The following is a 72,089-nucleotide window of genomic DNA, read 5'->3' on the forward strand; positions in this document are numbered from 1 at the left end:
CTTGGGTCCTTGTGCGGCACAGTCGTCACGGGGTCTCTCTGTCCCAATTATCTCTTCTGCGTTCATAAAAATTTTGTAGAGTGGACATCTATCGTTTGCATAATAAAGTAAGTGGTCTTATTTAATCTATCACTCGAAATCCTCAAATAGCACGACGGCTAACTTGGTTCTTGATAATCCTCCTTCAAAATTCATTATAATTAACTTTTAATCCTATTTGGGTCATTTACAAGTTGAAATCGCCAAAATTTTAACCCTCGCCTTTCCGTTTTCATTTTCCAACTATGTCGAATACTTACTTACCTACTCGATGACATCCCCTTTCATATTCTGTCACGACTAATATTCGTTTACGTTTTTAGGCATCTTTAAGTCTTTTTGTTAAGTAATAAAGCGTTCTTTTCATGCGATCCTTCTCATCAGTTATTCTGAGATTTGTCATCCTCAATATATCTTTTCCTACTTAAAGTGTCAGCCACCACATTGGCCTTTCCTTGATGATAATAGATTTCTCAATCATAGCCTTTGATCAATTTGACTATACCCTCTATCTCGTGTTCAGTGTAAAAAAAATCTAAATTTCCTCATAAGTAAACTCCTTGTCCCTTTCAGTCCGAACCTTATCGCAATTATTCTAGATTATTATTAGAAAGCCTTATGTCACGGTCCTTAAGTTGCGTAGACATATCATTAGACTTCACGCAACATCCTATTTTTATTAGTCGAGTATTTCTAGCACGGGATTGCTACTAACCTTACCTTTACCTTTTGAAAATCTTATTCCTCAAATTCTTACATGCTTGGTCTTTTCCGAATTTATTAGCGCCTATCCCAATAATGTTTCATAGAAGTGTACCTCACTAATCACGTTATATCCCTATTTTCATTCTTCTATAACCATATTAAAGATACTTATGATAATAAATAAACATGGTGTTCTTCTTTTTAAAACAACTTACTCATCACGATTCTCCGATTGCACCATCATAGCACTGAGCTTTCAGTCTCATATTACAACAATCGGTTCTCAACTATATCCCTCTTTGTTGGGAAGGCAATTAGCCTTGAAAAAATGATTTTCAGAATATCGATGAAATTTAAACAGTCTTATCAAGGTTTCAAAATCTAACATCTGAACAAATAATGAGCTCTTAATAAAAGAGTCGCAATACTCAGAAGATTTATAACTTGGAAGGAAAAATATAATAAAGATTATCCTTCCATGTCCTTAGAATTTTATATTATGATATTATGGAGAATATCCATTAAAAGCAATGATTGCCGAATAATAACATCATACGAATGATACTTGTAAGATTTTCCCATTGAAAGAATACTTTTCTTCTCGAATAATGAAAGAAATATCGAATAACATCCTCAACCAAAGGTTACCCATTGAGGTCTCAAAGAGGTGCTATTTTTAAAGAAAGAATTTTATCCGATGATTAATAAATAAGGAAGTATATTGTTCTTCAATCACTTTGTAATTTTAATTGGATATTCGTTATACAAAGAAAGAATAAAATATTTCATGAACAAAATATTTCATAAAACTGAATATGAATTCTCGTTTGAGTGGGCAACCTAGTTAGGTCTCAATTAAATCATTCTTTGAAAATTTCGTCAACAATTAAATCTGGCATATATAATGCACTATGGAATAATCAAAATTTTATTGGAAGTGGAACTAGCAAAATAATAACTAGTCCATATCAAGCAATATTATCAACCGGCTAAGAAAATGGCCAGCACAATTGGTTTGGCCTATAGCAACTAGCTAGGACGATTACCTAGGCTTTTGTCGTATTAATTAAAATTTTGACTAGTTAGGACAATTAACTAGTCATTCATGAGAACATATGCAACTAGGCATATTTCAGTTTGTTTGTAAAAATCTCAACATTGTAACCACTGAAGAAATTGTGGCTACCTGGATGACGATTTTGAAATAAAGAGTTTTTAAATTTGGGCTGAGAAAGACAATTATAACTCTGGATCGAGTGGTCTTGCTATCGGAACAATCGATAGCCTCTTATCAAATATTTCTTTTCAAATAAAGGGTACACTCATATGTGCCCTAGTCCACATACTTTATCAGATCTTTAAATAGAATTGAATTGGAATACCAATATCAAATTGATACCCTTACTATGATTTCAAAATTCAATATATAATTTCATCCCGATTAGAGGAAAAGGATTCCCGAGGAATATATGGATATTAGATCATCCACATTTTTAACAATTTGTTAGATATTTACAATCTCGACTGAGAAGAGTAAGTATGAAAGAAGAATCTAATGAAGATACTCATTATGAATATTCATCGATGAATTGAGGGAAAATTTATATATATATATATAAATCTATTGGATAATTGAAATGAGGTATAAATAATTCTGAGTTTAACAAGATCATAATGTATGAATGAAAGTTCATGGATTTAACTAAAAGAATTGAACAAGTCCTGATACGGAGAAAGACTATTCAATATGGTCACATCAGAAGTTCAAAGTAGGGAACAAAAAGGATTGCCTGATATGACTTATCAAGGCGATACGAATGATCAACAATTTGGAGGGAGTAACATGATAGTGAGTAGGTGCCAAAATATTTCACTGATTATCCTAACTCTTTTCATTATCCATCTGAGGATGATCCCACCTCTTCTTCTTTGTAATTCCATGTTTCAAATAGTTTCTCTTTTAACATCATTTTAAAATCGTTTACTAACTTGACTTTCACACGTATATCTGTCATTCGGGTGTTTTACCTCGAAGACCTTACTCAGAAATATTCCAAAACATCCGTTAAGCCGATAGTTGCCTGCTACACGCATCCGTTACTAACTATAAGTGGCCAGTTCTCCCTGGGAACAGATCAAAGAGATCTCTTAGGGATCTCAATGCAGTCCATAAGTTCAGTGGCATGTGTGTGTAATTGAACATACGTTACCGAATATATTATAGGTCTACGTGTATATAAGTTGCCTCTGACATCATTTCTACCAAAGAATTCCGCTCTAGACTCACTGGTCTATCCTTTTAAAAGGTTCTAAGATCAAACCATCGCTCGTTGTAATCTTATGCTATTTAATTATAAACATGCTATCAATTCTCAATGCTCTCAATTTCTGAGCTAAACCATCATAACCTTACATGTTAAGGGCACTAATAATATCACAGAGTGTACTCGTCCTATGATGACATTCTTATATTACATTTAAATATTCTGTAATAGAATTAGAATCTTCATTGGTATATTGGACACTATCTCTGGTGAGTTTGTGATTAATACGGCATTCCCATCCTCCTTGGTAAAATGACACTATCAACTAGTTTGGGCCAATAACCTCAACTGTATGCTAATAATTAGACTTCATGATCCTCGCATGTGATGCCCCCTTCACGGGCAACCTATAAAGAACTACGAGTATCAAGGCTCGTGTTATCAAAATTTACGTATGGTGTTGGTAATATCGTCTTTACCCCAAATACTCTGGAGACTCAGCTCCAAGTTCTACATCCATATCCTTGCCAAATCAAATATGATTGTAATTTTTCTCTTCATCGTTCTGATAATCTCCAATGGTCTTATTAGTCATACCTTAATTCCTCAAATATACATTAATCCTAACCTACACATTGAGGCTACATCCGGTAGTCCAATGATGAACTCTATATGAGCTCTTACAAAATCTCGCATCTAGACAGACTCCTAACACTCTCGTTTCTGAGTACTATAACTTAATGCTCTGATACCATTTCTGTAACGCCCCCAAATCCAGGGTCAGGAATCTGGGTCGTCACGCCATCCTTCACTCATGTGTAACCTGGTATTGATTCAATAATCCACAGACCCCAATCTCATACTCACACACACAAGTTATAGTCTTAGAAATGACGTACAAGATGTAATCTTCTTTTATTACACTCGAATGTACTATACAGGATCTCAAACAATTATTTATAACCTCTACATGAAGTTACAATAATTACGACTGATATCTTACATCTATCTGATACTCTAGCACACCTGAGACAAAGCTGTCAGGGATCCTCCCCATGACTGCAAGCGACTAGGTCCCACACCGGCATACTGGTTATTTGTTGTGTTGTGTCATTTTAAAAGAAAGCAAGAGTGAGTTATAATGCCCAGCATAATAATGTACAGTATGAAAATGACTGTATGATTAACTCACGTAAAACATCATATTTGATAAATACGTTTTCTTCAAAATAGTTTTCCTTGGTGATACACACCTTCTGAAAACAACCCTTTGGTGGATTTTATTAACCTGCGAAAACCTTATTAGTAAACCTAGCACCTAGGCTTGGGTTACGGTATTGCATCACAATTCCAATTGGAAGAATAGGACATTCGTTGGAGCCACCGCATACGATGATCAGTCGTACTACGATAAAATAACCTTTTCTACTAGTAGAAGGATGAAACCGTCATCCCTCGGGTATCACCCTTGCCGCATTCGGGCTACGTGTCCCATTTTCGGGTATACACATACTTCACAAGTTCCTGAGTACACTGAGTACCTTCGCCTGCGGTACCTTTGGTAGTCCATCTAGCACACATAGTACCAGACTCTACCCCTCCTTTGTCCTTCGCTTGTTGATGGAAATAGCTTATCTCTCTAAGATATAAGTGTATATAAATGTATATACGTACTTCCAAGAATTTCGGAGAAAGTACTAAGAATGTGAGTTGACCGTTGTCAACAGATAATTAATAAGGGGGAAAAGTTTCTTCTCGAAACTATATTCAACATATTAAATATGTCGGGATAATATTCACCGACGGTCTGAAATTATTCGAATGATATTCTGAAATCAGAAAGTATATTTTAAATCAGGATCTATGATTTTTAAATCAATAATTAAACCCTTTAACAAATAACTAAATGATAATCGATAATAATCAAACCTCGAATGAGTTTACTTTCTAAAAGAATATTTAAAAATAATATTCCTCAACTAGTTTGTGTCTATATAATTAATTAATCTATAATGATTAATCGGTTTTGAAATAATTAATCGTTGGAGTATACTACTCCCATAATAAGGAATAAGTATATAATATTGATTATCCGAACAATAAAATATAGTTGAGCGAATATGATCGTTGGGAAATCGTTTTAATAAAAGTTCGAGGTATTTTAATGTTTCGTAAGTGGACGATGGTCCCTTTAAAACGTACTACTATGGATTTATAACCGTCCTATAATATCTCCGGAATGATTCCCGGGTTTTATCTTTATAAAACAAAATTGGCCGACTCTCGGTCTTACAACTTATACATCACGCTCTACTATAGCGTTAATATTCTTAACTAAAACACCTCCGGAATACCTCCGGGTTTTCATCAATTTTCACTGACCGATCCTCGGTCTAAAATATATACACGCCACGCTACTCGCTAGCGTTAACGTTCTCAATTATAAACTCCTACGGAATACCTCCAGGTTTTTATAAGCTTACACCGACCGGCTCTCGGTCTAAATATAATATTTCGAACTCGGTATGAACATATACTAGAAATTATCAACAATTGAGTAATGTAATACATCTCAAACTTCGTAAAATAGTTTAAAGCAATCTCATGCATATATCACTGTTTTGTAAAATATTCACAACACAACAGTTCTTAAAAGGTAGGGTTTGAAAACTTTCCTGGGTATCTCGAGGTGGAGGATGCTCTAGGTTTCGCTCGGAAATCTATGACCATAAACACAATTCATCTTGTTAGGTCCCGTTCTAATTTACGGTGACTCGCACTCATGCGCTATTTATTGTGCACCCTCTCAACTTATACTACCCTTATTATTCCTTTAAGTCCTTATTCACATCATGGTCTCTTCATTTTTCTAAGTATCTTAGGTTCATTCTCTTTATCGCCGTCGGCTCCGCTTATGGATTCTTACGGTTTCTAATCGCGCGGTCTCGGCTCCGATATTTCTATAAAACTGAAAAATTATTGTTTTCATTTGAAATATTTATGACAGTTAGTAAACTCAATATTTTACTCTCTATAAAAATTTCATGGTTTATGAACACTTTTAAGTCGATCCTTTATATTTTCAAAGTTCGTGATTCGTAGCAGTTTTTGTCACGTAAATCACTTTTAGTAAAACGGCCATAACTTTTGATCCGTAAATAGGAATCAAGCGATTCAAGCGCCTAAACGATCCTTATAACATTTTTTATCCTAAAAAAGGGTTATGATTCAAGAAACTACAGTTTACAACTCCGGGACTTTCTGCAGAAACTTAAAGTTACGATTCGTTGGTTTTAACGGAGTTACGTTTACGATCGGGGTTTCGTTTACGCCCTAACTCTTAACACAACCACCAACAATAATTATTACATCATCAACATACAAACTCCTCTCAAGAACATCATGTTCTTGAGGCAACAATAATCAACCTTAAATCTACTCAACTTAAACTTCAAGATCTCAACAATACCACTTCTTAAACTAAGTTTTCTACCACATACTAAATGGATCTTAAAAATGAATCTTAAATAAAGTTGGGTCAAAGATTTTTACCTTTCTTGAAAGCTTGAGATGTGTTCTTGAGGATGGTGGAGGCTTGGAAGTGCTTCGTATGATTTTTGGAGCCTAGAACCACCATTGATAAACCAAGGAGAGGTTACTATTCATACTATTCACTATATTATTCACTAGTGAGTTTCTTGAATTTATTTCACCCATCAAACCTTGATAAAAAGAGATGAAAGAATTTTCTTACCTTAGTTTAATTGCTAGGAGGCTTGAGAATTAATGGGATGATTTTACCATGGCTAGAACTTGAGATTTTGAATTGGATTTCCCCTTCTTTTACAATAGGGCTGAATGGAAGCATCAAGGGGGGTATTTATACTCCTCTTGGTTGCTTAGCTTGGTTGATTTGCTAGGTAACTTCTAGGAAATGGGGTGAAATATCTTGCACTTGATTTTTATTCTCCTAGGTTTAATCCTAGGTTTATTCTTGTTGCAAATCTTAGGGACAAATCTTTGGTAGCTTTCTAGAAACTACTTATGTTAGCTTCCTTAGCACATTATTTGGATAGCTTGCTTGATAATCCTATGGTTAGCTTACTATTTGATAAAGTAACCATGGTTACTCTCTTACCATGGTTTAGTTAGTGTGTTACATTTATTTAATCGTTTACGCGTTCGCTCGGTCGCTTAAATATTTTCGTAATACTTATTCATAAATGGTTCGCGACGTAATTCCTTTCGTATTTATTCCTTATATTTTTAATTATCATACTTGAATTTAAATCCGTAGGGTTTTAATCTTGTAATTATATTGTGATTTCCATAATCCTCGATGAGTCGTAAATACGTTCATTTTTCAAAGTTCATTTTTTTCGAAAACTAATAGCGTTTACATACACTCATTGGGTACGCATAATCGTAATATCAACTCCGAAACTTATTTTCTCATGCACTACATAGTATGGGCTCAAAAGTTTTTCCCGTTCGTCAGGGTTACTATTCATTGAACGTTTTACAAGGTCTCAAAAATTCAAGTTATTATATTACCATTCATAAAGGTCTTTTACTGATGTCAAAAATTTGGGCTCTTACAGGAAAGCTATATATAGATACTTAGTAATTTAAAACCCTTAATCAGACAGCAGTTTTACATCTTGTCTTGGATAAATTCAAGCACCTCCAACCGCACCTCATCCAACTCCTGCCTTGTGTAGGACTTTCGAGTTTTGGCTGCCCACTAAATAATACAAGTAAAAATTAGCATCGCAGATTTATTTCTTATACTAACAGGCATTAATTTTATTTCTACTTCCCATATATTGGAAATGATTTACATATATACCTTGGTAGTAAAAGATAGTTCCTTATCAGCAATGATATCTTTCATGTATCGCATTATAACATAACCACATTCAACCCCTCCTGGTTGTTTGGGAGATCCCTGTTATAATATAAATATAAGTTAGCTCCAGAAATTAATTAAAATTACAAACTAATAAAAAAATTAAAATAAAAAAAACTTACAAGAAGATTCTTTATCTGAGGAGCTTTATTTCCCCTTCCAGTTTGAGCATTGTAAGATTTCATCGCTCTACATTACAGAACAACAATAATATACATGATTATTTTTCGAAAGGGAGAATATTTACTATATATATATATATATATTAAATAGAAATATATTACTCTGTTAATGATTTTTCCAACTCGTCAAAATGTATTGGATGTGGTAGAGGGTTCAGAATATAAATGTCGCCATCCCAAATTACAACCAAAATCCAGTGGCAACTATGTTTATAAAAAAGAAAAAAGAAAAACACAAGTCAGAAATTTTAAAAAAAAACTATCTAAATATATTAATTTGTAAAAGCATGTCTAAATTAAAAATACTTACTTATGATTATGTGGCATGAAGTACATGCGATAAGGACTACTCTCTTTCAACCGATTAACAAAATAAGAATGAAAAAAATTGTTCAACAAAAATGTAGCTCCTGGATCGAAAAATCCATATAAGACCACATCATCATTTTTCCTCTCAATCTTAATCAGTCTTTGCAAGAGCCTACCAGGGAGTGAATCACATTACTTATAATATCCGTATAAAACATGAATATTGTATATATAACGATAAGAAAAGTAACTTACGCCATATAAGTAGATATTGCAGCTTGGCTAATCATATCAAACTCCAACAATGCTTTCAAATTTTCATGCAAGATATAAATTGTTTTCTCAGTTCCAAACACGTCAGAATCGCACGGAATCGGTATTAATTACCCAGTGGCTTTCATGAAGACTGCCGCATGTTTGTATAATACCTTGTACTTCTTTGGCACATTATTGTTTAGCTTCATTTTGCTAAAATCATCTTGAAGTTTCTGTAACTCATCTTTCTGCTTAGACTACCCATGCAACACTTTCTTTTTCTTTTTCTACACATAATTAAATAAAACAAGAATAAACAGTTATTATTGACATAATTACTATTGAATGCAATAATGAATTAAGAGTATATTAACATAATTTTTATATAAGTAACATACCTCCACAGTTGGGTAGATGATCAATTCACGAGGCCATGCTACGTGAGAGCCAACTGCTTGGAGGACAACCTCAATTTCACCAGGTATCGGCACTGGAACTGACGTCTCTGGCTAGATGTGTCCGTCAACCGACACATGAACATGTTCGGGATTTAGAGGCACTCCGTGTACTGAAACATTCATCTCTTCGTGATCATCAAAAACTGTTCCAAAAGCAACCTTGTTCTCTATGCAATCCAGTACAAGCTCACATGACTGTGGACCCTATATTATAATGGGGGATCAATTTAATTTTATTGCATAAATCTTAAGTCTGTAGGCATATATCTATTAGATCTTAATAATATTTTACCTTCTTTCCGCTTGGAGGAGAGGGGTCAAAAGCAATAAAGTCTTCATCATTTACTCACAATTGTTTGGCACTGAGCGATTTAACAGCATCTCCAACATTCCGCTTATCAGCAGCTCCTTCTTTATTAACAGGTACTTGACAACTTGATTTGTCAGAGAACATAGGAGAGTGACCATTCAAAGCATTAACCAAGGCCTTAAGTTTAGCCATCTCTCGCTGATTCCTTTCAAACTGATCCAACAACTCTGCCTTAGTAATTTTAGTCTTTTTCGCTTTCGGAAAATTAATGAATATTGTTGGAGTGACAAAGACGCCTACCCCTCAAATCCTTCCTGAGTGCTCAGGAGTCTAAAGTGTCGTAGTCAACACATCTTCTGTTCCATGTGGAACAAATTCACCCTTCTCCTTCATTTCAAGTACCTCAGCCTGTCAAATTAATGCATTATTTGTGATGCAATTATCTTTGAAGGGAAAGCAGTATTAAAAATATCTAGATTCATGTAATCCTTGACTTACAATTCTAGCATTTATTTCCACTTGCTCTTCAATAAGCTCATCAGGATTCTTTGGCATCCTAGCCTTCCACCAAAAAATTACACGATCAGGTTTCTCTTTTCGTTTTAAGTTCCCTTTCTTTATCTGTTAAAAAGGAGAAAATGTTTAAACTCCCTTAAAATTTATAGTGTAAAGCCACATAGATATAGATTTTACTTCTTCTTCTCGTAAACCAATATACCCTTCCTTGACAAGCGGTGATGATATTTCCGTTTACCCACTCTATTGATCTGTAACTTATGTTGTACCTGCACCAAAAAAAATTAAGTAAAATTAATAAATTTTATTTAATCATTTAGCAAGTAAAATGGCAATCCTGTATATTTTATTAGTAGAATATATTCATACCGGCCATTTGGGGCTCGTCCTCTCCGCAATAAATTTCTTACAAGGTTCTTTACCAACAAACGCATACTTCTTCGGAGGCTTCATCAATTTCTTCTTTTATCCAATAAATGACATCACATATTTAGCAGTTAAATCAGCTTTAAACTGCCTCCATTTTTCACCTTTCGATTGTAGTACAAGCTTCTCACTTTCTGGGGCAATTTTGAATGTGTCCTAAAGAGCAACATATTAAAGCACACAATATAAATAAGCCACATAATTTACAGTCACAATTTAAATAAAATGAAGAAGTCAACAAGGGATATAATTTACCTGGACATCATCCCATAGTTTTGCTTTAAATCCTGATCCACTTTTAGCTAGTTGTCAGTATCGATTAGAATCATTGTCCTTGTTAGCATTCATATATAAGACTATAAAGTAGGCCTAGTATTTCCGATGGGAACTCCAAATTCATTGTATCTAACTTTAAATTTCTTTCCCCGAGCTTTCTTCACCACTACTTTGTGAAGAGCTGAAACACCACGCGCAGCTCCTAGCCTCTTTTTTGGAGATTCAGAAGTGGTCATCGTTTCTTCGCCACTACTTTTTGTTTGATGTTGTGGAGGGACTTGAACCAACTTATCATTACAAGTCTCTGAAGTTTTGACATCAGGAACCATCTCATCCTCAACCTTTTCAGAGTTATTCTTCCCGTCACTTTCTTGGAAAATTACTTTCTGGCTTTTTGCTTCTTTACCATTTTACTCCCTTAGTCTGAATAAAATTGAACATAAAGCCATTAATGCAAGCATAATTATAATTAAAGAAAAAACAACACCATCAGTCATTACAATTAAACAAAACAATTACAATAAAATTGAACATAAAGCCATCAATGCAAGTATAATTATAATTAAAGAAAAAAATAATGCCATCGGTCATTACAATTAAAGAAAAATATTACAAGAAAATTGAACATAAAGCCATTTTTCTCCACTTATATTTACTGAATGAAGCATTTTATACGAGTATAATAAAACAATGCAAAACAATTAAAGAAAAAAATAATATCATCAATCAGTAATTATGGATGAATTATTTATATGATTATAACAATGCAAAACAAAAGAAAAAAAGAACAATTAAACAATATTTTACACATTATAACATAATTAAAGGCAAATATATATGGTTCATTCAGTTATCCAAAATCCCATTAAGATGTATATTTTAAACATAATAACAAAATTATTTGACAATTAATAAAAGACTACATAATACACAAAGCTACATCATCAGTCAGTACCGACATTAGATGCAGGGGTTTTTGTAGTAGCATTTTTAATCCAAATTCCCTCAACATTAGGTCTAGCAGTATGAACGACATCATCAATAGTGACATCAGTTACGGGGATTTTAGTACAGAATGGGGGATGTTCCATGGTCGTGTCTCCTAAGTCATCTTCATTATACAATTCATGGTAGTCTCGAGTTGTGGAGGATAGTACAATGGACCCGGTAGCATCAACGGGATCTTCAAGGTAAAACACTTGTTTGACTTGGTCAACAGAAACATATTTATCTTTTTTGTGACCTTGTAGACTAAAATCCACTAGTGTGAACCCAAGATCATCAACCCTTATACCTTAGCATCACTTGCCCATTTACACAGGAACAAGGGAGCTTTGAATGCATGGTGGTCTAATTCCCATATCTTTAGTAAGATACCGTAAAATGTCAAATTACTTTCTACAGGGTTCAAGTCCTTGGCATTAGAGACCTGGACCGCTTTAGCAATGACAAACACCCCGTTATTTTGAACAACGCGTATGTCATCTCGTTCCTTTATAATATCGCACTCCGTTCACTAGATAACCTTGATAAGTTATTACTGAAAATGATGGCTTGGCAGTGAGCCATCTTATCATTTCTGAAACACCTTTGTTGTTCTCCCTTAGTTCATCATTCACCTACAAATATGATAAGATATTTTAAATCCTAAATAGCTAATAGTTGTCATTACACACAGATCGAAGAACCTAATACAACACTGACTTTATTTTGAAACCAATCAGCAAAGAGCCGGTTGTGCTCTCTCATGAGCCAATATAAGTTTTTCCTTTTCCCTCAATGAATTTCTTCAAGATATTCCTTATGCATTCTGAAAAATGCATATGGAATGATATATTAAAGACACTTTATAAGACTAATTACTGGACAATAAGGAATTGACAACAACAAAGTGAATAAACTCATAGAATGTATGGAAACACTTCAGCATTGTTTAGAAGGACATGTAGATGTGCTTCATCTCGCTCCTTCTCTTCCACTAATTTTATTATCACAACGGATAATGGACCAGATATCTTATTATCTTGGTTCTTTGGAAGATCGGCAGTGGAGTAATTCTGACTAAGAAACTCGGTGCAGAATTCTACGGACTCTTCTCCAAGGTAACTCTCTGCCATACAACCTTCGAGATAATAACAGTTTCGAACATAACTCTTTAGTACTTTATTAAACCGTTCAAACGCATACATCCACCTATAAAATATTGGTCCATATAAGCGTAGTTCCTAAACCAAGTGGACTACTATATGTACCATTACATCAAGAAATGATGCATGGAAAACCTTTTCTAGATCGCACAAGGTCAATATGACATCTGACTACAGCTTATTCAGTTTTGACACATCTACTACTTTGTTGCACAAAAAATTAAAAAAGAAACACAATCTAATAATTGTGACCCTAACCTGCTTCGGAAGAACGGAGCGTATTGCAATCGGGAGTAATTGTTGGAGAAAAATATGGAAATCATGTGACTTCAGCCCCTAAATATTCAATCATATGGAAACATAATTTTTGATGTTCGATGCATGTTCGTATGGAAGTTTCATCGACATTAATGATGACAAGAAATCTTTTTTTATGCCTTTGACAAAGTAAAGGGAGAAGGAGGCAAATAGGTTTTCTTTACTCCTACTTGGGGAGCCAAATCAGATCTAACGCCCATTTCCATCATATCATGATAGGCTGCCGCACTATCTTTTGTCTTATGGCGCATATTTAGTAATGTTCCAATCATACTATCACATAAATTTTTCTAAACATGCATGATATCAATATAGTGACTAACATGGTGAAATTTCCAGTATTATAACTCAAAAAATACTGAATTTTTCTTCCATGGACAACCTTCTTTGCCTTCTTCATTTTCTTCCCAAATTCAAATTTGATTTGTTCTTGCTCTGCTAACACTTCTTCTCCGGATAGGGTTCGACGCGGCTGCCCAAACTCTTGTTCTCCATTAAAAGCGGCTTTTTGCCTTCTATAAGGATGATGTAGAGGCAAATATCGGCGATGACCTTGGTAGCACATTTTCATACTATGAGTCAAATATTTAGCTACGGTGTCATCTCCACAAACTGGACAGCACTTATAACCCTTATTGACGCAGCCGGATAAATTTCCGTAAGCAGGGAAGTTATTGATCGTCCACATTAAAACTGCTTTAAAGGTGAAAAATGATTTATTATACGCGTCATACACATTTGGTTCACCTTCCTCCAAAAGCTTTTTCAAACCATCAATCATCGGTTATTAGTAGATGTCGATATTATTACCAGGCTCATGCGGGCCAGGGACCAATATCGATAACATCATAAATTTTCTTTTCATACATAGCCAGGGAGGAAGATTGTAAGTCACCAATATGACTGGCCAGCAACTATATCGATTAGATAGGCCATTATTGTACGGATTTACACCATCCTCTAACAAAGCCAAGCGAAGGTTTCTCGGTTCACTACCAAAGGAGGGCCACCTATAATCTATATTTATCCAAGATGGAGAGTCGGCTGGATGTCGCATTTTACCATCTTGTGTCCGCTGTTGCGCATGCAAACACATTAGTTCAGCGGTGGAAGGAGATTTAAACATACGTTTAAATCGAGGAATTATTGGGAAATACCAAATGACTTTGGCTGGAAGATTAACCCTCTCTTCACCTTTCTTTGTCAACTTCCACCGAGAAAGTCGACACTTGGGATACTTGGTTGCATCAGCATGTACACCCCTGTACAGTACACAATAATTCGCACATGAATGGAACTTTATGTACTCAAGACCTAAACTGGAGAGGATTTTTTTTGCCTCATATGCATTACTAGGTAACACATTATTTTTGGGAAGCAGAGACTCAACAGAAGAAAGGAGGTCAATGAAGGCATTATCGGTAATACCAAACCTAGGTTTCCAATTATGCAACTTCAACATCAACTCTAACTTAGTATAGTAACTAACCTCATATAGAGGTTGCTCCATATCGGATACGAACCTCCTAAACTGATACAAATCATTATCATATTGACCCGAGTTATATGCCCCTTCACAAACATCAACAGTTTTCGAAGCAGCGTCATGCTCCTGATCTTGCTCTAACGCTTCATCAGAAGCTTGCTCAGGAGCTGGGTCTGGAGCTTCCTCTTCAGGTGGACAACTAACACTTGAAGATTTAGGACCCGTAGAAGCAGTCTCCCCGTGCCAGACCCAATGCACATTACCTAGACAAAAGCCATTATCATAGATATAGCCCCTGATAGTTTTTACATAGAATTTTTAAAAATTGGCGGATCGTCCACAAGGGCAAGGAATTTTGTTATGATCTTCACAATTTTCTTCCACATATATCAAGAAGTTTTCCATACCCATTTAAAATGCTAAAGAATCCCTATCTTGCAAAATCCATGTCTTATCCATCAAATTTCCCTACCTGATTGCCACTATAAACACTAGACATCTAACATGTACCTATTCATAATTTTAGTTATTGAATAAAAGGTATATCAAATTTGCGTTGGTTACTGTAGGGATTAATTATATACACTTAGAAAGGTAATAAATACCTTGATATCCTAATAATTTATAGTACTAATTTATAACTCTAAGATCCTACGCATATACCCAATTAATTACAAAACTAGACTAAATTTATAAACTAGACTAAATTAAACCAAGATATTTAAGCCGTGATATAACAAACACAAACAATGTGAGCATATATCACCAAACTAACACCAAACAAAGCGAGATATTCATTACTAATCAAACAGTGCTCCGAAACTATCAAATAGATTTACATATCTTAGATCATACAATAATTTGAGAATATCACATAATTAAAAATACATAATTCCAAAATGTGCTCTATAACTCAAGTTCAAAATTCCAGATTTGAGAATACTAGTGGCACATCAGAACAAGCATTTGCTGAGCTCTAAATCCAAATTCTTACGTCTGAACTCTACGTATCTATCCCGTTCTATTTTTATACGAATACGATATTAAGATATTCGTAAAAGGATGTCAAGCAATCGTCATGACAATGTCATTGGTGTTACAAATCTACAGTGTGTATCGTATCCAAGTGAGGCAACTATCTGAACTTAGACGCACTTATTTTAGGTTCAAATGCACTTACTTTGTTCTAAGTTTTTTCAAAGGCAGCAGAAGCAAAAGAAACCCCCAAACACACCAGTATGTATGAACAACCCACTACTTATTGCAAACCCATACTTGTATGTCCATAATTAAAAACACATTATGCTAAAAACATAGAAAAAGGTAAAAAGAAACCCCCAAAAAGAATCCCATAAAAAGAAACAAACAAGAACAAAATAAACACCCAAAACACAAAACATAAAACCCCTAAAAAAAGTTTCTTATATACATGGTCAAAGATTATAAATAGGATAAACCGGAAAAAAGAGGGAGATAAACCGTAAGAAGAATATACCTCCAGATGCTCCAAAGCTCAATGTTCCAAAACTCGAGATGCTCCAAAACCTCAATGTTCCAAACCTCAATGTTCCAAAGCGTTCGATCCTCCAGATGCTCCAAAGCGTCTACTAAAGTATATCTTACTTAGTTCAAAGATTAATTTGAAGCTCTAAAGCTAGAATTTAAATTGGGGCTGAAATCAGGGTTTAGGAGAAAAGAGAAAAAAAGAAGGTGAGAAGATGAGAGATTAGTGGGAGTTTCAAGGTAAGAGAGAAAGAGGGGAGAGATGATAGAGAGAGAGATGAGAGGTGAGAGAGACGAGAGAGATGAGGGTCATGGGAGAGATGAGGGTCGCGGGAGAGATGAGGGTCGCGGGAGATATGAGGGTCGATGAGAGATATTTTGGAAAAGGGGGGGAATAAGGATAAAGTTAATAATTTTTTAAAATTATTGGGGGAAAAGTGTATTGAAACTGGGGGGAAAAAGACAAGTAAGTTTTATTTTTTTAAAAATGGCCATAGACAACGGTTAACAAAATCAGCCGATGTCAAAGTTAAAAGCATATATTTGGCCTTTTTAAATTCTGAACATAGACAACGGCTACTATGTGAAACCGATGTCAGCATTCATATTCAACATCGCTTATTTCTAAACCGATGTTAAACAGACTTTTAACATCGGGTGCATTGCATGCCGATGTCTAAGCACCGATGTCGTATCTATTATTTCTAGTAGTGACTTGGTGAATATATATAAACCAAGTATAGCAAGTATTTAAAAAAACCTAGAACAAAAAGTAGAGCAAGCAAGTTGTATCTTTAGAAAATACTTTAAAGTTCTAAGTTATAGAAAAGTACTTGTAAGCAACTGTGTGCATTTTGCATCACATAGATTTCTTCAAATATACATATTTGGTGGAAAGACAAATCCTCCATAAAGTTTTTAAACTTGTGTTTATTTACTTTGTGTTAGTAGAATACTTTAAAAGCTTTATCTGCATTCTTGCATATTCACAAACAAAGTTATATATTTCAGAAATAGTTTTTTAGAAAATAAAAAAGAAACCAGAATTCCATTCAACCCCCCTTCTGTAATTCTATTATTGTATTTTTAGGGAATAAGAAGACTCTTTACAAGGTGCATTGGGAAGAATGCTTGTTTCAATAGTGATACCTTGTTGAGAAGGTGCCAATAGAGTCTGTTTAAGCCCCTGTGTTATAACTGCATCTTTTTGAGAAGATGCGGAGGTGGCCATTTGAGTGGTCAACTCAACGTTCCTTTACTTCTTTGGCTTTTTGATCAAGGGAGACTCAGTTTATGTTTGGTCCTCGCCACTCTCATAAACAACTACTAAAGGTGTTTGATTTCTCTTCTTTTGACTAACTTCATCCTTTTGAAAGGATGAAACATTTGGTTTCCTAGCATCTAATGGTTTTGAAGAAAAGGTCTCAGCTGTGGAAGGCCCCTGTATGCTTTCCTGTTTGGGTTCTTCTACAGGTGCAGAGGTCATAGCTGAAATTGATATTGCACGTGTTCTCATATCAGGCATTGGGTAAGTTTTAAATTTCTTTAACATAAAGTCAATGACATTTAGTATTACCTTTACCTGATTCTTTGTAATTAGTGAACTAAATAGGATTTTGGACACCTATTTACAAATGCCTATTAGAATTCTATCTATACCATCTAACATATGAATGTCAGCTACTTTATGATTTAAAGTGGACATTATGAATCTTGGAAAGAAAATTTATTTACCTCTACTTACCAAAGGCATTGTTAGCCTTGTGCTCAATTCTTCCAGGATCAAGCTTCCAACATTAAGGTGTCTATTGTAGGCCATGGAATACACAAGCTTCTGCACCACACTAGAGATGGTGTCAAGGCCATTTTTCTGCATGTGAATGCCCTTGGGTATTCATGCAACGAAAGTTGGCATTTACTAGTTTCGTGTTATCTGATTAGTTGTCATCACCATTGCATGATAAGGTTAAGAACAATGACTTTGAATAACGTAATTAATGAAGTTAGAATCCCATGTTTGTCTCATATAGTTAATTCAATCATTTTTATTCTTAGTTAATTGCATGTTAGTTTAATCTTAGTTATAAACATCTCAACTTGTTATTTTCTTAGCATTGAGCGATAGCCATACCATTGTTGCATAGGTGCATAATCTTAAGTTGACTAAAAAGAGTCTCTGTGGGTACGAATCTGATTTATATCTTATACTACTTGCAAACGCGTATACTTGCGTGTAATTTTAGCGCGTGTTTTCGCCCTAACATACATATATGCTTGTAATCGTACCATCAACTATTTGGAATCAGTTTATTGGGCTTATAAATCCAGGTACCTTATAATATATCAGAAACATCGGTATCATGCCACCAGATGGACTTTACAGTCCTGTAAGGTCCGCAAAGTGCATATGGTTTCTTCCCATCACCATTGTCAATGTGGAGCCTATAGACACTCTCATAATAGCAGGCCACAAGTTTGATTTAATCTCTCATTCTAATATATCCAAGTCAAATAATACTAAGTTTGCCAATTTATCAATGTTTTAGTTGATATATAATGGATTCTAAATAATTCTTTCTTTAAAAAACATTTCTAACTCGATATCCTTACTAAAAAAGGCAGATTTTAAATCAGTAATCTGCCACATAAAAGAATTTTTGTGGATTATCTATTATTGTCAGTTCTATTATGTTTTGGAATTTGGATTTAAGTAATATCCGCTTAAACCTTTAGTAACACGACATTAAGAATGGAAGTGGATCTTTTTACATTTTTCACATTATCGTAGTTCTTGCATCTGCTTATATCTACATAATTAAAGTTAGATAGAAAATGAAGAGCATTGATATTTCACTTCACTCTGTCAGTTTCTTCAATTTCTTATGTAGTAATCATCTATTCTCACCTACGAATATATTGAATTTTTTAAAAAATATCCATATATTGTAGTTTAACAATGTTCGTGATGTAGTTAACTTTAAAATATATTTCTTCACATTGTAGGTACTGTAATTTACATGCCAAAGATATGTGCCAATTAAAGAAAATAAAAATAAAAGTGTAACAAATTCTTGAAATCGAATATTAACCTTAAGTGATTTTCAAAAATAATGTTTCTACATTACAATATCCAAATCATTTCAATTATGGAGAGGATTAAGAGAATAAAACGTAATATATTATTAAACATAACAAAACGAAAAAGGTTCAGTTGACACTATGCTTATGCGTCATCCACTTGAGAATATATCTAAAATATATAGCAGCATATCTACTACTGATAATAAAATGGCACTCCAGTACTAATTTGAAGGATTCATTTCAATGTCTCAGGACCACCTTCAAAACCTAAGTCGCATATGCAAACAGGAAATTACAATAATCATTGAAAGTAATTTAAAGCATAACCACATGGAACACGTTCAAATTGATACACAATTCTGACAACATCAGGATATCATGTCTCAGTCTCCAAAATATCTTGATACTATTAAGTAGCAGAATTAGGTACTATCAACTATATGGAATTCCATTACTAATTGGGAGGATTGACTTCAATGTTAAAAATTGGAATATCACTGTCCTGCTGCAATGTGAAGCGCAGATTTTCATCTTTCTTTAACTCAAGTTTTTTGACAAACTTGCTCCAACCACGCGAAATCTGGCAGTTGTACCGTTTAGAACTATTTTTATATCCCAAACTCTTTGGACCATTCTGAACTTTACCATGTCTCCGTTTTTCCACATTTGATCTCGAAATCTTATATTTCTTGGAATATGCTGCACAAACAGTTAAAATGTTAGCAGAGTTTGTTCCTGAATAAAATACAACAACGTAATTGGAATAGTTATATTACAGTCTTATAGATTGAAATTTACCGCTCCATGACATCTAGAGTTCAAGAGACTTCCAGCCAATATTTTAGAAAACTAAAGAATCATTCCATTTTGCGCATCATATGGATTGTGGTTTTCAATCAACTCCATATCTGGTATTCCAACATTGGCCTCTGCAGAATTATCATTTCCTTCGACCTCCATATCACTTGCCACATCCACAATTTCCACATTTTGTTCTAAGCACAAATATAAGACAATGTTAGAAATATGACTCATGTGTATTTAAAAGGAGCCTGCAAACTAATAAAGGAAACATAACATATTTCATACCCATCTTAGCAACTGGATTTGGACCAGTATCCTCAAAAAGAAAAAATTTGCCACTCGGCAGACTCCTCTCGCTACTTTCTTCTGTGGAACGTGTAATTTCAATTCCTTCACACATAAAAATCCTTCCATACAAGCCACCATTCACATCAAAACTAAACAATATCATATCATTTTCCACCATACCAAAAAAATTTAATCAATTCTTTAAACCCATAAATGATTCTTAATTTAGCATTGTATCTCACTTCCCACTGAATCCCGTTGATTAAAATATGTTCAACACCAAGGAGTTGCTTTTCAGTCTCATGGCCTACAAACCTCGGGATTGTCTGTTACAATGTTGAAACATAAAAGAATTATTGATGATTTATTAAAAATGCTACAAGAATATTATATAAAACAATAATTTACTCACAAAATATACATGCTTTAAATAGGCCCTCGAAAAAAATCTTATAAAACGATCTTCTTCCATTCTTATCCCTTGTTTGTTAATTATCAAATTTGGATTTATTAGTTAATATATTTTTATCTTCTAGGCAATAACAACCTGATGTTTCACATAAAATGATGCACCTTCATAAAAATAATAAAAATTTTATGAGATACCTTCTTTTTTTCTCAGATTCCGCATCTTTTTTTAAAAAAATAAAAAGTAGAACAATCTCTGGTAGCTGTTCAGACACATTCATAGCAACAACATCACCTACGAGAATATCCAACTCCTTCATAACTCCATAACATCCCTTCCCAAACAAATAATTATCTTCAACCCAATGGATGAGTACATCCCATTATCTGCATCCATGCTTTAAACAAATCTTGGACAATATTTTCCATCGCTTATACACATTTTCCAAATGAGTAGGCAATTCATATTCAATTGAACACATTGAATATTACATTTAAGGATATAAAATCAATGTTTATACATATGAGGTTAATAATTAACGTATAGATTGTTTGAGTGGTCACCATATTCTCCAAGTTCTTCATACTTGAATATTGTCCGATCACCATCAAGGATTGTTCAAGATCAAGTCTTATAGAATTATAGTGAATATAAGCGAGGTACCTTTCAGTGACATCATGATTACGACAATATATAAACTCATCCATCATCCAATTGTTATAGTTCTCTTTGTTGAAAAAAACAAGTGGCTCAACTGATGGATGCATAATTGAAACCGCCATATATTTGAAATAGTGGACAGTAAAGTTCTCATACCCATAATACTCAAAAACAACAACATAATACATTTTCAAATCATAAAATCTCATAAATTCTTGAAGTCCACAAAATTTCTTTCTATACTTATCATAATTCGTGTTCCAAATAATTGTCTTGCACTTTATGTGTAATTGGGAGTGAAGTTTACTCCGAAATCTATCAATAAAACTAGATGGAACCCTCTTCAATTTTAGATAGATGACGCAGTCAGGTACAATAAAACTTCATCTTCTTAATAACGTTTAAATACAAGTATTCAGTCACTTACAAATGCTCCATCCTCATCTCTCTCGACATTTACAGAAACAAAGTTGGCTAACAGTTTTCGTCCTCTACCTACATGTAACATTGATTAATCATGTATACCTAAACTTTACATTCAGTTTTTCAGAAGTAATGAAAAATTTGTTTGACATATTACCCATATCCCGGTCAACATTCCATGAGTCGTGCTTTCTCTTAACTTCCGGAACATTCAAATTTAAAACTTAATCCAAAATAGGATATACAGAAATCCGGTTCAATTGTGATCAATCTACTAACTCTAACAACTACTATAGTAAATCATGAAATCAAATCATTATCTATATGAATCGCAACTTACACATGCAATCAATATCAATACATGGAATACTTTTATGCATACAAAATTTTCATTATATACACGGAAATATTAGATTTGGATCATAATTAAAGTCTTAATCAAACTATTCAACATAAATCTTTAAAAACAAGTGATGACAAGTACATACATAGAAGAATCGGGTTACTAACCTCCATAAAATTTCGTAATCTTCTGATTTCGATAGTTGCTCTGCATGAGTTGCCGTAGTCGTCATCGATCCTCCTAAATTGTCGAGTTGTGTTCTCCGTGTTCTGTTGGTCATTATCACTATGTTTATGAGGTCCAAACCGATAAAGATATGTTGGGTATGAATTATCTACTCTTAAAATATAAATCTAAATTATTTTAAAAAAAATACAATAGTAAAATTCTACATGCTATTGAAATTTGATAAAGACTATTAAAATAAATTTTACAATATATCATCAAAATAATAACAAAATTAAATTAATTTACATTTAAATTCTTATATAGTTATAAATAAATAATTATCACATTTTATAAAAAACCAAAAAATAACCAACAAATATCGAAGAAACACATAGTGAGGTTATTTAAATTTTTCATTAATTAAATAATTTATTCATTTGATAATTACCTTCATAAAACTGTAGACATTGCAAAAGCAATGTATGTCATATAAAAAAATGTGAAACGTGCGCTGCTTTTATTATGAACAAAATATAAAATTAGTTAATTATATTTCATATCACCGCATTACATTAAATTTAAACTTATTTTTTCAAAAAATAAAAATTAGTGAGCGCGTGTAGCGCGGGCAAAAATCCTCAGTATTAGGCGGTAGACAAAGTTTATAGGTATATGTTGGATTGTATACTTATATTGTTGGTCAACAAAAAGGTTGGACATTCATGCTCATAAACTAATTATGTCTTTACATTTACTTGATAATTAGACACACTTACACACACGTTAGGAAGTCGTTGTGCGTTGATTTCTTAGTTATATCTGATGGGCTTGGTTGGTGGGGTTAGGGCTGTCAATGGATCGGAAATTCGGTCTGATCCGATCCGAAACCTAATGGAGCAGATATGGATCATTAAAAAAATAATCTGATCCGAAAAAAATTTGATCAATTAACGATCTGATCCGGAAAGTAACGGATAATTTAGGCCGATCTGATCCGTTAACAATCCGATAATTTATTATATGTATAATTATATTTAAATATATAACAAATTATATATAAATTATATGGTGCCTATATTATATTTTTTACGTCAACAATTTAAAACATATTCATCTGTGTAGGTGCAATCTGATCAATTTTCTGTAAATGTATTATTTCTTCTGTCCCCGTTGTCACTGTTCATTTATAGTGCCTTAACCCGGAATTGCCTACTCACACATTTTTTTGCAATCTGATGTATATAGTGCTTACTGCTGATTATAGAGGATTCTTGTGCTCTCATCTGTATGTTCCAAAGTAAAGAACATTCCAGAGCTTTTATATTTGCACTTCTTTTTTCAAAAAATTATATTGGACATATAGTGGGTAATTCGGTTTCAATTTTTTTTTAAAAATAAAAAATAAATGGATCGGAGCTCCGGTATCACGGATCTGGATATGGATTGAGATATAAAAAATTTGATTAAAATCCGATCCGAATCTGAATCAGAATTCGGTAAAATTTAATGGATAGGGTATAGATCGAAGCCGATACGATTCAGAACCTTGACATCCCTAATTAGTATTGCGGGGGTTTGATGGGGGTGACAACCTCTCGAAAAGACACTGCTTGGGCACTTCGAGCGACTGGGCAGGCCGCGCAAGTTCAGAAAATTAGGGTTGGAAACCTCTCCCCGGAGCAACCAACCTTCAGCGATAGTGCTTATGATGATGATGAATTAGACTCTCGTTTGGTTCAGAAACTTGTATGAGTTTAGAATTAGGAATCGGGTTAGTTTGGAATGAGGATAAGGAAATATTCCTGATATTATGTATTTGGTTCAGTGATCTGATTTATTTCAAATGTAATTGATATTTCAATTTTGATTATAATATTATGTGCAAGTATACATTTTACATTGAAACTAAATTCTTACATAATTTACAAATAAAAATTTACTAAAAAATTATATGATTAGTGTAATATAATTTAACCAATTAAATAATAATTTGATATTTTTTAATAAATTAAATCTTACAAATTGGCATTAGATAAATATTATTATAATTTTATTTAAAATTAAAAAATATATCAAATTTAAAATATGTGTACATAAATTGTATTTAATCGTAAAATAAAGATGAATAATAATAGTAAATCTGATACCTCATACCCCTTCTCCATACCCACCTCTCCCCCGAGATATCAAATCTAATTCCACCACCACTGCCAAATAGGGGTTTGAACCGAATAAAACCCGTACTTGATACCCAAATTTTCTGAACCAAACGACCAGTAATTCTTATCTAATTTGATTTATACGTATATCAATTTTTTTCACTTTGATAAATACGGAATTACAACATGTGAGTCTGACGAGATTTTCATCAACACTTCCCAGCTGTGAATTTATACAATATCTTAAAAATTAGGTATTAAAAAAAGGCCAACACCCAACATGTTGCTGAGTTTCCTACTTTAAGTTAAGTTTTAGTGTGACCATTCTACTGATTACTATATAGAACTAATTTCTAGTTCCGTCAAAAAAAAACTAATTTCTAGGGGAAAAACATTGAGATTAAATTACACAGTTCGTTGTGCCTGAACTTCGAATCTTTCTACCACCTGAAAGCTATGAAACTTGTGGACTCTATCTATATATAGAAACTTAGGAACAGTTTTTAAATTACAAAGGACCGAATAATATAGTATATAAGAGTTTACATTAAAAGCACTATGAAAACTACAAGGGTAATTGTCTGAATGCCGCAGTGATAGAACTGGTGCCCTTGTTATGATACAAAAAGTTCATGTCAACAAATTGTTCCTTGTATCAACCTTAACTTCTACCGGTGAATTCACCTCCTTGACAATCCTTGGTTAGTTCAGAAGTAGTCCTGCATATATGGAAGAAGGCGAGTATTATGTTTAACAGTACAAATCATGATGATGTGGCCAGACGCTGTTGAATGACAATAGATTTGTGCTAAAACTCTGTACTGCAGAATTTGAAATGGCACCCTCAATAGCGGGGGAGAGAAAAAATCAGTGCCTCTTCTACTTTAATTACTTAAGCATGTCATAAGAATCAGTTTTACAAGTACATACAAATGTACAAACTAGAGAACAAACATACTAAACAGATTATATGATTCCCCCCCCCCAAAAAAAACACACACACACACAAGACAGAATGTAGAAATCCTAGGCGGCATCTTCTCCGGGTTAATAAAACATAGTCAAAATCAATATAAATTTAGGGTACTGTGATCATCAATGATCCTAAAATAGCAATAGGCATTTCATATAGCAACATAATATATAAAAGAACATCAGGACAAATCCTACACACCTCATGTAATATGTTAAATAAGGGCTCCAAAAACTGAACAGCAACATTTTGAGGACAATAACTAAAGTTTTCATACAACTTCTCAGCTTGGAACCCTTACTGCACCCATCTCATCAATCTTTGAGCTCTTATGCTGCAACATGTCACAAAACGTTACAAAACTATATAGTAGATCACTTGAAATAGAAATAAGACATACAGTAACAGTTTGATATTTTTTCATGACACTGATACAAGCAGCTATTGAAGCTAAGTAGTCTGGTTTTAAACATCACTTTACAATAGGCAACAAAGTAAAACAATCGGTAAGCAAATTCAATTTTACCTTGTTTTTCTTGTGCTTTTGTACATCATTAATATCTTCATCCCCGTCATGCTTCCTTTTCTGTGATAGAAGTATTAGCTTGAGTCATTTTTTAAAGCAATAGGATGAAAAGCTGGCGTGAGACTATTTTACGACCCAGGTATTACAACAAAGAGTAAATCTTCTATTGAAGCTCAATGGAATATAATAATAATTAATAGCTAAGACTCTTATCAAAACTATTTCTATAAACATCCAGAGTAGTTTCTCCACATTGAGCCAATTATTCGAACTCATCCAATTTGAGCAGCCAGAGAATTGCTTATGTTTATTTTGGTAGTAGGTCATTAATAGTTTTATCACAGTAACATATAATTTACAAGCTAAATGCACCATAACGAATTTTACATGTAATTTATCAATCAAAACAGCTGCAGTAAAAAGTTTATTATAACCTTCTCATGACGGTGACTGCTTTTATCCTTTTTCTTCTCCTTGTCCTTGTCTTTACTTCGATCTTTATGGCGATGTTTGTGCTTCTTATGCTCTTTATCCTTCTCCCGATCCTTATCCTTGTGCTTTTTATGTTTTTTCTCTTTCTCTTTGGACTCACTTCTGGATTTTCCCGCTATGGTAAGAGTTCCCTTTTCAGACTGTCAAATCATAATATACAAATGATTGAGTACCTCAAGAAGAAGGGGAGCCAGCCCTTTTTAGCAAAATTTGAAGCTACAATGCCTAAATGAGTTGGTCCATTTTGGCACCCACATATACATTTATTTAACTGATAAAAATTTATATGCATTTTTCTTATGTTTGGATGTGTGACACATGAAATGCATTAACATGTTTTACATGTTAAAACGCATTTCAAAATGTGTTTTTAGTCGTACAAATATATACATACACACACGCATATGCACTATGCAGGTGCTATTAAAAGACCAACTTTTCTGGATGTAGCATTTTGGGAACTTCCCCTATTTTTGTGCTATTTTGGTCATTTTCCCACACAATGGGCATTTACAATCAACTCATAATGATTTAAAAGGCAAGTCAATAGCGGTAACATGATACGGAAATAACTAAAAAGATTAAATAATTTTAAAAAACCCTGGAAGTAGATTTCTTACAGCAGGCAGATCAACTGAACCAGTTTCCCTTAATTCAAAGGATTCTCTAAGGACGTCTATGTCAAAAGTCTGGATGCGTACATTTGACTCGCTTGGGTAGGATGTAGTTTGAATAAGTTGATCCAATTGCATTCCCTCTCCTTTTCTGATTTCTGTGTCGCCCATCACATTGTGAAGATAGTGTGTGTCTGAAACTGACAAAGGAAGAGACCTCTTGCAGAAGAACTCATGATGAGGCAGTAATTTGTATTGATTTATAAGATCCACAGCCCCTGTACGTTCTCTTAGCCCTGGATCCCGTAAAGGTAAGTTGACCACCATTAAAAATTGAGATAAAAAGTTGCCAACTTACATCAGAGAAAGTGGCCTTTACATTCTTAAAATATGCTTTATGCTTTCACAATCATATTACTTTGTAATGCTTGAGTTTAATAATACTAATAATTCGGGCTTGCACGTGGGACAGCCGAGAAAATTAGAAAAGACATAACAAGAAATTTTTTTTGCAAGCAGTTGATCTTAAAGATTGACTGTAATCTGTCGAGGCTCTAAAATCCAAGTTTCAACTTTCAACACACCAAACTATTTCTTTTACTAATTTCTCTGTCCATGAGTTACTTACAATTAGCCTCGCATAGCATTGCTTGATGTTTAGATTCTCTCTACACACCTTGTTCTTTTGTCAAATTTACTTGTAGGCAAGTAGCTCTCCTAATTAACACATGTTTCTCTTTCATTGTACTCCGAATTATCATTTACTGGTGATAAATCCTAGCAAATTCAAAATTTTGGAAGCTCATATCAACAATCTCCCATCAGCTTTGTAATGTCCCTTCACACTTATCACAAGGTCAATTATTTGTCTTTGCAGCAATTTTTATAGAATGGGACACCTTATTTTATTAGAGCTAATTTATTTATCTTTATTTTCGTGTTACAAACTATGGAAAAAAAGGGTTCTCATCACAAAAAGAAATTTTATAGATTTATTGTGGCTCACGGAAACTGGAACATATTTATAGATCCATATAAAAGTCATGCATAATAAATCATGTTAAGGAAATTTATAGGTCCACATAAGAGTCAAGCACTAAGTAATATAAAACTTAATCAGCTTGAGTAAACAAAAATACTCCCAGATGAGTGTACTTGCTTCATTACACCCTAAATATCTAGACAAACATAAGTATAGTAAAAATTCTAGATTTTTTACCATCATAACTTGAGGAAAAGCATCGAACAATTATATGCAGAAACTGTTAGAAAGTTAGCTGCACACCCATATGTCTGTAATACACAAACAGTAACAGAGTACTTCCAACTGCTAATTAAAAAGCCTTACCTCTTCCAAAGTTCTTCCTCTCGTGATCCATCAGTCAGTGAATCATACAAGGATAGACCATTATCGTCTGATTATGATCATTGAGAACACCAGAAAATTTAATACCCGTCTACCAAAATGCACCAATAATACTTCCAAAGTTGCACAAGACAGCATTTGTTAAACATAAATACTAGAAAATCTCTGCTTTGTATCTTTTCACAGATTTAATTTATAAAATGCAACTCCAAGGACATGCTTGCACGATTACAAGAAAACACATTATATGATACATTTATTAATCCATCTGCAACGTAATTTTATATTTTTGGATAAGAAGATACAAATGAAATGATGGATAAATACATTAATAAATTTCAAATTTGGAGATGAGTGAGTAATAGATTCAACTTGAGAAATTGGTTTTAATATTGATATTTATTACTTTACTTACTTTTTACATATGCATGTCAAAACGTGCCTGTTAGATTTGAGTGATATACAAGATCACCTGATCCTCGCATATTCTGTACTGCATAGGCACTTGGGGGTGTTAATTCTTACGGACCTCTGGAATTTTAAATTATTTTCTCTAGTATTGGTTGCAATATGTTTTATTTTCCCTGGCTGATAACTCATTGAGACAGCAATTGTTCTACGTTAGTTTACACCAGTCTAATTAATTATTTGTTCTCGTCCCTCTTTTTTCTTGTTTTTTATCCTTTTATAGTAAAAAAACAGAAAAACATATTAAACTGAGCCCATGTAAGTGTATGTAAAGGGTTCAGTTCATTCAGTTGAGTGTATGAGCAAAATGTGAATATTAGATCACTCATTAATAGAAATCTCAAATTTATTTGAAACAGGGCTTTGATACAAAAGTGTGACAGCTTAGTTGTTTCTGACATAATAATCAATAGATAGGAACAGAATACAATAAAATTTTAGGCAGTGGGGGATAGACTTAAAAATTTAGACTAGACAAAAGCAGCATTCAATATTGGACTTGCGGTAAGGATAATATACCATAATCCACGTCATTTTATAACCTTAATGAAAAAGCCGCTGTATTAAGCATATGTCAATATCTACAAGACTACAACTTTTGACAAAGTAACTAATCTAGAAACTCCACTTACTACAATCAGTAACTACACAAAAATCTCCTACAAATGATCAAGGAAAAAACTTGAAAGTCATAACACCGAGAAAATTTGAACTTGCTGTTCCGAGAGAACTTGTGCAACCAAACACCAACAATTATAATGTTAACTGCAATCTCTCTGTACCAAAAAATTCTCCTTTTTATTTTCAAAATACACAATGTTCATCTTCTTTGTGTCCCCTTACTTTCCGAGTTTAAAAAAATCTTAAATAGTTTCAGATACCAGCCATCCTAAATCTACCATCTCAAATTGCCTTGTCAATAAAACTATAAACCAATTCACATTACGAATCGTTTAATTACATCATAAATCATATTTCTGTAGTTAAATTTAGCAAATAATCTATAAATTTAAAAAAAACTATAATCTTGCTAACACACACACAACACTTATAACTTGAGAATATAACAATGAACATATATATATAACGGATATGCAAGTATGGTTAGATAGAAATTGAAGTGATTAGAACACGAATGACTTACCAGATCGGAGAGAATTTGATTTAATTGTGGTCGAATTTAATGAATTTGAATGAGAATTAGCGATTAGAGTGAAAATTAGGGTTTAGAAAATAGCAGGACGATACGTTGTCGTTTTTTGGTTTTGTGTATGAAATAAACCCTAATATTGGTCGGAGCCTCGGAGGGAGGGTCGAAGGTTTCAAAGTGAACACTCGCAAGAGAAACTGGCTTCGCTCTCTTATTATGTTTCACTTGTATACATACACAAGATGACAAGACAGATGAAAGAATTTCTGTGTCAAGCTCGGTAAACAAATTTTGATTGTCCTCGACTAATATTACTTTTAAGTAGCTTCAATCCCAGCACCAATTCTGCTAATATTTAAATAATTTTAGACTTTTGTTTATATAATTATATAATAATTTTAATATATTTATATAAAATTATAAACATATAATATATTTAAACTATTTTTCAAACTTTTTAATTCATTATATTTATTTATTATTCATAGTTCCCAAATGATCAAGAATAGATAAGAAATATAAAAAAGAAAAAAGAAAGACGGAAAATTATTTTACAATGCTGCGAAGCGTGTCTCAGTAAATTAGTTTATAATAAAAATAAAAAAAATTAGGAAAAAACTGGGTTCGTGGTTTAGTATTACTAGCTTAGAGTCCGTACGGATCACACAGAATTTTTTTAATATTATATAGTTTTTTTAAATTTATTTTGAATTCAAAATTTTAAATTATTCATTTAAAATTTAAAATGATATGATTTCATCATAATTATATTAATGCACATATATGCTAATTATTTTTAGAATATTACAATGAGTTTATTATTTTATTGAGAGTTAAAATATAATGTTTCGGCTTAGCAATAAAAACTACAATGTTTCCATTCTATTGGCACCTTAAAAAGATATTTATTTTAGAAGGGTTATTATTTAATAAATTAAATATAAGAGCTTTTGAGAAATATAATATTATTGATCGAACGATATAGTTTTATTAATAATTTTATGTGTGTTTTAAAATAATAATAATTATGTTTTAATATTAAATTTATATCTATAAGTTACAAATTATGGTAAGTCATTAATTTGATTTATCCGGATCAGTGTTTTATATTTTATTATTTTAGCCCGAGACCAATTACACCGACCAAATTCAAATAATTTTGTTAGTCTCATTTCAATGTGTTTAAGCTTGGATCAAAAATATAATTTTTTTTTAGTTCGAATAATTAGTATATATGATTTTCTTTATTTAGTTGAATTACATTTTGATTTTAATTTTGTATTAGTTTGGATCAATTGTATAAGATATTTTTTTCCAAGATAAATAATTTATATTATTTTATTTATGATAGTTTAATAAAAAAAAATATCCTGACGAGTACTATTTATTTTTTTATATATCAAAAAAATTCAATTAATTATATTTAGTCTGCTTAAATTTATTTTAGTTATAAATATCAACCAAATTATCACTACACCATAGAATGGCTATGGCAACTACATTTCTAAAAATTTGAGAAATGATGTTGCAATTGGTAGACCATTGTATATATACTTCAAGGACTTTTAAAATTATTGCAATTGAAGTGCAAAAAAAGAAAAAGGTTAACAATTAGCTATCTATTGTAACAAGAATTGTTAGGCGTTGCAGTACATTAAAAAATTAGCCAAATAAGTGGCGGGCTTCTGAAATATTGATGGGCGGGATTTCACTAAAAGAGTTGTCGGGCTTCCCAAAATAAAATAAAAAAAGAAAAACAAAAGAGGCTCAACCCGACATTATATTTTCAGACAAAGTAAACACAACTGAAAGAAGAACAAAGCTCATAAACACAGCTCGAAGAGAGGAGAATCTGAGGAGAAACACAGCTCGTAGAAGTTTGAAGCTCCAAAAAGGTAAAACACAGATCCTTGCTTCAAATCTTTTTCCCTAAATCGATTATAAGTTTGATTACAAAATATCATGTGATTGTTATTCTTTCAAATCTTAATCGATTATGTTTTCTATGTTCAATCTTGTTTCTTATCCTCAAAATACATTTTAATCGATTGTGCATGTTCTGTTTTTTTGTTTTAGTTATTTTGTTTAATCGATTGTGTATAATTTTAATTTGGGATTTTGTTTTGTGATTATTGTATGAGTACCGACTATGTTGTCATCGATTATAACTTTGTTTGTTTATTTTTTGATTTAGTTTATAACTATGAGATCTTTCAATATGAATTTTGATTAGGAATGTTTAGGCTTGTATTGATAAAATCTCATTTTATAAATGAGATTTTATAATTATGATTATATAATTTATGATGTATGTCATTTGTTTCTTTCTTTGTGTAGAAAATAGGTTTGTGAACAATCAATATGACTTGGGTTTCACTTCCAAAGTACAGTGAGGCCTATAGTAATGGGGTGACAGATTTTGTACAAAATGCTTTTGATAATTTTGCCACAGGATCTGAACTAAGATGCCATTGCAAAGATTGTAATAATCGTTTCTGGTTTTCTGAAGAAGACGTGTATGACCATCTCGTTAGTAACGGTCTGTGTCTATCGTTTGTTAATTGGGTATACAAAGTGTCAACCCCTAAGTTTAAAAAAGTTGATCAGGAGATGGATTGTGATAGTGGTATGGGCCTAGTGAAGATTTTGATAAAATGATTTGTGATGAAAGTAGAGTTAGGAATGGAATGAATGACACAGCAAAAAGGTTTTATAAGCTTGTTGAGGAAGGGAAACAACCTTTGTATCCGGGGTGTGAACAATTTACTTTTTTAGGATTTGTAGTGAAACTTTACTTATTAAAGTGCACTCATGGTTTTACCGAGGGTGCCTTTAGCGGTATTCTAAAGTTGATAAATGAGGCATTTCCTGATGTAAATCTGCCTTCTTCTTTTAATGTGGCCAAAAATATGATTAGAGAATTAGGTCTTGATTATCAGAAAATACACGCTTGTCCCAATGATTGCATGTTGTATTGGGGGGAAAATATAAACTTAACAAAGTGCAAATTTTGTGGGGTTTCAAGATGGAAACTCCCAAAAAACAGGACTGATGCACCTATTTCTCCCGACTTAGAAGAAAAAAAGTCGAAAGTTCCTGCAAAAGTCTTACGATATTTTCCGTTGAAACCAAGGCTCCAACGCTTATTCATGTGTAAAGACTACTCTAAACTCATGACATGGCATGCACTAGAAAGAACAAAAGATGGAAATCTACGACATCCGGCCGATGCAGAGGGTTGGAAGTCGATGGATGCTAACCATCCAAATTTTGCAGCGGACCCTCGAAATATCAGGTTAGGTTTAACGGCAGATGGGATTAATCCTTATCAATCGATGAATATAAGTCACAGCACTTGGCCAATTATTCTAGTGAATTATAATCTTCCTCCTTGGTTGATTATGAAACCTGAAAACTTAATTCTTTCGACACTAGTCCCTGGACCCGTGTACCCTGGTAATGATATTGTTAGGTCACACACACTGTAGAAGGGGGTTGAATACAGTGTATAACACAATCAAATCGAATTCAAATAACACAAGTAACAGAAAATAGACTTTATTCAATGCAATAAACTCTGTTACAATATGGAACTCTCCTCTCTCAGTGATGAACAAATATCACGAGAGCTGCTAGGGTTACAATAAATAATATTCTCGATAATGATAACACTTATAGTGTAAACCCTATGTCTGTGTTTATATATTACACAGTTACAAGATAATCGCTAATTGATATGGAATATAATTCTGCTTCCTAAAATATATCAATCAGTTATCTTTTCTTCCAAGTATTCCATTCTTCATAGAATTCCTTCTTCATGCATATCTCTTCTTACGTTTGTCTTGATCTTCTTTCCTTTCAATCAGCTGTCTTCCTTATCTGAAAGTTTCCTTTAAGTCCTGATATTATCTCCTGATAAATATCTCCTGAATCTTAAGTACTGATAACTTAAGTTACGACTTCAGTATAAGTGCTGATTTCAGTTAAGTACTGATTTGTCCTGTTTAAGTAAGATCTGAAAACTAAACATAAATCATATTAGACATAACATTATCAAATATATCTAACAATCTCCTCCAACTTGTAAATTAGCATAATATACAAGTTTAACAGATATTTGATGCTGTCAAAAACATTAAGTACAAATGCATGAGAATTTGACTAGATAACTACAACTTACAGTCCTTAAAGCTTTACCAACTTTAACTTCTGATAACAACTTCAGTCTGTATACATATCAGAATTTGAGTTGTTGTAGATCTTGACTTGGCTTCACTTTCTGATCTCTTTGATGTCAAGAGTTGTTCTGAGATAGTTCTTTAACAAACATCTCTCAGCATATCTAAGTTCATCAATCATCCTCCTTTTAGCATCTTTGAGTTCTGTAGTATCTTCACCAGTTTGGAAGATAGCATATCTGAGATCATTAATTTTTGCTTTTCTCAACTCCTGATCTAGTCTTATGACATAGGCTTTGTCAGACTCTAGATTGAATTCAAGTCCCTTAATACCAAGATATGTTCTGATATGTGCAGTATTAGGCTTCATATCAATAATATCACCCTTGTGATCTCTGTACTTGGGACAGTATGTGCTGTCAGACTTTACAGAATAAAGCCTTTTATATCTCTGAATTTGAGTCTTCAAATAGTTTGCAGCACTTTCTGTTATTCTGTCATTCACTTGAAATAAGAATAAAACATGTTCTAGTTCTTCAAAATACTTCAGTGGTATAGCATTTTCCCTTATATGGTAAACCCTATCATCTGTCATGAAATATAACAATATGTGTTCTTTCAAGAAGGTATGATAGACCATCTGTACAGATTCTAGTTGATTCAATCTTTCAGGAGTTGCTCCAACACCTGGTTCACTTAAGGAAGTTGGATCATTGGTTGTGTTCTGCACTCTTCTTTCATCAGCACTACCCAATCCAGATTTATCTCTTGCTTCCTTTCCAGTAACCATTCTTGCTTCAAAACCACTTGCTGCAGTCTTCAAAGGTTGAGTCTGTTTGGCTTTAGTGAATCCTGGTAGGAGTAACCTTGAGGATTTAACATGAGCAATGTTGATAAGTGGCATTTTATACCACTTAGAACGTCTTAAAATAGCTTAAATTGGTGTCTTGAAGTCAAGTATTTTGTGTATTTGATGCGTTTTTCTAGTGTTTGTGCATTTCAGGGTATTAGTTGCATTTCGGAGGAGTAATCATCAAGAATAAGCCTTGGCATGTGTTAAGCATTGCGAGAGGAAAGAAAGGGGCAGATTGTAGCGAAGAAACGGAGCAAACTCATGAATTTTCCAGTAGGGTCCTGAGCGCCCGCTTAGCTATGCTGAGCGGCCGCGCAGAAGGCTGAGCGCCCGCTCAGCTATGCTGAGCGGCCGCGCAGGGTCGGAAAAAAAGATACATTATTTTAGGACTTCTACTTCTGTTTGGCTTCCAACTTCTATGTAATCTGAGTTTTATGGGACTATTATATAAGTAGATTTGGAGACGTTTTCACGGGGTTGGATCGTTGTATTAAGCAAGGAGAGAAGGAGATAAGGAAGAAGACCGTTTTAGCACACCGCAACGAAGAGGAAGCATATTTGCTTGTGATTCTTTATTTCGTTGTAACGTTGGATGCTAGTTTTCTTGCTTTTGAACCTAATTACTCTTGTGACGTACTCTGGTTTAATATAATTAGTTTAGTTATTATTTTTTTGTGTTTGCTTTTCATGTTTTCATATGAACCAATGATGACGATAAATGTTATCATGGGCTAATCGTGATCATGGGGTCGTAACGGATTTACTATAAAATTCTTTAGTTAATTGTTTAATACCTTAGTGTGTGATGATTGCATGATATCTAGTATTGGTTGTGCGTATTCGTCTTATGTGCGTCGCGAACATATAAGATAGGGTGTTAATCTCTTGTGAAGCGACGACGGATCTTGAGATTTAGAACTTGCCATGCTAGCATAGGTTCATGTATGATGTGCATGATTAGTGGGTAACTTTAACCGTTTTATTCGCCCTGTATAATCAAAAGGAATAACTTGCGCTTAAATCATTATGTTGTCAATTTCTGTAGACATATAGGGACTCAACATAGTTGATGCCTATTCAACTTCTATCTTAATTATGGATGTTTGGTAGAATGGTATTAGTACAATGAAAGTTGGCTTTTATCAGTTTCGTATTATTCGATTAATATCATCACTGTTGCATGCTAAGGGTAATAACAATAACTATTGAAGGAAGTAGTAATGAAGTTGTGATCTCATGAGTGTTTTAATATTGTTAATTTGAAGTGTTAGTTAAGTGATTAATTAAGTAGTTAATAGTAGTTAATATTTAGTCAACAATTCTAAGTGTTAGTGTATTAACATTGAGAAGTAATCATACATTGGTGAGTGAGTTTAATTGAACAATAATTAGTCTGAGTCTTTGTGGGAACGAACTAGAAAGTATTCTATATTATTTGTGAACGCGTATACTTGCGTGCATTATTAGCGCGTGTTTTCGCCCTAACAAGTTTTTGGCCCCACTGCCGGGGACTCGGCGTATTTGTTTAGTTTATGTACTTACCATCATTGGTTGTTAGGACTCAGTGATTAAGAGGTATTAGTTATTTATTGTTTCTGGTTGTGTTTCAGGTACTTTAGTGAGCGTTTATGCAAACTTGTTCTCGTACTCGCAAGAGGACTTTAGATACAGCTGAGGAGACAGGCGAAATTCTTGATATTCCGGAGAAGATAGATTTTGAAGATTCGGATTCGGGAAGTTAGCAGAAAGAACCAGTAATCATGGGTGATCGTATTGTTCAGGCCGATCCAGCTCTTATGGACTTTTCTTGGGCTAAAATTGATGACATTCAGTCAAGCATACTTCATCCGGCTATTCAAGCTAACACCTTTGAAATCAAACCGGGCACTATTCAGATGGTGCAGAATTCTGTTTCTTTTGGAGGTGCTGCGACTGAAGACCCCAACATGCATATAAGGAATTTTGTCGAGATCTGCAGTACTTTCAAGTATAATGGCGTGACTGATGAGGCTATCAAGCTGAGTCTTTTCCCATTCTCACTGAGGGACAAAGCTAAGGACTGGTTATATTCCGAACCAGCTGGGTCCATCACTACTTGGCAAGATCTTGCGTAAAAGTTTCTGGTGAAGTTTTATCTGATGGAAAAGACTGCTGCTATGAGGAGTGCTCTTACTCAGTTTACGCAGCAACCTACAGAATCTATGTGCGAAGCTTGGGAACGCTACAAGGAAATGTTGAGAAAGTGTCCACATCATGGAATGCCCGATTGGATGGTGATCACTGGTTTCTATAATGGTTTGGGGGCCCAATCTCGGCCCATGCTTGATGCAGCAGCTGGAGGCGCCTTATGGGCCAAAAGCTATACTGAGGCTTATAATCTTATCGAGACTATGGCTGCAAATGAGTATCAAAACCCAACTCAGAGGATGATGCTCGGGAAGGTAGTAGGTATTCTGGAAGTCGATACAGCCACTGCTATTGCAGCGCAGCTCCAAGCGCTGTCTATGAAGGTCGATTCTCTAGCTGCATATGGAGTTAATCAAATAGCTATGATCTGTGAGCTTTGTGCAGGTTCTCATGCTACGGATCAGTGTTCTCTCGTCAACGAATCTGTTCAGTATGTGAATAATTATCAGCGACAACAGCAGCCTGTACCAGCTATTTATCATCCTAACAACAGAAATCATCCAAATTTCAGCTGGGGTAATAATCAGAATGCTATTCAGCCACCATATCAGCAAGGTGTGAGTAAACAGTTCAATCCACCTGGATTCCAGCAACCGCAGCAATATGCTCAAAGGCAATCATATCCTCAACAGGGAAGTGCAGCTGCACCTACTAGTGCTGATTTTGAGGAACTTAAGCTGTTATGCAAGAGTCAGGCGGTTTCTATCAAGACCTTGAAAAATCAAATCGGTCAAATAGCCAATGCAGTGCTCAATCGTCAACCTGGAACACTTCCCAGTGACACGGAAGTGCCAGGTAGGAAGGAAGCTAAAGAGCAAGTCAAGGCTATTACCTTAAGGTCTGGGAAAGTTGCTGATGCTGAAAAGGCAAAAGAAGGAGAAGCTGAAGTTAGCGATGAAGAAGCTAAGCAAAAGGAGAAAGCGGCGGAACCAAGGAAGACTACTATTGAACACACTCTGCCTGAGGGTAATACAGGGGAGAAACAACTCTATCCTCCACCACCTTTCCCTAAGAGATTGCGACAACAAAAGCTGGATAAGCAGTTCAGTAAGTTTCTGGAGGTGTTCAAGAAACTTCACATCAATATACCTTTCGCTGAGGCTCTGGAGCAAATGCCTAGTTATGCGAAGTTTATGAAGAGTATTCTTTCAAGGAAGGTGAAACTGGATGACCTTGAGACCGTTGCTCTAACGGAAGAATGCAGCATTGTTTTGCAGCAAAAGTTACCTCCAAAGCTTAAAGATCCAGGTAGCTTCACCATTCCTTGCACCATTGGTAAGTTGTCTTTTGACAAGTGCCTTTGTGATTTGGGAGCAAGCATCAATCTAATGCCGTTGTCGATCTTTAAAAAGTTAGATTTTCCTGATCCAAAACCCACCTACATGTCTCTACAATTGGCTGATCATTCTATTACTTACCCAAGGGGCATAGTGGAGGATGTGCTAGTCAAGGTGGATAAGCTCTTCTTTCCTGCAGACTTTGTTATTCTGGATTTCGAGGAAGATAAGAAGATTTCCATAATCTTGGGAAGACCTTTCTTGGCTACTGACCGTACCTTGATAGATGTGCAGAAAGGTGAACTTACTATGCGGGTGCAGGATCAGGATGTGACCTTCAATGTATTCAAAGCAATGAAATTCCCTACAGAAGATGAGGAGTGCTTAAAAGTGGATGTGATTGATTCCGCGGTGACTTCAGAACTCAATCATATGCTAATGTCTGATGCATTAGAAAAGGCCTTAGTGGGGGATTTTGACAGTGATGATGAAGATGGCAACGAGCAATTACAATATCTGAATGCTTCTCCCTAGAGGCGAAAGTTGGACATGCCGTTTGAATCTCTTGGTACTTCTGACCTCAAGAATGCCGAAGGAAAGCTCAAACCATCAATTGAGGAAGCACCTATCTTGGAGCTCAAGCCATTACCTGAACACTTGAGGTATGCTTTTTTAGGTGATGCATCTACTTTACCTGTTATTATTGCATCTGACCTTTCAGGTAGTGAGGAAGACAAGCTCTTAAGGATTTTGAGAGAATTCAAATCAGCTATTGGATGGACCATAACAGACATCAAAGGGATCAGCCCTTCATATTGTATGCATAAAATTCTGCTAGAGGAGGGTAGTAAGCCAACTGTTGAGCAACAGCGCAGACTGAATCCTATCATGAAGGAGGTGGTGAAGAAAGAAATTCTGAAATGGCTGGATGCAGGCATCATTTATCCTATTTCGGACAGTTCTTGGGTGAGCCCCGTACAATGTGTGCCTAAGAAAGGAGGTATCACTGTGGTAGCAAATGAGAAGAATGAGTTCATCCCCACTCGAACAGTTACATGATGGAGAGTATGCATGGACTATCGAAAGTTGAACAAGGCCACGAGGAAGGATCACTTCCCTCTTCCATTTATTGATCAGATGTTTGACAGGTTGGCTGGTCATGAGTATTTTTGTCTTCTGGATGGCTACTCAGGGTATAATCAGATTTGTATTACACCGGAGGATCAGGAAAAGACTACCTTCACCTATCCATTTGGCACATTTGCTTTTCGCAGAGTTTCGTTTGGTTTAGGTGGCGCACCAGCCACTTTTCAGAGATGTATGATGGCTATATTCTCTAACATAATTGGAAATAATGTCGAGGTGTTCATGGACGACTTCTCCGTCTTTGGACATTCGTATGATGAATGTTTGAATAATCTTCGTGCCGTGCTCAAAAGGTATGTGGAAACTAATTTGGTGCTCAATTGGGAGAAATGTCATTTTATGGTACGTGAAGGCATTATTCTTGGGCATAAGGTCTCTAGCAAGGGTCTTGAGGTGGATAAAGCCAAGGTGGGAGTCATTGAAAATCTGCCACCACCTATTTCTGTGAAAGGAATCCGTAGTTTTCTTGGTCATACGGGTTTTTATCGGCGGTTCATCAAGGACTTTTCAAAGATATCTAAGCCGTTGTGTAACTTGCTTGAGAAAGATGTACCTTTCAAATTTGATGATGAATGTTTGACGGCATTCGAGACTCTCAAGAAGAGTTTAATCACTGCACCAGTTATTACAGCACCGGATTGGACAGAGCCGTTTGAGATTATGTGTGATGCGAGTGATTATGCGGTAGGTGCAGTTCTTGGGCAGCGCAAAAATAATCTCTTTCATGTGGTCTACTATGCTAGTAAGACCTTAAATGGGGCCCAAATGAACTACACCACTACCGAGAAGGAGCTCTTGGTTATAGTCTTTGGTTTCGAGAAATTTCGATCTTATCTGCTTGGGATAAAAGTGACAGTATTCACTGATCATGCGGCAATTCGCTATTTGGTTTCCAAGAAGGATTCGAAGCCGAGACTCATTCGTTGGGTGCTCTTACTTCAGGAATTTGAGTTAGAGATCAAGAATTGAAAAGGTACTGAGAATCAAGTAGCTGACCATCTCTCTAGATTGGAGAATCCCGAGTCTACTTCACAGGATAAGACATTGATCAACGAATCTTTTCCGGATGAGCAGTTGTTCGCAGTTCAGGAGGAAGAGCCATGGTTTGCAGATATTGTAAACTATCTTGTCAGCAATATAATGCCTCCTAATTTGACCCCAGCTCAAAAGAAGAAGTTTCTGCATGAGGTGAAGTGGTATATGTGGGATGAACCATATTTGTTTAGACAGGGAGCTGACCAGATCATCAGGAGATGTATCCCGTTCTGTGAGACGGAGGGGATATTACGAGACTGCCACTCCACAGTTTATGGTGGACAATATGGTGGTGAGAAGACGGTAGCTCGTATTCTGCAAGCAGGTTTTTTCTGGCCTACTTTGTTTAAGGACGCTCATCAGTTTGTTTTAAGGTGTGATCGTTGCCAAAGAGTGGGAAATTTGACGAGAAAGGATGAGATGCCGTTAAATGTGATGCTTGAAGTCGAGGTCTTTGATGTTTGGGGAATCGATTTCATGGGGCCTTTTGTCTTGTCCTGCAATAATCAGTACATCTTGCTGGCAGTCGATTATGTCTCAAAATGGGTAGAAGTCAAAGCTCTACCGATAAATGATGCAAAGGCAGTGTTGAATTTTCTTCATAAGCAGATTTTCACAAGGTTTGGAACGCCTCGGGTAATCATAAGTGATGAAGGGTCGCATTTCTGCAACCGTAAGTTCACTTCTATGATGCAGCATTATAATGTGAATCATCGAGTTGCTACTGCCTATCATCCGCAAATAAATGGTCAAGCGGAAGTGTCTAATAGAGAGATCAAGCGCATTCTATAGAAGGTTGTTTGTCCGTCAAGGAAGGATTGGTCTTTAAAGCTCGATGAAGCTGTTTGGGCTTACAGAACAGCATACAAAACTCCACTTGGTATGTCCCCATTTCAACTGGTGTATGGTAAGGGATGTCATTTACCTGCGGAGCTTGAGCATAAGGCTTATTGGGCGTTGAAAAAGTTGAACCTGGATTTAGATGCAGCTGGTAAGAAGAGAATGCTTTAGCTTAATGAACTTGATGAATTTCGACTTCAAGCGTACGAGAATAAAAAAATGTACTAGGAAAAGGTGAAGATGTGGCACGATAGGAAGCTACATCCTAAGTTATTCGTGCCTGGGCAACAAGTTCTCTTATTTAACTCTCGTCTCTGACTTTTTCCTAGGAAGTTGAAATCAAGGTGGTATGGACCTTCTATTGTCAAAACTGTGTTTCCACATGGAGCGGTGGAGATTTTTTAGAACGATCCGGACCAAGCATTCAAGGTTAATGGTCAGCATTTGAAGCACTACTATGGGGATACGGCAAACCGAGAAGTGGTTAGTGCCGTTTTATTGTCAACTTGAGGAAGGTACGCAACATCAAGCTAATGACGAAAAAGAAGCGCTGCGTGGGAGGCAACCCATGATTTGTTGTTACAGGAACCCTTAGAAGTTAATAACCTATCCAAAACCACAAAAAAAATTAGAAAAACCGGGCTCGAAAAAAAAATTTCCAGAGACCCCCTGAGCGCCCGCTCAGCTGTGCTGAGCGACCGCTCAGGGGTCGGCTGCCAGAAATTTTTTTAAGTTCATAAAAAAAAATCAAAAAATCAAAAATAAAATAAATTACAGCCCCATTACCCATGATTTCTTTTCCCCATTACCCCATGATTTTATCCCTCAAACCCACTCCTAATCTTATTTTAACCTAATCCATACCCTATATATACATACACCTATCCCATACATCTCCCACACACTTTCTACACTCAAACTCTCTCCCAAACACCAAAACACTATTCTCAAGCACTTGTATTCAGATTCAATGGCACCCAAGAGAGCAAGGACTATTGATAGCAGCAGCACAGTCCCTACTGCTGATTCGTCGAGGGGTACTGCTGCGAGGCCTCGATTGAATGACAGAGCTGCGAATGAGGAGGACACTAGGCTTTTGGGGAAGCCGATTCTGAAGGAGATGGGGTTTTTACCATCGGGGAGGGATGGTGAGTTGCTACCTATGATTGCAGAGAAGGGGTGGATAGCTTTCTGTGAGTCGCCTGAAGTAGTGCCGATGAGTGTGGTTCGCGAGTTCTATGCGAACGCGAAGGCCGAGAAGAATAAGTTTTCTGTGGTCCGAGGGCTGACGGTTGATTATCACCCAGCGGCGATTCGCCGTGTGATTGGGCAGCGAGAGAGGAAGCCCGAGGAGGAGAACTGGAATGAGAAGACTGCTGAGGATTTCGACTTGGATTTGATTTGTGCTACTCTCTGTAGGACGGGCACAGTTTGGACCTTCAGGACAGGAACTAATGAGTATCGTCACTTCCCGGCGATCGTTATGAACAGGTATGCCCGTGCATGGAATGCGTTTATTTGTGCTAATATTCTGCCTTCTTCGCATGCACATGAGGTCACAGTTGAGAGAGCACAGTTGTTGTGAGGAATTTTGAATGAGGAGTACTATGTGGACCTTGGTGAGTTCATCTACCAAGGGATTCTAAAGTTTTTGAGGGGAGCTAAGCACATGAACATCCCTTAAGCATCCACGGTCATGAAGCTTTGCCGAGCAGTGGGAGTGAACTGGCCGTCGCATGAGCAGTTGCAGTGGCTGACCGCTCCGATTGATTCTGGGACTCTGAATGGGATGCAGGAGTGGACCGGTGGTGAGTCCGAGGAGCATGGGCTGGGTTATCGTCTTCCAGGAGGGCGTCCAGCACGAGGTGCTACTATGGCTAGGCCTAGCCGTGATGAGGCTGGTTCTTCGAGAACTCAGGAGGGTGCTGGGATGGCAGATACCCAGTATAGGAGGCTGTCACGGCGGATGGATGCCATGTACGAGACGCAGAGCAGGTTTGCTCAGGAGCTCACCCTTGCGTTAGGGACTGCTTTTCGGGGCCTTGGAGCTGACATCCAGTGGCCAGTTTTTGGTGAGGACTCTGTATACCCGCCGCCTGATACTCCACCCACTGAGGGTGATGATGATGATGACTCCGAGTAGGTATACCCTGTGTTCCTTTCTACTACCTTCACTGGGAACAGTGAAGATTTTAAGTTTGGGGGTGGTAGTTAAGGAATATTTTGTGTGTGTGTCATATAGTTGCATATTCATGATAGTTTAGTTCATATAGTTGCATAATTTTTACCATATAATTTTTTTTATTTATTTAGCTGCATATTCATGATAGTTTAGTTCATATTGTTGCATAATTTTTGCCATATAGTTTTATTTATTTATTTATATCTTTATTTGTTTATCATATCGTATAGCTCATGCATATGCCATGATCCCTTTTGCGATGATTTATCGACTAATTTGTGATGTTGATACGAGTGTAGTGATGGCATTAAAGTGATGATTGAGTCGTGTAAGTTGATATGCATGCTAGAAGCACTTGTATTTTCACTAAGTCTTAGAGAATGCTTAAGGACTAGATTGTTGTTATGATCTGATTGTTTTCGAGGTTAATCTAGTTATTATGCTTAGAATTTGATAATAGGTTCTTAGTGATAAAGGCATGAAAAAGAAAAAAATGGAGTAAAAATGGAAATTGTTGCTAGTTGTGGCTAGCGTCAATTGGCTAGTAGCCGACTCGCATGTTATGCGAGTAGTCTAGGGTTGAGCAAGATGGAGCGAAACACACTTGCTCATATTTAAAAAAAAAGAGAAAAAAAAACAGAAAAAGAGAAAAAAAAGAAGTATGTGTTTATGCATAATTGATCACGAGTGGGCTCTTTGGTATTTGAGTTATTAAGTTCTTAGGGGACTTTGTGCCTAGTGAACTAAGGCTTTTAGAGTCTGGGATCCGCTAACCTAACGCTCGCTACATGGATACCATTGTATAAGTCTTTTGTGGACCTCACTCATTGCACGGTCAAATAAGCATTATTGTTGTGAATAAAAAGCATGATTCCGTAATAAGCTCCATGATTCTTGTAGTGTTATAAGTCACTTTGTGCCTAGAATTTTTATTCTTTGTATAATCATGTGATTGCCTTGATGATAGTTGAGTCATAATAATTGGTCTAGTTCCGAACCATATCTGTAAGCATCTGCACACACCACATTTCTGGCTGTATGTTAGTTTGCATGATTTGATTGATCTTTAGTCGCCTAATTGCATTTGTTGAGATGTTGTAAGTTGGTTGGATTGGTCGTAGTAAGGGGGATCGCTGCATTTCATATAGATTGCATTCATGCATGTTTTTATTTGTTTTTGAGTCTGTGACGCTTGATGACAAGCATCGATTTAAGTTTGGGGGTGTGATAAGTGGCATTTTATACCACTTAGAACGTCTTAAAATAACTTAAATTGGCGTCTTGAAGTCAAGTATTTTGTGTATTTGATGTGTTTTTCTGGTGTTTGTGCATTTCAGGGTATTAGTTGCATTTCGGAGGAGTAATCATCAAGAATAAGCCTTGGCATGTGTTAAGCATTACGAGAGGAAAGAAAGGGGCAGATTGCAGAGAAGAAACGGAGCAAACTCAGGAATTTTCCAGTAGGGTCCTGAGCGCCCGCTTAGCTATGCTGAGCGGCCGCGCAGAAGGCTGAGCGCCCGCTCAGCTATGCTGAGTGGCCGCGCAGGGTCGGAAAAAAAGATACATTATTTTAGGACTTCTACTTCTGTTTGGCTTCCAACTTCTATGTAATCTGAGTTTTATGGGACTATTATATAAGTAGATTTGGAGACGTTCTCACGGGGTTGGATCGTTGTATTAAGCAAGGAGAGAAGGAGATAAGGAAGAAGACCGTTTTAGCACACCGCAACGAAGAGGTGGCATATTTGCTTGTGATTCTTTATTTCGTTGTAACTTTGGATGCTAGTTTTCTTGCTTTTGAACCTAATTACTCTTGTGACGTACTCTGGTTTAATATAATTAGTTTAGCTATTATTTTCTTGTGTTTGTTTATCATGTTTTCATATGAACCCATGATGGCGATAAGTGCTATCATGGGCTAATCGTGATCATGGGGTCGTAACGGATTTACTATGGAATTCTTTAGTTAATTGTTTAATACCTTAGTGTGTGATGATTGTACGATATCTAGTATTGGTTATGCGTATTCGTCTTATGTGCATCGCGAACATATAAGATAGGGTGTTAATCTCTTGTGAAGCGACGGCGGATCTTGAGATTTAGAACTTGCCATGCTAGCATAGGTTCATATATGATGTGCATGATTAGTGGGTAACTCTAACCGTTTTATTCGCCCTGTGTCATCAAAAGGAATAACTTGCGCTTACATCATTATGTTGTCAATTTCTGTAGACATATAGGGACTCAACATAGTTGATGCCTATTCAACTTCTATCTTAATTGTGGATGTTTGGTAAAATGGTATTAGTACAATGAAAGTTGGCTTTTATCAGTTTCGTGTTATTCGATTAATATCATCAATGTTGCATGCTAAGGGTAATAACAATAACTATTGAAGGAAGTATTTTTGAAGTTGTGATCTCATGAGTGTTTTAATATTGTTAATTCGAAGTGTTAGTTAAGTGATTAATTAAGTAGTTAATAGTAGTTAATATTTAGTCAACAATTCTAAGTGTTAGTGTCTTAACATTGAGAAGTAATCATACATTGGTGAGTGAGTTTAATTGAACAATAATTAGTCTGAGTCTCTGTGGGAATGAACTAGAAAGTATTCTATATTACTTGCGAACGCGTATACTTGCGTGTATTATTAGCGCATGTTTTCGCCCTAACAAATGTCAGAGGTTTTCTTTGACTTATCTTCTGATATCAAGTCAACTTGAGCTATGTCGGAGGTTGCTTGCTTCATGGTTATATCAGAACTAACTATATCTTGACTCTGAACAACTTGAGCCATGTCAGAGGTTGTCTTAGAAATCTTCCTTGAAGTTAGAGTAAGATCAGCATCTTCAACAGAAATTTCTTCATCCATAGGAGGCACATAAACCTTTATAGGTTCACCAACTTTTTCTTTGCCCTTGGACCTTGGTTCTATCTGCAATTGTGATTTGGCCTTGGTTGCCACATGATTTGTCCTTTCTTTTATCACAATGCCTTTAGCCGTAGGAAGTTTCTTTTTAACAATAGAAGCTTCAGATTTGGAGTTAACTTTTTCTGACTTAAGTCTAGCTTCTTCTTCCATTACACTCTCAAAGTCCATTCCTGGATTTTCTTTCAGAAATAATTGTCTTGAAATTTCTTCATCAAGATCCAAAAGTTCATCAGAACTTATCCTTTTACCAGTATCAGAAGTTATTCTTCTCCCAGTATCAGAACTTGTTCTATGACTTGTAGTTCCAGCTCTTCTTGATGAGAGACCTCCACCTTGACCACGACCTCCACCCATTCCAGAGTTTCCCGGGTCATTACCATCATCCTTTTTCTTCAGTGTCTTATCAGGTTTGCATTTAGACTTAATTAATTTCTCCCCCTTTTTGGCATCAGCAGGTAAAAGAAGAGAGAGAAGCAATTCCACTGAGGATTGAATCTCATTGAGTTGAGATTGCTGAGAAGCTTGATTTTTCAAAATTTCATCAATCTGAGATTGTTGCTGCTCTTGGGTTTTCTCAATGTAGGCAACTCTGTCAAAGGTAGGTTTGAAAAAGTTTTTCTTTTCAAGTTTCATAGTTGTTTCTTGCTTGAGTAAAGCTTCTTGAATTTTATGCACCTCAGCATGAGTTGTTGAGTGTCGACCTTGAAGATGTCTAGTACTCAAAGCAGTAACTCTCAGCTGTGTTTTGTATCATCATTAACTAACATCTCATCAGCTTTTGCCAAGTGATCAGCAAGAATCTTTTCAGAAGGAATAAAACTGACTGAGTTCCATTCCTTAGTCCACTTCTGTCCTCTAGGAATTTCACTCCAAGGTACTGGTACATCTCCTCTAACAAACTTTTTAACTAATTCAGCTTTTGAAGGAGCTTGTAGAGGTGCATGTCCAGAAGGACCAGCTTCATCAGCATCTGCATTTGTAGCAGCATCACCAGTATCATCAGCATTTGCAGCATCAGAACTTATAGAGTCAACATCCTCTGATAAAAGAACAGTATGAGAGGATATGGAGGCTTCAATATCATCCTCTAAGTGCTGATCTGCTTCCAAGTTCTGATCAACAGCCATATTCTGATGCTCACCTATAGTCTGATCTTCAATGTCTAGATGCAGAGAAGGTGTTGTAGACAATTCTGGAGTTTCATTAGCATCAGGAATTGGTGTTGTTGATGGATTGATTTGGGCTGGTGGAGCTTTTAAATAGAGAACCTCAGGTACAATTAAGTTGTGAATATCAATCTCAGCACTTGTGCCTAGGTCTGCAGTAGATATTGGTTCATTTATAGGAGACACAGGTGGTGTAGATACTTTATCTTGAGCAGTTTCCTGAGTTGGTGACAATGGAGGTGTAGATGCAGCAGCTTCAGCAAATTCTGTCTCTTGTGAGATCAGAGATTCCTGATCTCCTTCCTTAGCTGCTGCTTCCTCATCCTCTGAAACTGACTCAGCCATGTACCTTTGTGCTCTATGTTTCTTGTTTCTCTTTGAAGGTGGAGATTCCTTGGGAGTTTCATCAGAATACATCCTTCTAAGCCTTTTGAGAAGCTTAGAACCCCCAATTCCAATATCCTTTTGAGAAGAGACCTTCTCAGCTTCTTTGACAACAGGTTCTGACACAGGAACCTGTTCCTCACTGTCTGACTCATCTCTCAGAACAATCCTCCTTTTCTTCTGTTGTGTCTGAGGTACAGTCTTTGTCCTCTTGGGCTTTGAAGATGAAGGCCTCACAGTATGTACTGATGATGAAGGTTGAGATATCTGTGAAGGTTTGAAATATGTTCTGATAGAGGGTTGAGTAGATTGAGGTGTATATGTGGTATGTTCTGATGGTTGTTGTGGTGTCTGGGTTGTGCTGGTGGGTTGAACATCAGGGTAAATAGATCTGTAGGTATGAGGATCAGCATTTACTAGGATCTGTTTTACAGACTGAGGTATCTGTAAGGGTCTAACCACCTTTTTCTTAAGGTCATCATTTACCAAGTCATTAAAAGCCCGTTTTGCAAGCTTAAAGGGTGGAATTAAGTCAATGGTAGGTTGGGGTTCATCAGCACAACAGAAGTTATATATAAGCTGACAGAATCTAGCAAAGTACACGACATTCCTATCTTCTGTCATCCTATCCCCTATAAAACCTAGCACAGCACTTGCAAAATCAAAATGAGTTTGGTGAATAATAGCATACCCGATGTGTTGACTCATAATTGGAATGGCATCAAAGTTGGAACACTTATTGGCGAATGCCTTAGTGATCCAGTCGAAGAAAAAGCTCTATTCCTTCCTAATATGTGCCCTTTTCAACTGTCCAAGCTTGGCCAAACTCTTCTCATACCCCAAATTGGCCATGAGCTGCTGTAGAACAGGTTCCTCCGCTGTTGAAAAAGTGCAGCACAAATAATGCTTGGAGTACCAGTAGCACCACCATTATCAAAATGCCCAGTCCGCCAGAACGTCAGAACTTGTTGGCTTGAAATGACTTGAGGTTGGGTTAACGCATACCCAATCTCACTATGTGCTAGAAGATCTTGCACAAAGTGCAAATCAGATGGAGCTTCAGCCTTGTTCAAGATTGCAGCATAGTTGTTGGGAACAAACTTGGCTCCATCTATAATCAAATCCTTAGGTGCCATGAGAAAAAATTGAGAAATTAGGTTGCCTGTAAGGTGTTTGATAAAATGTCTGTATGAAAAAGCGTCAGTAGATAAGGGAGAATGAAAGTAAAGAGAGAGAGAGAGAGAGAGAGATAAAATGTGAAAGTAAATAAAAGATTTTACAATCTTTTCTCTCTTTTACTTATACACGGTAGAAAAAGTAACCGTTGGTACACCTGTCAGACATGCAGCAGAAAAGGATAATTAATGGGCACGGGGATTCAGTAATCATTACTTATCACATGCAGTTTTTTAAGGAAAAACCGTTTCACTTACCAAGTAATCTCATTAATCAAGGTAGTTCAGTTTTATTTTAAAATTTAAAACTGTTCCCACTTAATAAATTATTTTCACCGCGAGACCAATATTCTGTAAAAATATGACCAATGAGAGAATGACCATAACGAAACCAAGTAAACAAATACTGCCACGTCAGAATCAGAACTTGATTTGTATCAGAGCTAAAAAGGTCATCAGAATATGGGTAAATCAGGATTTAAAAATGCATCAGAATATCAAACGACTCAGAGACAAAATCTTGCATAAATATAAAATTTCATTAATATATTGAGCAAATACATTTCATGAAATTTAAATTACATAACAAAATTACAAGATTGTCCTAAGCTATAAATCCTAACATCAACAGCTTGTGTCCTAAGCTAAGAAGCCAGACAAAGATGACGGTGAAGAGAAACAAGTAGGAGAAATTATTTCTTCTTCCTACTCTCAACAAAAAGAACAGCGAGTCGAATGATTCGCTCCTGCTGTCGGAGAGCTTCCATGCGTTCCTCTTCCAGTCGCTCAAGATGGCGATGGTAGTCCATGTAGAAGAACAAGAGGTCTGTGAGGACCTCTTGGGGAACCGAGTCCCAAATTTCATCAGGAATGACAGTGACATGCCATTCCTGCTGCCATTCTGTACACCTCATGGTGAGAGTGAAAGTATCATAGTTCAGATCTAAGTCGTAATGAACCATGGTTGTGATGAGTGAAAAAGAAATGAGTGTGAGGGTTTGAGAGAAAGTGAGAGATGTGATGGCTGGAAAGAGGTGTTGGTTTATATAGCCAATAGAATGCCAAGAGACGCAAGGAAAATTGAATAGTGATAGGTAAAATTAATTCTACCTCGTCTCCCTAGACTGATGAGAATAAAAACAGCCATTGGAAGTTTAAAAACAGGATTTAATGCGCACACGAAACAAGTAAAAATTATTGTGCACAGACATGTACCACTAACCCAAATTATATTGACTGTTAATATCTCACCCAAATATATTCTGATATTTAAATAAGACTGTTTCAGATTTTAACCACAAATAAGTCAAGTAAAGAATCAGAGTGTAATATCAGAACTTAGACTTATATCAGAACTTAACAGTCATCAGAACATGATTTCTTAACTCGAAAAATGAATGCCTATTTATGTAAATCTTCACACAAATTCTGATTTCATTTCTTCAGAACTTAATCATCAGAACTTCCATCATAACTTGTCCTCAGAATTTATGCAACTGACACTTAAACGTTCATCTAAAGCAACATTTATCACCACAGTAATTTTCATCATTCATATGGAGTGTATGTGTGTGAAGTAAGCTAAATATTAGATAAAGATTATAGTCTGATTCACTTCAGTTCATCTTAAAAATAAGGCATAACTAAGAACTTTGCTCAAAATCTGTCATGATTCTGAAGTCTACTTTAGAATGAGTTCATGCATGAGTCCACCTAAACTGTTTGTGCTCATTTTATGCATCTTTTGAAATTCCATTTTACAGTGGCTTCTCAGTGTAAGTGAGTCAGAATTTATGCTATTATCAGAGTATTTCTCCAGTAATCATAGAGTGAAAAGTCACCAAGAAAAATATTTATTTTTGCTTTTCTGATGCATATTACTTAATACCAACAATGCACTTGGGTCTTCCCTTCCACAGTTTTTACTCTAGATCTCAAAGGAGTACCTGATATTTATTCTTTTTCTTTTTCTTTTCTTTTGATAAGTGAGGCTTATTAGCACTTAGTACATTCACCAGATTTACTAACATCAGAACTTAATAGATGAGAAGCATTATTCTAGTTTTTGACTTAGTAATAAGATAGACAAAGTAAACTTAACTAAGCTCAATATCAGAATTTTCTTGTGTCAATAGATTTCCACATAAATAATTACTTCTAACATGGGATTTGTTAGTATATTAAAGACTACTAGGTCAGCATCTAGCATATTTATCCTCATTGGATTGAATAATCACAGAAACATTCATATCACTATCAGAGTTTAGAAATTCACATCAGACAACAATCAGTACTTAAGCAATTTTTAATTAGGCACATAATACACAAAGATAGTAATATTTGTAAATACTGATCATAAAGTCTGATGCATCAGAACAAAAGCTAAGCATATTTAGAGAAAGAACCTGAAACCATTCCAAGTTCATTTACCAATCTTGTAAAAGTAGCTTCACACAGTGGTTTTGTGAAGATATCTGCTAGTTGTTGATCTGTTGGAACAAAGTGCAATTCCACTGTACCTTCATCCACATGTTCCCTTATGAAGTGGTACCTTATGCTGATGTGCTTTGTCATTGAGTGTTGAACTGGATTACCTGTCATAGTAATAGCACTTTGATTATCACAGTAAATAGGGATTTTAAAATATGTTAACCCATAATCCAGTAACTGATTCTTCATCCAAAGAATCTGTGCACAACAGCTTCCTGCAGCAATGTACTCTGCTTCTGCAGTTGAAGTGGAAATTGACTTTTAGTTCTTGTTAAACCAAGAAACCAATCTGCCTCCAAGAAATTGGCAGCTTCCACTTGTGCTTTTCCTGTCAATTTTACAACCTGCAAAATCTGTATCTGATTAACCTATTACTTTAAAGTCTGATTCTCTAGGATACCATAATCCCAGATCAGCTGTTCCTTTAAGATACTTGAAAATTCTTTTCACAGCTGTTAAGTGAGGTTCTCTCGGATCTGCTTAAAATCTTGCACACAGACAGGTAGCATACATGATATCAGGTCTACTAGCAGTTATTAGAGTAGAGAGCCAATCATACCTCTGTAATCAGTAATATCTACTGATTTACCAGTATCCTTATCCAATTTTGTTGCAGTGGCCATGGGAGTGGATGCACTTGAACAATCTTGCATTCCAAATTTCTTTAGAAAATTTCTGGTGTACTTGGTTTGACAAATAAAAGTGCCTTCTTCATTCTGCTTGACTTGAAGGCCCAGAAAATAGCTAAGTTCCCTCATCATACTCATTTGATATCTTGACGGCATCAGTTTGGCAAATTTCTTGCAAAGTTTGTCATTTGTAGAACCAAAGATGATATCATCAACATATATCTGAACCAAAAGTAAGTCATTTCCATGGTTGAGGTAGAACAGTGTTTTGTCTATAGTTCCTCTGTTAAATCTACTTTCCAGAAGAAACTGAGCTAAAGTCTCATGCCATGCTCTTGGAGCTTGCTTAAGGCCATAAAGTGCTTTATCAAGCCTGTAGACATGATTTGGATATTTGGGATCCACAAAGCCTGGAGGTTGTTCAACATATACTTCCTCTTCCAATTCTCCATTGAGAAAAGCACTTTTTACATCCATTTGAAAGACAGTAAACTTTTTGTGAGCAGCATAAGCCAAAAATATCCTTATGGCTTCCAATCTAGCAACTGGTGCAAATGTTTCATCATAATCAATTCCCTCTTGTTGAGAATATCCTTTTGCAACCAACCTTGCTTTATTCCTTGTAATTATGCCATCACTATCAGCTTTGTTTCTGAACACCCACTTTGTACCAACAACAGATCTGTTCTTTGGTCTTGGCACTAGGGTCCAAACTTTGTTTCTTTCAAATTCATTTAACTCTTCCTGCTTTGCTTGCACCCAATCAATATCTTGAAGAGCTTATTCCACTTTCTTTAGTTCAGTCTGAGAAAGAAAAGAATTATAGAGACATTCACTTGAAGTAGCTGTTCTAGTTCTGACACCTGCATCGGGATTTCCAATAATTAAGTAAGGTGTATGTGATTTAGTCCACTTCCTTGCAGATGGAAGGTTTTCTCTATAACTGGATGCTCCCCCCATGATCCATGTTATCTTCATCAACATTTTCTGATGCTCCACCTGAAACTATGCTCTCTGAGTTGGATCCTTCAGAATTTAAGGTTTCAGAACTATCAGAACTTGGCTTATCAGAACTTGATGAATCAGAACTTGAAGAGCCAGTTGTATGTTCTGATGCTTCTTGAGATGTGGTTATATCTTCAGTATGCTCCCCCTGCACAGGTGCATCTTCCTTTGGCATAATCACCACAGTTTCAATAACATCAGAGTTTAATCCATCAGAGTTTGCAGTATCAGGATATAGACTGTCAGGATTTTCAGTATCAGAATTTAAGTCTTCATTTTCAAATCTCAGCTGATCATGATCAATGAAATCTTCAAGTCCAGTAATCTTCTTATCATCAAAGGAGACATTGATAGATTCCATGACAGCCCGTGTTCTTAAATTATAGACTCTGAAGGCTTTTGTGGAAAGTGGATATCCAATAAAAATTCCTTCATCAGCTTTTAAATCAAATTTGGATAACTGTTCAGGGTGAGTCTTAAGAACAAAACACTTGCATCCAAATATATGAAAATACTTCAGATTTGGCTTCTTTTTCTTCACCATCTCATATGGTGTATTTCCATGCTTGTTGATGAGTGTTGCATTCTGAGTAAAACAAGCAGTCTGCACAGCTTCAGCCCAAAAATAGGTTGGTAGCTTTGCTTCATCAAGCATTGTTCGTGCAGCTTCAATAAGAGTTCTATTCTTTCTTTCAACAACTCCATTTCGCTGTGGAGTTCCAGGAGCAGAGAATTCCTGCTTGATTCCATGGTCTTTGCAGAACTCTTCCATTGTCAAATTCTTGAACTCAGTGCCATTATCACTTCTTATGATCTTCACAGAATCTTTGACCAATTTATCCAGTTTCTTGACATGATCAATCAAGATAGATGAAGTTTCACTTTTTGTGTGCAAAAAATACACCCATGTGTATCAGGTAAACTCGTCCACTATGACCATAGCATATTTCTTCTTTGCAATAGAGATGACATTCACTGGACCAAATAGATCTACATGAAGTAGGTGATAAGGCTCAAGAATTGATGATTCAGTCTAGCTCTTGAATGAAGATTTTCTTTGTTTAGCCTTCTGACATGAATCACAAAGGCCATCAGGAGCTAATACTTATTTTGGCAGTCCTCTCACAATATCTTTCTTGACCAGTTCATTTATATTGTTGAAATTTAAATGAGAGAGTTTCTTGTGCCAATTCCAGCTCTCTTCAATTGATGCTCTACTCATCAGACAGATTGCAGAACCATCAGTACTTGTTGAAAGCTTGGCTTCATAAATGTTACCATGCCTGTATCCTTTCAGAACAACTTTGTCTGTAGATTTGCTTACAACTTCACAGTGTTCTTCAAAGAAATCCACATAATAACCTCTGTCACAGATTTGACTAACACTCAGCAGATTGTGTTTAAGTCCTGAGACCAGAGCTACTTCTCTAATGATGACATTCCCAAGATTGATATTGCCATATGCCAATGTTTTTCCAATGTTGCCATCTCCATAAGAAACACTTGGGCCAGCCTTCTCCACAAAGTCTGATAATAGGGCTTTATTTCCAGTCATATGTCTTGAGCATCCACTGTCCAGAACTAGGATGTTTTTCCTGTTGCCCTGCAATCATAAAAACCACTAATGATTAGTTTTAAGGACCCAGACTTGCTTGGATCCTGTGGCCTTATTAAGTTTGTTAACATTTGCAGCGGATTTAGCATCAGACTTTATGTTAACATTTTTCTTATCAGCATTTATACTATCAGACTTTGTATCAGAACTTACACTAGAAGGAACAGTGCTAACTTTGTTTAAAGAAGGTTTTATTTGATAATAATCATAGTACAAACTATGATATTCCTTTCAAGTATAAATGGAATGACATAAACTACCACAATGAAAACAAGGATTTTGTGGCCTATATCTAACAGACTGACTCTTAACTCCTGACTTTGAAGGTAAGGAGTTTATTTTCTTATTCTTCCTGCAAAAAGAAGCCAGATGGTTAGGACTTCCACAGTTATGACATATTTTTCTAGGAGCATTAAGAACAGGCTTATAATCATTGCTTTTATTCACACCTTCCTTTCTATTCCTATTTTTCCTAGGTGACTTTACCTTGTTTATATTCTTTACATCTTTCAGCTTATGCTTAAGCTGCTTCTTTATCATTAAGCCTACGTTTACTTCAGTTGTCTTTTCCTGTTTTAGTTTGTCAGAAGTTAATTCCTCTTTAACTTCTGATTTCTCAGTATTAGACTTTACAGCTACAAACTTAACAGGTTTTAACTTTGGCTTTTTTTAACAACTATAGACTTAATTTCTACAGTTCCTTTGTCATTCTTATCATCTCCATAACCTAAGCCCTCTTTCCAGTTTCCACTACTTAACAAATTCTGAGTTGTTCTGCCAGAGTTAGTCCAAGTCCTGATAATCTCTCTTTCCTTTTCTAACGCAGTTTTTAGAGATTCATTCATTTTAAGTACTTCATCCCTAACATAGAAAGCATCATCTCTATCTTTCTGAGTTTGATGGAACATGACTAACTCTTTTTCTAAATAATCATTCCTCTTTTTACAAGCAAAATTTTCAGAAGTTACTCTTTCACATGTTAAAGTTTGATCTCTATAACTAATGAACATGGTTTTAAGATATCTTCTCAACTCATTAATATCATCAGTATGAAAGGCATAAGTAGTTTGAGGTACCTTTAACTCAGCAGCTTCAGGACTGCTATCAGTATTTGCCATATCAGCATTTGCCATCAAGGCATAGTTCTTCTCACTTTCAGAATCTGAAGTGTCTGTCCAGCTTTTCTTCTTTGTGATAAGAGCATTGCCTTTGTCACTCTTCACTTTCTTGCAATCAGGAGATATATGGCCTTTCTCACCACATTTGTGTAATCTCCTCTGTCAGACTTCCCTCCTTTGCCTTCAGATTTTTTGAAATTCTTCTTATCAGAACTTGCACCTTTCCTGGAAAACTTCTTTCCCTTCCTGAACTTTCCGTATGCAATCCTTGTGATTCCTTTCACCATAAGAGCACACAGCTTCATCATCTCTTCATCAGCATCCATCCCAGGCAAGCTTTCAGTTTCTGAGTCATCATCACTATCAGAATTTGATGACTCAGTATCAGACTTTGTGATGAGCACTTTTCCTTTGCCTTTCCTTGAGGTAGCTGCCTTGGGGGATCCTTCTTCAGCCTTAAGAGCAACTGTCCTTGACTTTCCTCCTTTCCTCTTGCTTCTTTGTTCCATCTCAAGTTTATGAGTCTTGAGCATCCCTTAAATTTTATCAAGAGTTGTTTCTTCAAGATTATAGTTTTCTCTTATAATTGTTGCCTTCAAATCCCAACTTTCAGGAAGAGCTAACAGGAATTTAAGGTTTGAATCTTCAATATCATACTCCTTATCAACTAGTGACAAATCATTCAAGAGTTTGACAAATCTGTCATATAAATCAGTCAATGCTTTGAGTCAAAGTGTTTATACTCTTGAGTGAGTATTGTCTTCCTGTTCTTCTTAATCGAATCAGTTCCCTGGCACCTTGTCTCCAAGGCATCCCATATCTCATTTGCAGTCTTGCAGTTAATTACCATATTTGACATTACATTATCAATGGCACTATGCAGCAAGTGTCATACCTTAGCATCCTTAGCAAGTGATGCCATATCTTCAGCAGTGTAATCACTCTTCTCCTTTGGTATAGACTTTGCTGCTTCACCTGCAACTACAACAGCGAGTTTTGTTGGCTTGTGAGGTCCTTCATGGATTCCGTCAAGATATTCTGGATCAGTAGCTTCCAGAAACATAGTCATCCTTACCTTCCATATGGGATATTCAGATGGCTTCAGTATGGGAACTCTAATAGCCTCATATCGACTATGGATTTGAGTCTTTGGTGGTTCTTCAGTTTTGGTGGGCTTGGTTGGAGTTTCTGCTTCAGATATGATTGTTTTTGGATCTTAAACTGTTTGTGTGTTAACATATAGGCTCTGATACCACTTGTTAGGTCACACACACTGTAGAAGGGGATTGAATACAGTGTATAGCACAATCAAATCGAATTCAAATAACACAATTAACAGAAAATAGACTTTATTCAATGCAATAAACTCTGTTACAATATGGAACTGTCCTCTCACAGTGATGAACAAATATCATGAGAGCTGCTAGGGTTACAATAAATAATATTCTCGATAATTATAACACCTATAGTGTAAACCCTATGTCTGTGTTTATATATTACACAGTTACAAGATAATCGCTAATTGATATGGAATATAATTTTGCTTCCTAAAATATATCAATCAGTTATCTTTTCTTCCAAGTATTCCATTCTTCATAGAATTCCTTCTTCATGCATATCTCTTCTTATGTTTGTCTTGATCTTCTTTCCTTTCAATCAGCCGTCTTCCTTATCTGAAAGTTTCCTTTAAGTCCTGATATTATCTCCTGATAAATATCTCCTGAATCTTAAGTACTGATAACTTAAGTTCTGACTTCAGTATAAGTGTTGATTTCAGTTAAGTACTGATTTGTCATGTTTAAGTAAGATCTGAAAACTAAACATAAATCATATTAGACATGACATTATCAAATATATCTAACAGATATAGATGTATATATGCAGCCACGCATCGCTGAGTTGAAAGAATTATGGGAAGTAGGTTTAGAAACCTACGATGCCTATGCTGATGAAACATTCATGTTATGTTCGAGTCTCCTCTGGACCATTAGTGATTTTCCAGGGCATGCCATTTTATCGGGTTGGAGCACGAAGGGTAGGTTAGGTTGTCCGAATTGCCATTACTGTACTTCTTCATTATATTCGAAGCATAGCCGTAAAGTCTGCTATATGAACCACAGAAAATTTCTACCTCCTGACCACAAGCATAGTGATAGGGATAAATAAATTATGATAGTATAATTAAATACTGCATTAATTGTACAAGGTGTGGACTGCTAGGCCCAATAAGAAGATGTATGACATTCAGACCAGAAAGGTTAACATGCTGATCAGGCCTGATGGACCAGATCAGGCCTGATGGAACAAAGAAGGCCCAAAAACCCTGATTATTAATTAATTTCGTAATTAATTAATAAGGGAAAAATCAGCTATTGAGAAGAGTCCCGATAAGGATATAAATCCTTACAGATTACCCTCAAGGGGACCTAAAAGGATAAGGAATCAGTTTCCTACTATCTAGGACTCCAAAGTCCATTCTAATTATGAGACTTGCCCACCAAGTCTCTTATACCAAGTCCAATTCAAGGACTCCCAACATCTATATAAGGGGCCTCACCCCACAGATCAGAACTACATTTTTTTGACTTGATCCTTGGCAATCAGCAAGGTACGTAGGCATCTTGTTAAGGCAGATTGAGTCACGAAACACAAGAGCAGTCAAATCGAGCCTTGGAGCTCACGTTCCTCATTATTAAACACAGCAATTATATATATTAGTTTTAAATCCATAATATTTGGCGCCGTCTATGGGAAAGCACAACAACAACCATGGCGAGAACACGGAGAACAATTAGAGCTCTAGAGGAAGGAACACCATCAGAGACAACCCAGGTGATTTCGTCAATCGTGGAGGTTCCTCCCCATTCAACTTATGCATCTACTCAGGGGGAAGCCCAGATAGGGGCAACTCAACCTCAGCCACAAGGGACAACTCCCCCGACTATTCAAGGTACGAATCCTCAAGTTCAACAAGTACAGATACCTGTGAATTCTCGACCCGTCGGGTATGAATATTCAACTATTGTTACTACTAACCCCCCTTATGGGATACCCCTTCACCCTGAGGTTAGAGGAAGCGGATATGCTGGGCGAAGCGAAGCACGAGGGCAGTCGCCCCCTATATACGAGGTTTGGCTCCTATCCTTGAGGATCGGGAATTTTCTGGTCCTTACACTGAGAGAGACTCCGAATCTTCGGATGATGAAGTGGCCCCGAGAAGGAGGCATCCTGGAAAAGAGCCAATGGCCGATGGAAGGCAACGCCCCCAAAGCACCCCAGGGGCGAATCCCCAAGAAGTGCAGGAAAGGATCAGGGCTCATGAGGCTGAAATCCAAAGGCTGAGGCGTGATTTGGAGGCTCACCAGGCCACCAGACCCCAGATACCTCCTAGGGGGAGAAATCCTCCTCCTTTCATAGACCTGGATGGTCCGGTACGAAGAAGGGCTGTTGTCCCAAGAACTGATCCAAGCAATCTCCTTCCCCTTGGAGATCCTGATGATCCAACTCCACCCTTCACAGAAGAGATAATGAATGCCCATATCTCAATGAAATTCAAGATTCCCACTATCAAAGCCTATGATGGTACGGGAGACCCCGCTAATCATGTTAGGACATTCTCTAATGCACTGCTGCTGCAACCCGTGAATGATGCTATAAAGTGTCGGGCCTTCCCTCAAACCCTGTCGGGTATGGCTCAAAGATGGTACAGTCACCTGCCCCCAAACTCTATTGGATCGTTCAGAGAATTAAGTTAGGCTTTTATTAAGCAATTCATCAGTGGAAGAGTCCATGAGAAAAGTTCAGCATCTCTTATGAGTCTTGTACAGGGAGCTACAGAATCCTTGAGAGATTACTTGAATCGTTTCACAAAGGAGGCTTTAAAAGTCCCGGACCTTGATGATAAGGTAGCCATGATAGCACTGCAACAAGGAACTAGGGACGAGTTTTTTAAGATGTCCTTGGCCAAACGTCCCCCTGAAAGCATGTTGCAGCTCCAAGAGAGGGCAGGGAAGTATATCAAGGTTGAAGAAAGTATGAGGAAGACCGTAGTAAGTAATGAGCCCACTGGAGGCAAGAAGCGGAAAACTGATTTAGAATATATTGCAAAGGACAAATATCCTAGAACCGAACAAAACCCTGATTCAACCCCCAAGAAGGGAGGACCTGGGCAAAAGTTCACTGAATACGCTAAGCTGAATGCTCCTAGAAGTCAGATTTTGATGGAGATTGAGAAAGATAGAGATATTCGCTGGCCTAAGCCCTTGAAGGCTGATCCCGCCAAGCTAGATAAGAGCAAGTATTGCAGGTTTCACAAAGATGTTGGCCATGACACCGATGAGTGTAGGCAATTGAAAGATGAAATTGAGTTTTTGATTCGAAAAGGAAGATTGAACAAGTATACTGGAGATGGAGGGGACAGAAATAATAATGGAAGGAAGAACTTTGAAGATCGTAGGAGGGACCAAGACGATCAGGGGCGGAATCCCCAACCTAGAGGGCCGGTTATAAATGCAATTTTTGGAGGACCGCGACGCCCTCGAGGACCTGTGATAAACACGATCTTTGGAGGTCCAACTGCTGCTGGATTGTCCAAAAATTCCAGAAAGGCATATACTAGGGAGGTTATGCATATTGTTGGAGAAGCTCCGAAGAGGGCCAGGACAGAAGTAACATTGGCTTTTGATGATTCCGACCTAGAGGGTGTGAAGTTTCCCCATGACGACCCGCTGGTCATAACACCGATAATAGGAAATAGCCCGGTTAAGAGGGTCCTTGTGGATAATGGTGCTTTTGTGTATATTTTGATCCATGACACCTTTTTAAGGATGGGGTATAACGACTCCCAGTTGACACCAACCGACATGCCGATATATGGATTTGCTGGAGTAGAATGTTCTGTGGAAGGGATAATCAAATTGCCGACCACCATAGGTACGGAACCAAGGCAAGCAACGCAGATGCTGGATTTCGTGGTGGTAAAGGCTAGTTCAACTTATAATGCTATCATGGGGAGAACAGGGATACATGCCTTCAAGGCAGTCCCCTCTTTCTACCATTCAGTGATGAAGTTTCCCACCCGAAACGGGATTGGAGAAGAGAGAGGAGATCAAAAAATGGCTAGAAGCTGTTATGTGGCCTCTTTGAGGGCAGATGGAGTCGGGGGGCAGGTTCTTCCTATTGAAGATATGGATGTTCGAGAAAATGACAAGAATAGAGGAAGGCCAGCAGAAGAATTGGTTTCGGTTCCTTTAGACCCCGAGAATCCTGAGAGGATGACTTTCATTGGAGCCACATTAGAGGAACCTCTTAGAGGGAAGTTAGTGAAATTTTTGCAAGGAAATAGTGATGTGTTTACATGGTCAGCAGCTGATATGCCAGGCATAGACCCGGAGTTAATTACTCATAAGCTAAACGTAGATCCAAGCCGAAAGACAGTGAAATAAAAGAAAAGAAATTTTGCCCCAGAAAGACAAGAGGCTATAAAACAGGAAGTAGAAAAGCTCTTAGAGGCTGGTTTTATTGAGGAGATTCAATTTTCGGAGTGGGTAGCAAACCCTGTAATGGTGAAGAAGGCTAATGGAAAGTGGAGGATGTGTATAGACTTCACTGATCTGAATGATGCATGCCCCAAAGACTGTTTTCCGCTGCCTAGAATTGATACTTTGATTGATGCCACTGCTGGACATGAGATGCTGAGTTTCATGGATGGATTTAGCGGATATAACCAGATCAAAATGCATAAGGATGACATTCCAAAGGTATCATTTATCACTGACTTTGGTGTTTATTGTTATCTTGTTATGGCGTTTGGTCTCAAGAATGCAGGAGCCACCTATCAAAGGTTGGTGAATAAAATTTTTAAGGATCTTATTGGTAAGACTATGGAAGTCTATATTGATGACATGTTAGTCAAGAGTCTAGTAAAGACTGATCATATAGCCCATTTAAGGGAAGCTTTTGAGGTCCTGAGGTACCACAAGATGATGTTGAATCCTACGAAGTGTGCTTTCGGAGTAGGATCTGGAAAATTCTTGGGACTGATGGTCTTAAAGAGGGGAATTGAGGCTAACCCGGATAAAATAAAGGCGATCCTGGACATGGAACCACCAAAAACTGTTAAGGATGTTCAGAAGCTTACAGGAAGGGTTGCTGCGCTAGGACGATTCATCTCCAAGTCGGGGGACAAGTGTTTGTCATTCTTCAAGTCGCTAAAGAGCATCAAAGACTTTGTATGGAGTGAGGAAAACCAGAAGGCATTTGAAGAGTTAAAGAAGTATATGGCCCAGGCCCCGTTGTTGGCCAAGCCAGTTCTGAGTGAAGTTTTATTCTTGTACTTGGCTGTTTCAGAGAGCGCCTTGAGCGCGGTGTTGGTTAAGGAGGAGCTAAAAGTCCAGAAACCCGTGTATTATGTCAGCAAAATTCTGCATGGTGCTGAATTAAATTATTCAACTATTGAGAAATTTGCTCTAGCCTTGGTAATGGCTTCAAGAAAACTGCGTCCTTACTTTCAGGCTCATCAGATTGAGGTGCTAACGAATCAGCCACTGAGAAATATCATTCACAGTCCCAAGGCAAGTGGGAGATTGATTAAGTGGGTAATAGAGTTGGGAGAGTTCGATCTCAAGTATAAGCCACGTACGGCCATAAAAGCCCACGCACTAGCGGACTTCGTGGTGGAATGTACCATACCCAACCAAGGAGTCGGGGGGCAGGAAGATACCATACCTCAAGACAAGGGAGTCGATAATGGGGACAGAGAGAAGGATGATAAGGAGAAAGAATATTGGGTTCTCTATTTTGATGGAGCATCAAAAACAAATTCCAGTGGTGTAGGGTTGGTTTTGCAAAGTCCTGATGGGTTCTTAATTGAGTATGCTATGAAGCTAGACTTCCCAACCATAAACAATGAGGCAGAGTATGAAGCCCTGATAGCTGGCCTTGGTCTAGCTGGGACACTTAGAGTCAAAAACTTAAAGGTCCGTGGAGACTCGAAGCCGATCATATCCCAGGTAAAGGGAGAATTTGAGGCAAGGGATGATACGATGGCTAAGTATGTCCGCCTAGTAAGGGCTGTGATGACCCAATTTAATGAATGCCATGTTGAACACATTCCAAGGGAAGAAAATGCTAAAGCAGATGCGCTATCAAAGTTTGCTTCATCTGAGATAGAAGAAAGTTCAGGAAGTGTGTACTTCCATGTTTTGAAAACACGAAGCATAGATGTTAAGCTTGTGGCTCCTATAGGCCTGGGGACATCCTGGATTGATCCCATTAAGGCTCATATTCAAACCGGTTGGTTGCCAAGCGATGCAACTGAAGCACGGAAGTTAATTGTTCGGGCACTAAGGTACTCTTTGATAGATGGGATTCTTTACAAAAGATCTTTCGTGGTTCCCTACTTGAGGTGTCTCAGGCCCGATGAGGCACGCTTGGCTCTTGAAGAAGTGCATGAAGGTATTTGTGGACAACACTTGGGGGGCAGGGCCTTGGCTCATAAGATAACTCGTTTAGGCTTTTATTGGCCAGAAATGATGGCTGATGCCAAAGAATACGTGAAGAAATGTGACCGCTGTCAGAAGCATGCACCTGTTGTTAGACAACCCCCCGAGATGCTGACCTCTATCAACTCGCCCATTCCTTTTGCTATATGGAGAATGGATATTTTGGGGCCTTTTCCCATGGCCACAGCACAAAGGAAGTTTCTGATTGTAGCCATTGATTATTTCACCAAGTGGATCGAAGCCAAACCCTTGGCCAAGATCACAACTAAGCAGGTTGCACAATTCCTGTGGGAAAACATTATGTGCCGATATGGAATTCCTCGTATCCTCGTCACTGACAATGGAACACAATTCAACAATGAGGAATTCAAGAATTATTATGAAGAAAATGAAATTGAGTTACGGTTCACCTCTGTGGCTCACCCGCAAGCCAATGGGCAAGCGGAGGTAGCAAATCGGATAATCCTGGATGGACTAAAGAAGAGGATCGAGAAGTCAAGAAATAATTGGGTGGATGAGATACTTCCCATATTATGGGCCTATAGGACTACCTGTAGAGTCACGACAGGAGCGACGCCCTTCATGTTGGCATATGGGGCAGAAGCAGTAGTTCCGGTGGAGATATCACATTCCTCTCCAAGGATTCAGGCTTTCAATGCAGAAGAGAATGAAGAAGGGCAGAGGTTAGCCCTGGATTTAATCGATGAAGTGCGAGATAAGGCTCATGCAAAGATAGTAGAATATCAGAAAAGGCTTCATTCTACTACAACCTAAGGGTTAAAGAAAGGTTTTTCAAACAAGGTGACCTAGTCTTGAGAAAGATAGAAGCTTCTGGTGTCGGACAAAAAGAAAAGCTTGCCCCGAATTGGGAAGGGCCGTACAAAGTCAAGAGCGTTCAGGGTAGAGGAACCTACAAGCTGGAAACTATGGATGGTTCAGAAGTCCCAAGAACCTGGCATGCACAAAACCTGAAGGTTTACTATGTGTAAGATAGTCGAAGTACGATTCTCGCTTGTCATTATGACAAGCAGGTTTAAAAGCACCTTGAAGCTTTGCTTGCATAGGACTTTATATTCTATTAGAATTTACATTGTCAAGTTATTATTGATTAGGGTCGAACCCATGCTATGTAAGGTTTTGGAAAACCAGACTTCGTATTAAAGAGTTTGAAATTATTTCAATCTAAGGATGCTTAAAATTTAAGTACATATTAAGTATTGTAAAGAAGAAAGAGGCAAATAAGGAAAACAACATAGCTAATATAGCCCCGAAGGGTAACAACTTCTGACATAAACTAAATTCACATATTGTCTCAAAAAAGATATACAAAAAAAAACTTAGGCTTCGGAAGGCTGAGATTCTTCGGAACCACTATCCGAGGAACCACTATCCGAGGTCTCCTCGGACGTCTCAGTGGTCCCTTCAGAAGTCCCTGCAGAAATTCCGTCAGAACTGCCTTCAGATGCTTTGGAGGATGGGAGACACTGGATTCTGAGGTGCAACCCTTGGAGGCTCTTCCACCCTGATCTTCTTCGCAGCAGGCGCAGGGTCTTCTTCGGATGAAGCCTCCTCCTCCCCAGAGCTAGACTCCAGTTCTTTCCTCTTGTGGCTTGGGCTCCCTGAAGGGCCGTCTTTGATCATATCAGCAAGCTTATTAGTAACGCCCCCCAGCTCCGGAACTCGCACAGGGCAAGGAAAGGAGGACTGCTCGAGGACCTCTGGAAAATCATCCTGGATGGCTTCCACAGCAGCATCCCAGCCCTCTTTATAGCTAACTGGGTGAAGAGGGGCATCATGCTCCACCATCAAGTCTTTAAATTCCTGGGTGTCCATCCAGCCTTCAAAGGCTTTGTCCTTCTGCGCCTTCAAAATAACATTTTCGGCCCGGGCCGTTTCCAGGTCAGAGGTGGAAGAGGCCAGTTGAGATTCAAGGGCCTCTATTCTCTGGTTGGCCTCCTCCAACTTCTTGTTAGCATCTTCCAGGCCAACCTTCCAAGCCTTAGCTTGGTGAATTGCCCCTTGGAAGTGGGCGTTAGCCTGCAAGAGAAGCAGCAAAAGTATGAGAAAAGAAACATGAAGAGGCAAGTATGAAGGGCATAGGAAAAGGACATACCGTCGCCAAAGCCTGGGCTCCGAAAAGCTCATTCCCCTCTAAGTCCTGTTGAAGGACAAAGTCTTGATAATCCACCGGGGAGATGGAATGCTTGGACCATTCCTTGGACAGCGCCGTGCTGCCAACGATTGAATCCTTGCCCCGGATCCCCCAAGCAGGTTGAAAATAGGCCCCTGGCCTCTGCTTGGTGCGCAAAACTTGGCTGGGGCCTTCCTCGCTTGGCTCCGTTGCCTGGAGGAGGAACTCAGGGAAGCGGTCACCAAAGCGAGGGTCTTTAAAGACCTTCCCAGCCCTCTTCATCCTGGTTGTCTCCAGGTCCTTAGGCTTGGTAGCCTCCTCAATCTTCTCAGCCACTGCAACAAACAAAGTCAGTTGAAAAATCAATGGAATAGAAAATGAAGGAAATAAAAAGGAAGTAAGAAAGGGAACTTACTTTTCTTATGAACGGGCGAGAGGCCGCGTTCTACCAGGACGGTCTCCCGGATAAGGTCCCAAGAATGGGAAGTCCCATTGTCTTGCGTAAGGAGGTTGAAAGCTCTAGCCTCCTCCTCAGACAAAGTTATATCATTTAGGCTCCCATCCACGGCCAGCCCGAAGGACGATTGAAACAGGGAGCCCCAGTCTCCACCTTCCCAAATAATGAACAAAAAATCTTTCTTCCACCCCAAGTTATTGTCGGGGATGGACTTCCCATTCACGATATGGGGAATAGTGGGGCGCTGGTTTAGAGAAACCCAACCCGGACTTTTATCAGGGCTGTTCTTGAACTGAAAAATCTTTCTGAAGACAACAACAGAAGTGGGGACATTGTGCTTGGCGCATTGTGACAGATAGCACAGAATGAGCCTCCAAGAATTAGGGGGAGTTGGCAAGGGCTGATGCCCACATCAGCTAGTAACAAAGGAATGAATGGATGAAAAGGGAGTCTGATACCCGCCCTTAGAGTATCCCTATAGACGCATAGCGCGTCCTTTTTCCACTGACAGGCCCTGTCGGCCGGACCTGCAAGAACCAGCTTAAAAGGTTCCTTGATTTTGAAGCAGCTGCTCAACTTTTCCAGCTTCTTGGGATCCCTTAAGGCACTAATATGATCGTGCGCGTCCAGATGCGCATCAGACGGGTACTCGTCCCCTCGAGTATTGATCATGTCGATTAAAGAAGTGTACCTCGATCAGATAGGAAACTTATTGGACTTTCTAGCCACGTTCATCTTGGCCAAGCGAGTCATTTTCTTGTCAGCCATCTGCAAAAAAGGTTACATTCAAGATATCTTAAAAGGGCACACAATAGAAAAATAGACGCGAAAAGAAAAAGGGGGGGATTTTACCTGAAGAAACGCTCCTAAAAAGGGCTTTGAGCTCCGACTTGCTGTTATTGCTCTGAGAATCTTAGCAGGAGGAGAAAGAAGAAAACTTAGAAATGAGAAGGTGAGGAGTAGTAACCTCTCCTCAGTCCTTTATATAAGAGGAAAAGGAAGTTGAAGGGACGAAAGCCCATTAAGGACAAAGGCCCATGGGAAAAAGCCCAGAAAAAGGAATATTCCAGAATATTACTAGGAATTCTAGAGGATTCTAAACGGGGAATATTAAGCCCAATAAAAGAGGCCCAGTAAGATTTGGAAAAGCCCAATAAAAGAGGCCAAGTAAGATTTGGAAAAGCCCAATAAAAGAGGCTCAGTAAGATTTGGAAAAGCCCAATAAAAGAGGCCCAGTAAGATTTGGAAAAGCCCAATACAAGAGGCCTAGAAAGATTTGGAAAAACCCAATAAGGCCCAATAAAGAAGGCCCGACCCAAATCCAATTAGGATTTGGAATTTGGAAAATACAATACCTTAAATTAAAGCCAAATAAAGAAGGCTAGTGGAAGACCAGGATTCAGGTCGAAATCCAGGTCGTGAATCCTGCCCGAAAACTTTCGAACAGGCACCCGAAAATAACGGGTTAAAAAGACCAGGTTTCAGGTCGAATTCCAGGTTGTGGATTCTGCCCGAAATTATTCGACTAGACACAAGAAAACAACGGAAATAATGGGACTGAATTGAGGTCGAAACTTCGACCAGGAATGAGGTCAAATAAACCAAGCATCTCTCAAGAATGGGGATTAAAAACCCAGGTCAAAGTTCGACTAGGATCCTGGTCGAATTCCAGGTCGTGGATCCTAGTCGAAATCCTTCGACCAGGATGGCAAGGCTGACCCCTATTTCGACTAGGATCCAGGTCAAAATTTCGACTAGGATCCTGGTCGAAAAAGGGCTGGAAATCTGAAAAATCAGAAAATTAGGGAAAACCCCGAAAAATTAGGGAAAAATCCAGAAATTAAGGATAAATCCCAGAAAATTATGATAGTATAATTAAATACTGCATTAATTGTACAAGGTGTGGACTGTTAGGCCCAATAAGAAGATGTATGACATTCAGACCAGAAAGGTTAACATGCTGATCAGGCCTGATGGACCAGATCAGGCCTGATGGAACAAAAAAGGCCCAAAAACCCTGATTATTAATTAATTTCGTAATTAATTAATAAGGGAAAAATCAGCTATTGAGAAGAGTCCCGATAAGGATATAAATCCTTATAGATTAGCCTCAAGGGGACCTAAAAGGATAAGGAATCAGTTTCCTACTATCTAGGACTCCAAAGTCCATTCTAATTATGAGACTTGCCCACCAAGTCTCCTATACCAAGTCCAATTCAAGGACTCCCAACATCTATATAAGGGGCCTCACCCCATAGATCAGAACTACGTTTTTTTGACTTGATCCTTGGCAATCAGCAAGGTACGTAGGCATCTTGTTAAGGCAGATTGAGTCACGAAACACAAGAGCAGTCAAATCGAGCCTTGGAGCTCACGTTCCTCATTATTAAACACAGCAATTATATATATTAGTTTTAAATCCATAACACATAGGTTTGATACTAGAAGATTTAATGGTAAGGTTGAAACTGATGTTTGCCCCCTCCATTATCTGGAAAGGATATTGAAGAATTATTGCACGGATATAAAAATTATTTTGGGAAACAAGATGCAAAGAAGAGGAAAAGGGGTGCAGATTGTCCATTTAAAAAGAAGTCTATATTCTTTCAATTACCATATTGGAGAGATAATTTAATTACACGTAATCTAGATGTCATGCATATAGAAAAAAATATCTGTGATAAAATAATAGGGACTTTGTTGAATATGGGTGGCAAGACGAAAGACCATATCAGTGCCCGAAAAGATTTGCAGGAAATGGGTATTCAGAAGGTTCTTCATTCCATTAAAATTGGAGATAGAAATCGCTATGAAATCAGGGCAGCAACTTTTGACATGACAAAAAAAGAAAAGGAAAGCTTTTGTACATTATTCATGGACGCTAAGTTGCCCCACGGAACTGCATCTAATATCAGTCGATGTGTAAATATAGCTGAACGAAAGATATTCGGGTATAAAAGTCATGATGTGCACTTTATACTCCAGTATCTACTACAATTTGTTTCTATAAAGAACTTAAAACCAGAGGTCGCAATACCTTTAGTTAGATTAGGTGCATTTTTCTGGGGGATATGCGGAAAAGTGTTGGAGCTGGAAGAAGTTCATAAGTTGCAGGAGGAAGTTATTGAAATACTCTGCCAATTAGAAATTAACTTCTCGCCTGTATTTTTTGACATCATGGTTCACCTTCCAGTCCACTTATGTAAGGAAGTGGAATTTGGGGGACCGGTGCATCTAAGATGGATGTTTGGTATTGAGAGATATCTAGGTAAATTGAAGTCATATGTCTGAAATAGAAGTAAACCAGAAGGGTCTATAGCATAAGGGTACCTGGCAGAAGAATGCATGACATTTTGTTCCAGATTTCTAACTAATAGTAGAAAACAGAGATTGAGAAGAACATAAATGTTGGATACCCCATTGGTTCGAGGAGAAACAAAGATGGAAAGTTTGTCTACTTGGCAGAACATGTTTGGATAAATGCTCATCGGTACATACTATTCAATGGTGAAAATGTCAAGATTGAGAAGCTTATCGAGTACGTTCTTATTCCCTTTATATGTTCAAGTTAATATAGTAGTTTAAACTAGGAATATACATGGTAATTTTAATTTCATTTTGGTGTACAAATTGTAGGGAACATCGTATTTTATATGATAATGAAGCAAAGACGAAGAAATACAAAAAAGAAAGAACACATACTCTAGAATTTCATAACTGGTTAAAGGCTAAGGTTGAGAAAAGAACTGAAAATACATTGGAATTGTCAAATTTGGCAAGGGGGCCTCAATGAGCAGCGAAAAAATTTAGTGGCTATGTCATAAATGGATTCAGATTTCACACCAGGAAAAGGGATACCAACTGTACTACATAAAATAGCGGTGTCATCTTGACAGCTCTAACCACCAGTTTTGCGAGTTCGAAGGATCAAAATCCAACAGTTGGGGATGTTATTTACTACGGAGCAATTGAAGAGATTATTGAAGTAGATTATTGGGGTGCATTTACAGTTGTTTTGTTTAGGTGCATTTGGTATCAAAAGGATAAGGACTGCTTTGGGCTCACACGTGTCAATTTCAGTAAATTATGTCAAAAGGATGATCCATTTGTACTAGCTACACAAGTACAACAGGTATTCTACATTCAAGATTGTACCGAAAAGAACTTGTGGTTTGTTGTTAAGAAACTACCGAAAGAGCACAATGGAATAGACGAGGAAATTGATGATATGCTTGAAGATCTTTGCGGACCTACCATGCATGATACTGAACTTGAATACCCATTTCAGAAACAAACTGATGATATGACTTGGCATAGGGATGACATTCCGAATGAAAATGTGTCATCCGGTGAAGAGGAAGAAGATCATGATGATGACCATGACGAATGAATGGACATGCCGACTTCTTTATTTCTGTTTTTATGCTCATCTGTTGCTTTTAATTATGAAAAACTTTATACCACTACTTGTAACTTATTCCTGATTGCTTGTAAAATTTGATGATCAGTTCACTTGTTATTTGCTACTTGTTGTTTGTTGTAACTTATTCTTGATTGTTTGTTATTTAATTTTTATATTTCACTTGTTACTTGATAGTAATTGCTTATATCTGTATAATATGGGGACTAATTAATATTCGTGTTCATGTTATTTTCAGGTTATGGAAGAAAACTATTTTTTCCTCAGGTTCCACCATAAGGGCCAGTTTCAAAAAACCAAATACACAAATGGAACAACTACAACAATTAATGTAGCTGTGGATCCTGATAGATTTTCATTCTTGGTACTGATGGAGTATGTTAAAGATGACCTTGGATATATAGAAATTGGAGGAGTTTATGCGAAGAAATAAGATGGATGGAAACTACTGATGACTGATAAAGATGTGGATGATCTTGTAGCAGGGGTAAAACTTGGTTCTTTCTTCGATATTTACCTTGACAATATGGTGGACACATCTATTGTGCCTGCTACCCAGATACAACCACATGTTTTCATAAGACCAAGGACACAATTTGAAGGTAAAATAATTTTGGCTCCAAATAATTTTTTATATGAATTTGAGTACTGAACTGACAATTTATATCTTTTTTGTCTTTATATCGTAGGTGCTGATTTACCCTTGAAAAGGAAGTTTGTGATGATTAAAGATCTTAAACAACAGACAACTGATAAGATAAAGTCACGAGCTTTGGTGGAGAATGAAATAGAACATGATAAACAGATCAGTAACAGAAAGCTTAGAAAGGTAGGTGATGGGGAGAACAAAAATGTAGGTGATGAACTGGTGAAAAAGAATGCAACTGATAAGGTAATTTTTTTATCCCGGTGTAATGACATTGTATGCTTTATTGTCATCTTATATTTAAGTTTATTAATTGGGTGCTTGGTTTAGAAGAAACTTGTTGATTATGAGCTAAACAGAAGAAGGAGAGTGGAAGCGAATGCGAAAGAAGCTGATAAGTATAAACTGAAGGAGAAGGCAGATGAGTTCTTTACTGCTGGGAAATCCACCAAGAAAGCAAAGAAAACAGTTACAGATCCTTGGTCAGAAGCTGAATTTGATCGAGCATATGTTTCTGGACATGATAGTTTAAGCGAAGAAGAAGCAGAACATGTTATTCCTCAGGTTTATTTTTGTACAAATACAACTCCTTTGTTTTTGTGGAACATACAATTTTGTTGACTATTTTTTGTGTATTTAGCCAAAAAAGAAAGTAAAAATTGTTAAAAAGGTTGTTGGGTCCCAATGTGTT

The 72,089-nt window shown here is 36.8% G+C and overlaps 2 protein-coding genes and 1 non-coding gene across 5 annotated transcripts; all 3 read right to left on the reverse strand.

The window, feature by feature from the left end:
* Nucleotides 1-19,649: 19,649 nt before the first annotated feature.
* On the reverse strand, nt 19,650-22,394 carry LOC141705990 (uncharacterized). The gene is made up of 4 exons (XM_074508841.1): nt 22,279-22,394; nt 20,274-20,602; nt 19,983-20,179; nt 19,650-19,883 (listed from the first exon to the last, which is right to left on the reverse strand). Exons 2-3 carry the CDS (start codon nt 20,452-20,454, stop codon nt 20,034-20,036), a joined length of 327 nt encoding a protein of 108 aa, XP_074364942.1. The 5' UTR covers nt 20,455-20,602; nt 22,279-22,394; the 3' UTR covers nt 19,650-19,883; nt 19,983-20,033.
* Nucleotides 22,395-24,919: 2,525 nt separating this feature from the next.
* On the reverse strand, nt 24,920-30,311 carry LOC141707549 (mediator of RNA polymerase II transcription subunit 19a-like). Of its 3 annotated transcripts, none has more exons than XM_074510764.1 (7): nt 30,022-30,311; nt 28,392-28,458; nt 27,131-27,339; nt 26,372-26,569; nt 25,938-25,997; nt 25,613-25,745; nt 24,920-25,157 (listed from the first exon to the last, which is right to left on the reverse strand). In XM_074510764.1, the coding sequence occupies exons 2-6, from the start codon at nt 28,420-28,422 to the stop codon at nt 25,695-25,697; spliced, it is 549 nt and encodes a 182-aa protein (XP_074366865.1). In that variant the 5' UTR covers nt 28,423-28,458; nt 30,022-30,311; the 3' UTR covers nt 24,920-25,157; nt 25,613-25,694. The 3 variants fall into 3 exon arrangements, with proteins under 3 accessions (XP_074366865.1, XP_074366863.1, XP_074366864.1); XM_074510762.1 differs by having other exon boundaries at nt 27,050-27,339; nt 30,022-30,307; XM_074510763.1 differs by lacking the exon at nt 30,022-30,311 and having other exon boundaries at nt 27,050-27,339; nt 28,392-30,006.
* Nucleotides 30,312-37,214: 6,903 nt separating this feature from the next.
* On the reverse strand, nt 37,215-37,321 carry LOC141709387 (small nucleolar RNA R71). Its single transcript, XR_012569966.1, has one exon. It is a non-coding gene; the product is annotated as a small nucleolar RNA R71 (small nucleolar RNA).
* Between the last annotated feature and the right edge of the window lie 34,768 nt (nt 37,322-72,089).

The sequence above is a fragment of the Apium graveolens genome, chromosome 2 (genome assembly GCF_009905375.1).
Source record: "Apium graveolens cultivar Ventura chromosome 2, ASM990537v1, whole genome shotgun sequence".
NCBI classification, from domain to species: domain Eukaryota; kingdom Viridiplantae; phylum Streptophyta; class Magnoliopsida; order Apiales; family Apiaceae; genus Apium; species Apium graveolens.

Coding starts and splice junctions, on each gene's coding strand:
- LOC141707549 (XM_074510762.1), bottom strand. CDS start 28,422: ATGGATCACGAGAGGAAGAACTTTGGAAGAG. Junction 27,340..28,391: donor GAGGAAGAACTTTGGAAGAG/GTAAGGCTTTTT, acceptor TACGGGATCCAG/GGCTAAGAGAACGTACAGGG. Junction 26,570..27,049: donor GTTCAGTTGATCTGCCTGCT/GTAAGAAATCTA, acceptor ATGATTTGACAG/TCTGAAAAGGGAACTCTTAC.
- LOC141705990 (XM_074508841.1), bottom strand. CDS start 20,454: ATGGTGGAAAATGATATGATATTGTTTAGTTTTGATGTGAATGGTGGC. Junction 20,180..20,273: donor AAATCCAGTTGCTAAGATGG/GTATGAAATATG, acceptor ATTTGTGCTTAG/AACAAAATGTGGAAATTGTG.